This window comes from Candoia aspera, chromosome 6 (genome assembly GCF_035149785.1).
Source record: "Candoia aspera isolate rCanAsp1 chromosome 6, rCanAsp1.hap2, whole genome shotgun sequence".
Lineage (NCBI taxonomy): Eukaryota > Metazoa > Chordata > Lepidosauria > Squamata > Boidae > Candoia > Candoia aspera.
Window position 1 is genome coordinate 7,074,398 of NC_086158.1, and position 70,389 is coordinate 7,144,786.

The 70,389-nt window shown below is 45.7% G+C and overlaps 3 protein-coding genes across 5 annotated transcripts; 2 read left to right on the top strand and 1 right to left on the bottom strand.

The window, feature by feature from the left end:
* Positions 1 to 360: 360 nt before the first annotated feature.
* Positions 361 to 10,011, top strand: THPO (thrombopoietin). The gene is made up of 6 exons (XM_063306733.1): positions 361 to 379; positions 2,373 to 2,633; positions 3,970 to 4,097; positions 5,882 to 5,968; positions 6,676 to 6,840; positions 8,232 to 10,011. Exons 1-6 carry the CDS (start codon positions 361 to 363, stop codon positions 8,445 to 8,447), a joined length of 876 nt encoding a protein of 291 aa, XP_063162803.1. The 3' UTR covers positions 8,448 to 10,011.
* Positions 10,012 to 10,505: 494 nt separating this feature from the next.
* Positions 10,506 to 15,756, bottom strand: POLR2H (RNA polymerase II, I and III subunit H). The gene is made up of 5 exons (XM_063306366.1): positions 15,515 to 15,756; positions 13,963 to 14,046; positions 13,335 to 13,428; positions 11,975 to 12,058; positions 10,506 to 11,081 (listed from the first exon to the last, which is right to left on the bottom strand). Exons 1-5 carry the CDS (start codon positions 15,585 to 15,587, stop codon positions 10,964 to 10,966), a joined length of 453 nt encoding a protein of 150 aa, XP_063162436.1. The 5' UTR covers positions 15,588 to 15,756; the 3' UTR covers positions 10,506 to 10,963.
* A 4,042-nt stretch (positions 15,757 to 19,798) lies between these two features.
* LOC134499629 (major facilitator superfamily domain-containing protein 8-like) lies at positions 19,799 to 58,422 on the top strand. Of its 3 annotated transcripts, XM_063306367.1 has the most exons (12): positions 19,799 to 19,945; positions 35,833 to 36,018; positions 38,414 to 38,476; positions 39,085 to 39,204; positions 43,949 to 44,028; positions 44,921 to 45,239; positions 46,461 to 46,534; positions 47,547 to 47,630; positions 50,103 to 50,232; positions 51,473 to 51,595; positions 56,364 to 56,494; positions 58,122 to 58,422. In XM_063306367.1, exons 1-12 carry the CDS (start codon positions 19,870 to 19,872, stop codon positions 58,209 to 58,211), a joined length of 1,476 nt encoding a protein of 491 aa, XP_063162437.1. In that variant the 5' UTR covers positions 19,799 to 19,869; the 3' UTR covers positions 58,212 to 58,422. The 3 variants fall into 3 exon arrangements, with proteins under 3 accessions (XP_063162437.1, XP_063162438.1, XP_063162439.1); XM_063306368.1 differs by lacking the exon at positions 35,833 to 36,018; XM_063306369.1 differs by lacking the exon at positions 19,799 to 19,945 and having other exon boundaries at positions 35,914 to 36,018; positions 37,895 to 38,476.
* Positions 58,423 to 70,389: the final 11,967 nt, after the last annotated feature.

Below are 70,389 nucleotides of genomic sequence, written 5' to 3' on the forward strand. Positions count from 1 at the left end.
AAATATCCTCCCTTAGTTTGTGAAATACTTGGGGGATTCTTCTCCTTTTGGACGTCAGAAAAATCATTCATCACATTTCTCAGCTTTGCTGGCTAATTCCAAGAGGTTGTTTAGGCTTAGATTTGATTACTGAATTCTTAAGGAACCAGATGCATCCAGTGCTGTGTGAATAAGAGGGCACCTTTAAGACACCACTCGGTCTTAAATCAAATTTCCAAAGGGATTCTTCCCTTCAAGAAGAACTTTACAGGAAGCTTTTAGCCAGCTTCCTGCAGCTAGAACAAGCTGATTTCCTACCAAAGCCTTTGCTTGCTCAGAAATCCTACTTTTAGCTTAGTTTGCCCCAGGGATTCGTCGCACATGATCCAGAGGGAGGCTGGTGAGCGCCACTGAATGCGTGGGCTACAGCAGCCTCAGGGTGTCAGGGCAGTGAGGTGGTTGACCTTCCTTATCATTCACCCTCTCTTCTTGCTCCCTTGCAGCTGAGTTTCCTCTCCATTCCTCTCCTGGTGCTTAAATCATCCTGGAGCGTCATCAAGGCTTCCGGATCTCCCCTGATTTTACCCTGGCTCTCATGGTGCGTGATCTGTAAATCTCAAAGCAGGACCAAGGTCAGTGTTTGTCAGCGGCAGAGAGGGAGCCTGGGATATGTTTGCTTGGCTGGTCAAACAGGCAGGGAAAGGAGAGGCTCGGCCTCTGCCGGAAGCACCAGCTGCATTTGCAAATGTGGGCCACGGGCAGAGCGAGGGTAGAGAGCAAATGGGTTGGTACTCATTCACAAAAGGAAGCGCACGGGTGTCGGGTGCACGAGAGAGCAAGTTTCAGGATAACTACATGGACAAAGCGTGCAGGGATTGGAGATATGTGAGTCAGATCTCACTCTGCGTGGTTCCTCAATTCACTCTCCAGCACCTCCAAATAAGGTTCGGGGACATTCCTTGCTAACAGCTGGATTGCAGGCACAGATCAAGGGACATCAACCTGAGCTGGGGGGCTTCCGATAGCTTTGCACAGGCTGGTGGGTTCAATGTCCCACCTGCCCCAGCCCCACATTCCCAGTGACTGGAAGAGTGTTATCTGTGGGTGAATTGCTGCCTTTTTTTTTCATTTACGTCAACTCTTCGGAGTGCTCAATATTAAAACAGGGCAGGGCAGAATTTCATGACCACGGCAAGTTCTTATCACCATCTCTAAAGCCAAATGGAAGATAAGAAGCAGGAACCATGATTACGGTATTCTCGGCTGCTATTTTATGTCATTTTTGTTGTTTTTAATTCTGGCTGTTTTTATTCTAATTGTGAACCCCCCGGAGTCATGCATATGAGATGGGTAGTCTATAAATTTACTCAAATAAAATAAAATAAAATAAGAAACTGAGAATGGAAGAACACCAGAATAAACACCAACCTGTCCTTCACCAGGAAAGATTATAACTAGAATGATTGTTAAATTAAAAGTAAATAAGCAGTTGCTTGTGGGGAAGGACATTCTAGCCACAGTCTTCATATTATTTGGGGCTTATAGCTTGGCTGTGTTCAGACATTATGCTTAAACCTAGTTAGTAAATGAAGCCATTTTCTGGACTGGCGCCATACATAGAATCATGAGCTACCTAAATGGACCACATTCAGTGGCGTCCAAAAAGTCGAGATGGTGGCCACCATGGTGGGATTGAAACTTTTCCTGGTTTTTAATGGGCGTCCCATATAAAAACTAGGCAAATTGATTCTACCATTGCAGCTGCAATCTTGACTCTTTGACCATATCCTATGGACACCCCTGATGATGTCAGTCTGTCCTATAAAGCAAACTAACCAAGGTTAGCATTAACTAGCTTTCACACCTTGCGTGAATCTATCGGTAGGTCTTTATAGATTGGCCCAGACAAGCTCCCCAAAGTCTTTCTTGATCATCTCCCTCATTATCCTCAACTTATTTAAATAATTATCCCAACTTGTTCAGTTAATGAAACTCCTGGATATTCATTTAACTCTCCCCTCCCAAAGTTTCATTTAAGAGACTTCTGTCACTTTCTTCTGGACATTCTGGAGCGGGTAGATCCCAATTAGAGGCAGCCGGGCCAAGGGCCAGCTTTGGGGACATCAATAATTGGCACCAACGTCCTGTATTATTACGACTGCAGTGCCGGGCACCTCCAATCTCCCCGTGTTCCGCTTAGAAGCAGACTAGGGGCCGTGGGGCTGCCCTTTGGTGCCTCTAAGCCCGGGGCTAGAGTGTGTTAGCAAGATCCTTGCAGAGGGCTGCTCAGGGCTACGTAGCCTGTGCTGGCCTCATCCATCAGCTCTGAGCCAAGACGGAAATATCTGGAAGCGGGAAGTCTTCCTGACAGCAGCCCATGTTCCCTTCTCTAGTGCCTTGGCCCAGAGGTCACCCCCACCAGGAGCAACAGCACAACAGGAAGCTGTGCAACCCTGTCTTGGAAAGCTGGAACTACGCAGAGTGCCTGGCAGAGGAGCCCACAGCCTCCTGGGTCTCTTCTCCGCACAGCAGCCTCCCCGGGCTGCGGGGTCAAGCCGTCTTCAATGGACGCCAGGCAGGGGCTAGAGAGCCACTGCTGTCCCCCAGCAGAACAAGGCAGCGACCAGATGGACAGGGTGGCATGGAGCTGAACCGTGAGTGCCAGGCTGGCAGGGCAGGACCACCCAAAGGAGGGAGGGAGGGAGGCGGGCAAGGAGCCCAGATGGAAGGGCTGGAGATGGGCTCTTCCCATGGAAGTCCAGCAATCCAGGGGAAAGGCACTCTGCACATGAGCTGATGCCAGATGGCAGCAAGACTGTGGCCTTATGTAGGCATTTGATGGGGTGGAAGGGGGAATTCCCTCCCGCCGATTTTTTGCGTGTTAATATACTTTTAACATTATGTCAACACCCAGCTGACCTGGGCTGATCTCAAAAAGTTAAGCAGGGAGTAATTGGATGGGAGACCACCAGGACATCCCAGGGCTAAGGGCTAGACAGAGAAACTGAAAAAAAGTCTCAGACTGAAGTAATGTCAAACTCTTCCATGCTGTTGCCAAGAAAACTGCATGAATCTGTCCCCCAAATCATCAGGAGTTGAGCTTGAATCTAAGGAGGGTTTATCTTTATTACAACACGTCTTTTACTAGAGGAAGAGACTTCCTGATGTGAAGGATTGGAATCAGGTTGGAGCAAAACCATCATCTTGGCTCTCTGTACCGTCCTTACCCAATGGTTCAGCTGTCTTCTGTCCCAACTTGTCCTTAGTCTAACCAGGCCCCACGTGATTCCTCCAGGCACCTCCCCAGTCTTCTAGGCTCTGACCCTTCTGTCTCCAGTGACCTGGAGGATGAGGATGGGGAGGTTTGGAAAGGAGATTCAATGGGCTGGCAGAGATTTGGTGGCCCTCAAGCTCCTGCCTGGGAGATGGCTGAGGGGCGCCAATGGGCATCAGGACTGAGGGATCGATTAGATTTATATTCTGCCTTTTGTTCAGGAGTCAAGGCCATCTCTCTTGGCACCCACCAAGCTCCCTGCCCTGACTGAATTTCCTTCACAGATTTTTTAGAATTAAAAAAGTGGGAAGTTTGCAAGCACCATTTTTATTCCCAAGAAGCTCTGCAGAGTCTTTCTTAGAAAATCAGCCTGGTGGGGGAATGATCCTGAGTTTGGTTGGGAAGCATGCCTTCCTGCTCAGAAAATAGAATGGAGCACAACACACACAAAAAGATGGAACTAGACAAAGGGCAGTTGTGGTGCTATTGTGGTGGAAAGCACCTGTTGATGGAAAACCACCATCATTGTTTGCCTTCTAATAGATGTATGCTTGTGACTGGTTGTACCCGTACATTTCAGCGATTTGTGGATCAGGCAAGCATTTCCATTTTGTGAGACTGCCCACCCTGTGAGAATGCCCACCACCACCAAACCCCAGCAGAACATAGTTGGTGAGTCCTTCTCTGGTCTCTCTGCCTTTCACTGCCTCCTCCAGGGCTGCTGGTGTTCGTTGTATTCCTGTTCCAGATGAGACCGTCCAGGATGTGGCCCACGCAGCTTGTATGTGACAGGCGACTGATCCAGAAATACGTGACTGAAGCTGTGGAAATGGAGGAAACGTTGGTGAGAAAACACCTGTTTGTCCAAGGGATCCATTTCCTCCTTCTCAGCCTGCTTCAGATGCTTTGGAGGACTTCTCCAGCCCTAAATGTCCTTCCCTTAGAGAAGAACGAACATGGAGGTCTTGCAGCACCAATCTTCTACTCCCAGGGAGGGTGTCCACAAGTCTGTAGGATTGCAGAGATGATCCTTGGATAATACTGGGTCATTCATTGGTTGACTTTATTAAGACAATGGCAAGGGCAACTCATGGTCTGTACCTGCTAAGCCAGTGTTTGTGTTTGCCCTACACAAATGATCTAGTCAGCAGTGACTCTCCCATGTGTCAGCATGCAGCAGCTGACCACAAATACCCTTTAGATGGAGTAATTCCAGCTGCTGCAAAGGTGGTTGGGTGCCCAATCCCATTGAGAATTTTAATTCTTTTTTTGGGGGGATGGCAAATTCTCTGGCTGATTAGGGTCAGCTGTACTGTGGAAGGAATTGGGGGAGTCTTATGCACCCCACCCATCTTCCCCAGTTTCACTCCCATGACCCTGGGGTACGGGTGAAAAGCAGAATAAGCAGTGAGAGAGTGCCTAGAGAGGCTCTATTTTGCTCTAGGACAGTGTTTCTCAACCTTGGCAACTTTAAGACATGTGAACTTCAACTCCCAGAATTCCCCAGGCAGTGCTGGCTGGGGAATTCTGGGAGTTGAAGTCCACATGTCTTCAAGTTGCCACGGTTGAGAAACACTGCTCTAGGACCTTGGTTTTCGTGCTGGCAAAGAGCAAAAGGGATTAATTCTATGTTATTTTTTCTTGTTTTGGCAACACTAGGAGAGGTTACTTTAGTTAAAGCTAAAACTAAGCACTTTAACCTGTATTCAATGAAGTAGTTGTTTTTGCATGACAGTGTCTTGCTCATGGCCCAGTTAAATGTGTCGTATGAAAAAGAGCAGAGTCACTATAAGGCAGGAGATGGACAGTGTTATGTATTTATGTATGTATTTATATATCACATTTATATCCCTCTGCAATTATATGCCATCTCTTGGCAGCTTTCAGCATGAAAAAAAAAAACGATAAATGATAAAAATTAAAAATAGAAACCCATCAAAAATAGTTTTTGAACTCAGAATTGTACCAGAGCAACTGTAAGTTCAACTACCATGTCGCACAATTTTTTTTATATGATCTGAAGAGAAACCAGAATATGTGCAAATTTAAACCTGCAGTGAAACATAGGACAGTCACAGTGTCTAAGCCCACCCTAGGCTTCCAGAAAGACATGCTGGCTGGGGAATTCTGGGAGTTGAAGTCCACACATCTGAAAGTTGCCAAGGTTGAGAAACACTGACCTAACCTATCTCTTAGGACTTTGGGGAGCATGAAGGAAAGCTATTCAGGTTGCTTTGTTCCTTGAAGAACAACCAAGCTACCAATGCAAGATGATTTCTCTGTTACTCAAAAGGACCAGAAACAGAGTTGCCAGGATGCCCAAGGAAGCTTCATGAAGCACAACCAATTGGAGATGAAGTGTTAATGGCTGAATTTACACCCCTTCCTCCCAGGAAAAGAGGCCATGAGGGAAAAAAAAGTCTAACAATGAAGCTTTATGCATTTATAAATGGCCCATCATGTTGTCTGATGTTCTTGGAAACCTGGAAACTCATGGAGATTTTGTCTGCCTGAATGTTGGATTTCTACTTCCATTTCTGTTTCCTGGAAGGCGTGTAGATGAAAGGCAAAAATGGGATTTAGCCAGCCCTGGGTCCATCTTCCTCTGCTTTTGTCCTCTCTCTGCAGAGCCAGTGTGAAGAGCTTCCGTTGCTTGTAGAACCTGTGTATTTACCCTTGGTGGGTTTGAACCTCGGAGAGTGGAAAAGAAAGACAGTGAGTATGTAAAGTCTGTATAGATTGAGGAAGAACCAACACAACTGACAGAGCACTTTGGGCTTCACTGCCCAGACCAGTTGGATCAGTGTTTCCAATCTAAAACACTGGCTAGGGAATTCTGGGATTTGAAGTCGACACATCTTAAAGTTGTCGGGGTTGGGAAACACAGTTAGATGCACACAACTGTAATGAGAGGAAGGGATAGCCTTGAGGAACAGGAGGAAAAGCTGTAAGCAAGACAACATTCAGGTAAAAGAAATTTGAGTCTGGGGCAGGACTGTAATCTGAGTAAGCATGTCAGACAAGACCCTCCCTAGTTCTCACAAAGATAAAAGGAGGGGGGGGGGAGGCGCATTCAGACTTGCAAGATTGTTAGTATAACCTATAATAAAAGTAGGAGCAGCATGCATAACTTTGGTTTCCTAGTCTGGTCTACGTTGGAGGGCTGACAACAACCAGTGTTGCAGTGTTAAGCATGATGTGTGACTACAGATAGCGTGGATTAATGCTAATTTTGTTTCGGATGCTGAAATTCTGCTGCGGTACAAAACGAGGAGGCTGATGGCAGTGCAGCTAGAAGGACCGCCTGCTTCCAGTCCTGCCCCTTAGGTTTTGAGAACATCCCCTGATCTGGCCCCACCTTCTCCAGCAAAGAGAGTGCTAGAGATGAGAAAAAAATGGCAAAGGTACTGACTCTATTTCAGAATGAAGCCAAAACACAGGAGGTTCTCCAAGCGTTGGTTAAACTGGTGGATGGCCTAGCAGCTGCCCAGCGAGAGGTGGATCAGGGCTGCATCCTGGTACGTCTTCAGCAGCTTTATGAGAAAGCCAGTTTCTTCCTTCTGCATTTAAGGAACTTCCAAAGGCAGGTGAGCCAATCCCAGAATTTTGGGGAGTCTCTGAAGAAGCCATTGAGTCATGAGAAGTATCTGAACTGAGCAAGATAGTTGGTTCTGTATTTGTTGATTTAGAGAATGTATGAAGTTGAGTTATGGAAACTGAAAAGACGGAGTTGATGGCTGGCTGCTGAATGCAGTAAGAGTGGCATCTAATGGGAAAAAAAACATGCCTGAAACTAAATGGAATATGTAGCTAATGAGTCAACGTTGAACAGGGAGTAAGACAAGAACATGTGACGCCTCCTGGCGTGTTTGATGACAGAATGGGTGGAGATGAAGGGGAAGACTGAGGAGGTCACAGCCAGATGAAAAATTTGAGCAAATGTTGGATGCGTCTCTCCCTATCAATGGCATCTTATCAATTCCGTGCCAGCTGGCATGTCTTAGAATATATTTTCTTTTCATAGGCTGCATTTGAATTTACAGTTAGTCCTCACTTAACAACCACAATTGGCACTGGCAACTGTCGCTAAGTGACACAGTCATTGAGACATCACTTGACCGTGATGGACTTACTTCACTTCCACTGTGGTCGTTAGGCATCTGCAATCCTAGAGGGAGACATCACATGACTGTGATTTGTGATTTCACTGCTGGCTTCTCCATTGACTCTGCTTGTCAGAAGCCGGCTGTAACGCGTGCAAATGGCAATCATGTGATTGCGGGACACTGCGACCTTCATAAATGCATGCTGGTTGCAAAGCACCTGAATCTTGATCAGGTGACTCTGGGGATGCAGTGATGGTTGTAAATCCAAGGACTGGTTATAAAGTTACTTTTGCAGCACCTTCATTAATTTTGAAAGGTTGTTAAACAGGGCAGTTACTAAGCAAGGATTACCTGTATTTATTGATTGTGTTTATATATTGCCAGACTCAGAAACTGTTTCCTGGGGACACCCTAATACATGACACTCTTAACCTGGTTTATTGAATGTACTTACTTTTCTTAGTGTGTGCAACCAGCCAACCATCACCAGCCCAGGGTCTGCTTCAAGCAACACACTTGTTGGCTGCTTGTGGTTGTATCAGGTCCATACAACTGCAGTGCAGTGTTTGCTCTACAACTGTCTTATCATTTATAAGCAACCAGGAAACCACTTTCCTTCCCTCAGCTGCTAATAGTGTTTTCCAAATTGGCAACTTTAAGATGTGTGGACTTCAACTCCCAGAATTCCCCAGCCAGCATGGCTGGCTGGGGAATTCTGGGAGTTGAAGTCCACACATCTTATAGTTGCAATGTTTGAAAAACTGTGCTACAGCAATGGAGCATCCCATCTAGCCCAGCCACCTTGAGAGCAGCTCCTGGCCATGCGAAAGTTGCTCGACAGGCAGCCTGATTGGTTTCTTTTCTTGCCCTAGGAACAAAATGTAACTCGGCAGCCAGAAAGTGTCCCCAGCCTGATTTCAACAAGGAACCTTAGGACTGTCTTCTGGACCTATGTGCAGCTCTTGCGAGGAAAACTGAACTTCCTCTTCTATGACCTCCGGAAAGACTCCTGCGCTGAGGGCCATCAACGTGGGGCTGCCATCCCTTCTCAGCACCTTCCCCATTTGGTCACATTGAGTGGGCAGTGAGTCATCCTGCAGGTGGCTGGCCTGAGACATCCGTGCTGCAGCCAGGCCGACCAGACCTTCGGAGTGGGGAGCCTTGGGCCGACACGTGACGGAGAAAAAGGTGTTGTGATGACCCTGGAGGTCCCAGGCCTCTGCATTCAGTACCAGCTTGCTTTAGCTGCCTGCAAGAACCAGAGAATCCCAACCAAACCCACAGCGTACAGCGCTGAGCAAGTCTGACTCTACCCCTACGGGAACCAGGGCCTCAGCATCCTTCTCACCTGACCTGGTTGGTGGTCGCCTGGAATAAGCAGCTCCAATAAACTCCATGGAAACGCAGTGGAGAAGATGAGTCTATTCAGCCCAGTTCACTTGATCAATTGTGCCATCAAGCCAGGGATCAACTTAGTGACCCCGTTCCTCTTGATGGCTTATCTTATACGCCAACTTCTTCTTCATAATGGAGATGATTATCTTATTAACTAGTCATTAAGGATCCAGAAAATATTCTGGGCTTTGGAACCGTGGCTCTACAAGGTCCCCCTTATTTTTTTTACAGCTGTAGCCCAGGATTCATTTAAAAAAAATATGCACATATACAGTGGGGTTTTTATCAAAGACCAGAACTGAAACCCAGAGCATCTCCTGGCACGCTATCAATCCCAAATTAATTCCAGCTCTACCTTCCTGCCTGTGGACCCCATTTGAGTGAACTGTCTATGAAAACCACATCTAGGGAGAAGAACATCTGGAGGTGCCAATGAACTTGAGAGCTGGGTGGCAAAATTTTGCTTGGATGTCTTCATTTTATACCAAGAAGCTGCCTCAGGGGGCAGGAAAGGAGCAGCTGAATTTTTCTGATTTAGGACTCTCAGCTTATTTCAGTGTTTCAACCATGGCAACTTTAAGATGTGTAGACCTCAATTCCCAGAACTCTGGGAGTTAAGTCTATACATCTTAAAGTTGCCAAAGTTGAGAGACACTGGCTTATTTGGACAATTTGGGACAGTGTCCCAAACTTTGGGTTCTCCTCCCCTCCTGTGAAGCTCTGCTTGGAGCTGTAAGTAAACCAGAATGGACGGCTTTTATCAGCAAACCCTGTGTGGGAGGAAACCCCACCCATGGTGCAAAGTAAATACAATTCAGCTGCACGTGGTTCCAGCCCATAATTCTCCCTGGAGTGACATCCCAACCAGGTATTGATCAGGAGGCCTGTGAGGAAGGAACGAAACCCGCTATTATTGCTGTTACATGAAGCAAGATCTGAATAAGATGACCTTATTCAGTTTTCTTTTTAAATAAACATGACGGGGTATATATTTAACCATCATATCGAGATGTGGGACGATAAACAGGGTACTGAACTCGTATTGCTGCTTTGGCAGTGACATATATTGTAAAAAGCTTTGGGAGAATTATACACTTGTGTGGTCAAGCTTACCCTTTTTCTTGTGTGTGTACCAGGATCATAAACCAGCTTTCTGTAGCAGGGCATCATCTCCATTGGCCGGTATTATAATTCCCGCCATCCCCAAGCACCATAAGAAGAGACCTTTCCACATCAAGGTCCTTGAGACAACTTCATTAAAAAAATAAACAAATCATCGCCACACATTTCTGTTCGACATTTCAAAACAGCAAACAGGATGGGAACTTTCTCCATTGCATCTTTGCCACCTTGTGAGATCAATTGACCTGAGACACAAACTGTCTCGAAGTCACCCGTGGACTCTTTGCTCCAAGACTTGAGCCCAAGACTCCTTGGTCCCACATCCAGCAGCTTAACCACCATACTACCCTGGCTCCCACAATCCCTTCCTGTTGGACATGCGAGCTGTGGCTGATGAGCACAGAAGTCCCAAGCATCTGGAGAGCACCTGAGTTGCCTTCTTGGTCGACCTGCATGATCGACAGAAAATTGGGGAAAGATGCTGGAAGCTTCGCATTCCAGACTGTTAAGTATATGGTTATCTCTGTATACAGGAGCTGCTGTCCTGTGTACAGGTAGATCTAACGCCTTATGCAGAAACCCAGACAACCATAAAAATCCAAAATGTTTATTTAAAGTTTTTTTTAAAAAAAGATGCAAAGCTTAACCTGTAGGGGTTTGACTCAGGAGCTACCTGAGTCTATGGTTTCAACTAAAGCCTCAGAGAAAATGGCCCCAGCTTACCAGAAATGGCAGTGTTGCACTTGTAGAAAATGACCTTCCTGCATTGTAAACAGAGCGGCTCATCAGAACCATACAGCTTCCGGCACCAGGAAATGTTGCTCCTCAGCTTAAATAAGGAATGCTGCCATGCAGTCTGGCATCCACTTCCTTACTGCAAGGGGCACTGGGCAAATGTGATGAAGAAAAGATGTCCTTCTTGTGGATGCTGAGATGGCAAAGAACATTAGAAGGATGCTTCTAATTCACTGCGAAGCTTTGCTCCATACACTTCTGGAGGGAGGCAAGGGAAGCAGCAGATCCATGTTATCTTGCATATTGTCTGAGCTGCTAATACAGCCTCCAACCATTTGGCAGCGGAAGCTGGTCAGAAAGCTAATTTCTTCATCAGGAGGTAGACCCTTGAGTCCACTTCAAAGCCATGCAAGTTGTTGGCATCTCCCTGGAGTCTCATGAGCAGGCCACCATAGGAGACATAGGCAGAGCTGGAGGAGGGGAGAGAAGGATGAAATAGAGGAGGCAGCCTCCTCACAGCTGCAAGGGCAGAGACAAAATTTCCTGAGTAGATCACACTACCATACCCTAGATCATGATACATGGCCCATCATCACAAAGACAGTCCTCTGCCATGCAGCCTTTTAGGGCATTGTTCTTCAACCCTTAATCCTCCAGAGGCATCACCTCTGTAAAATTCAGTCAGCCCCTAGTCATGCTACCTAGGAAATAAGGGAGTTGAAGACCCAGCAGTGTGGAAAATATCAGGAATGGGGATGGACTCTTCAACAGTCAGCCTTTCCCATTATCTGCAATCTGACCCTTTATTTAAGTGAAGATGCAAAAGTAGGATCTTCTTCATGGAAAGCAGATGTTCTTATCAAACCAGGTGGGTCACACACTGCTCTAAGCCATAATGTGGATTGTGTGTGGTTCTAGCACTTAAAGCCATGGCTTATGGCTTTAGCACCATGAGCAAAAGTACCAGCCAAAAACAACAAACGGGATTCATAAGCTCAGAAAATCTAATGCAGCTTGAGAAGTCCCTACTCCAGGCAATAGCACTCCTCTGCTGCCTTGGCCGGTTACCTGCAGGCAGGGCAATCTGTGGAGAATTCCTTTGGTGCAGGGAGTACAAGGGAGTGAAGGTGGTTAGCTATCTATTCCTGAAGCTTTTGCTTGATGGTCAAGTCATGGTAGTAGTGGCGGCTGGATTCTCTCAGTGTGCTAAGCCACTGTGCTTAACCAGTAGCAATCAGGCTTACTAGATGTCACTGGCAAGGTTCACACAGCATCCCCAGCCAAAACCAAACCAATCAAATTATGGCTTTGGTGATGTCAAAACACAATCACTCTTCGACCTATTTCAGAAGAGGACACTTACAGGCGTGTGGCTGCTTCTGTTGATGTCTCATCACCCTCAATCCTGTACACCTTCCCGTACATCACGTATTCAAACTGGTCCGCCCTGTGGGTAAGAAGAGCCGGCCAAGAGAAGGGGCTGTATGTTAAAATGGTTTTGTACTGTACTGCATACCAGAAACACTGAAAACGAAGAATGAGCACATTTAGCATCAACATAAAATTCAAGTCTTCCATCTGCGACATACAGACGACTAAATATTCCTGCACTTTGTGAAACAGCAAGTGTTCTTTCTTTGGATTCCTACATAACATTCTATAGAACAAGTTGTGCATACTTAAGACTGGATTATCTCAGGTTCCATCCTGGTTCAGCTACGAAGATCATTGAATAACAGGCCTCAAGCCTGTTCTCTCAGCTTAGCCTACCTCACAGGATTGGCATGAAGATTAGAGGTGGGGGGAGGGGAAGGGAGACATTTACAGATTAGTTTGACCACCTTAAAGTCAAGGTGGCCATACCTGTTCCTCTGGATCAGGGGTTCTCAACCTTTTTTGCTCATGGCCCCCTTCTGAGCCTCATTTACCTCTGTGATCCCCCTCATAGTTGCTGTTAGCTGGAAAAAAGGTACTGATACACCTGGCAGTTAAGTTTGGGTGGCCCCCATTGAGAATCAGATATTGTTGGACTGCAACTTCCATCATCCTTTACTACTGGCCATACTCGGCATGAAGTTAGGTCAGAGATTACCCATCCTAGCCTGGAGGAAAGAGGGAAACAGCATGCAGACTTGGCAAGGCAAACAGCACCAGCCTTTGTAGCTCCTGCTCTACAGGATAACTTGATAATCAAGGAAATCCCAGAAGGATGTTACAAAATGCAAGGTTTGGGCAATTCTGCAGAGAGTTGCCTTGTAGGCAAGGCACAAATGAGCATTATAGCCAGTGAGGCTGGTGTGTTTACTCTTAAATAATTCTGGCTCATCCAGCTGCTCGTTAAGCATTACCCCCCCCCCCTGCAAGCCAGTTTTCTAATCTCTACTTGCAAGCCTAACCCAAAAAAGGAAAAAAGCAGTAACTCATTCAAAGCACTGATTATGCAACATTTTGCTGTTCTCTGTTAAAAGCAGAGGAGCCAACTCTCCTCATGTAGCTGAATTCTGATTTTTAGCACCCAGGCTATGTGGCCTGTGGTAAGAAATGCTGGTAGGTGCAGCTCTGCAGCTGGAGATAACACAGGTCCCTCACGATTACTCCACCAGCTCTGAAAACTCAACTCAGAGCTTAGATGAGGAGACCGATCAGATCTGTGACAAGAAAAACAGCTGCTTTTTCCTTACATTGGCCCCCACCCTAGCTCTGCAGAACAGGCTTTTTGTCACCTGGAGGGTCTGTCATCTGTAGGATTATATTCGCCGTCATCCAACGTCCCATCTTCGTACAAAGTGCTGGCAATCACAAGGCGGAATTTGTCTCCTGAAATGCAAGGAAGAATAAACATTAGAGGTAAAATGCAAAAGAAACAACAAAAATAGAAAGTCTGTAAGTCAGACTTGCCAGACTTAATCCTCAGCACAGGAATGTGTAAATCTAGAATGACAAGATCCGTAATAAAATTTAGAGAAGGTCCAAGTGCAGTGCTAGAAAAGAACTGTACATGAATAATCAGAACTGGGCTTGAAGTAAACATATCAAGAAATATTGAGGGACAAACACTGCAATATATTAGTTTGCACACTTATTAAGTCAATTAAAGACATGCAAAGTTTGATCAGGGTTTTCTGAGTGTGATTTAGCATGTTGTGTTGAGCCAAGCCTGTTTCATTACTTTGTGATTCAGAGCACTGTGCAAACCCAGAAAATTCTAGATGGCTGCTATCAGAAACAGTTCTTCCCGTAATAAGCAAAAACTTTGTTGCAGATCTCAATTTTTTTGCAGGAAAAAACACCATCCAATTATGTTTTATAATGATATAGGAACTCAGGAAACACTGCCAAGTATGCGCTTACCAAGATCAACTGGATAGATCTGTACATTCACATCGAGGATCAGATCCATTTTGAAGGACTCACTCTCACAGTGCAGCCGGGAAACTAAAGAAATGCCAGGAGGTTAGTTATTGGAAGGCGAAATCTTCAAGAAAGATGTTTACTGCTCAAATATCACTGCAAAGGTACGCAAGACTTAAAGAACAGCACCAAAAGCTGTGCCTTTTCATAGGGAATAAGTTGAAGCCGCGGTTCAGAAATCAGGGATGGGAACCTGAAGCTGCATTTCTTTTTTAAATAAAGGAGTCTGCATAGACTTTCAAGACTTAATCTCATCTACAAGGAGTCAATCACAAGGCTTTGAGTTGGAAAATATAGTCTCCAGTTCATCCAGGGTTTGTAGAGCTTGCTGAAAACTACACAACACTGCTGAACTGAACACAATAAAATGTTTGGATTTCCATTTGTTTGGTTAACTGATACTGCAAGTTCCAGGAGTATCTATGCACAGGCACATTTGAAGGCTGTGGTAAATCACAGTCTCTCTGAGGGAAGAGCACTACTGTAGCATCCAATTCTCAGAATGAGGATGAGCAGTGGCATTTTCTTCTACCACAAGGATCAACCAGGAGGTTGGGAGCGCCTACATATACAGTCCAGAGTAAAGTTGATATTAGTTGTCCTTACAATAAATTCTTCCTCCAAGGAACACAGAGTGACTAGATGGATTAAAATGGAGACTTGTTTTATTTACAAGGCTCATAGGCTGCTCTGATCAACCAATTCAGCAGCATGCAAAACCCCACTGGGTTAAAGTAAATACATGCTAATCGAAGAGTAAAACCAAGTTTATACTTCATAAAATGGTCATGTACACTGGGAACCAAACATTCCAAAACCACAATTAAAATTACTCATCCAGAGGGGTAATCATAGCAGCCCTATCCAAGGCTTGATGAATAGCCAAGTCTTCATAAATTACCTGATTTATATTGGTAAAAGTGTATAATCATTAATAATAGTGATGATAATTCCTTTTTATCCCAACAACCCTGTGAGGCAGGCTACATCAAGAAACAGAAAATATCCTGTCCTCTACACAGTATTGCCCAATTTTTTCAGGCCCCTTGGCTGCAAAATAAATATTACTATAGTATTGCCCAAATGAAATCAGTCATTTTCAACCTGCTGCTTTCCAGAATGATTTGGCCCAAAAAGGTAATGTTTCAGAACTGAACTCCATCCACGGGGTCTTCACAGTCACGTTCAAGTTGTTTGTTGGGCAACGACACATACATTGACTTGCCTCAGAATTGCATTCTCAACTTTGGAATAGTAGTTTAGCTGTTCGCCTCAAATCAAAGCGTCCAGAGACCGAAACCTCCTTCGGAGGACCTCTGGCTGCTCAGCACCGCGAAGCCTGCCCTACCTCACAGGGCTGTTGTTGATAAAGCGGGGAGGGGCAGAACCACCCAGGCCGCCTTGGGAGCAAAACAAACAGGGCATGAGCAAAACGGCGGGGCAGCTGGCGGGGGTGGAGGGAAGGGGTGAGGAGACGGTCGCTCAGCCCCACCCCGGTCGAATTTCTTGCCCTCGGGGTCGATGTCCTTCACGTCAAAGATGTCTTCGAAGAGGATGCCCGCCATAGCGAGGAGGAAGAGCAGGCGAAATGCAAGATTTAAACAAGGAGGGGGCGAACCGAGGGACAGGTCGCCCCTCTGCTAGGAGCCAGAGCAGCTTCACGACTCCACGCGCACGCACGTGACGCGCCCGCACATACACATATGCAGAGACTGCACGCCCGGAAATTCGCGCTCCCCCGCTTCCGGTGCAGGCGCCTGCCGATGACGTCAGACGCTCGAAGCCAGCCCAGCCATATCGTTCCCGGGAGGAGGGCGCGAGAGGCTGAATGAAGAAAGAGCGGCCCCTTCAGAAGGAACTAGACGTCTGTGAGCTGCGCAAGCGCAGACGTTGCCGTGACACTCGGATCCAAAGGGATTGCCCCGCCCCCTTTAAGGCTCCAATGAAAATCTCGAATGTTTTATTCCTGTTGAGAAGCCTATTATCGTTACTGGCGGAGCATCTACTAATTTTACCTTAAATGTGGATTAAATGAATGAGCTTTACCTCGCAAGGGCTCCTCCTGATGGGCAGCCTGGACTGGGGATGATGGGAGTTGCAGTGCCACCCTGATGCAAGGCTGCCTCCAAGGAAGTTCACTTTACATGAATGCATGAGGTTGGCAGTGGGCCTCCTCCCCAAAGCTCATGGAAGGATGGGCAGCAGGAGGAACCAAGTGGAGGCTATGTATGGGTCGGACATATGGCCAGAGTTCGTCCTCAGACTCTGAGGGCTATGCTGGAAGCTAAGCTTCGAAAAATGTTTAAATATCTTCCAAAATATGAACTACTTTGGAAAAGGAATTCAGATGCCCTGATGTGTCTATACTTACAAAGATCAGAATCATGCAAGCCACACTATTTGCTGTGGCACTCAATAGAAGCAAAAGTTGGACCTCTGAAGAAGCAGGATAGGATTGATGCTTTTGAATTTTGGTGTTGGAGAAGCCTCTTGAGAGTACTGTGGACAGCCAACAAAACAAACTGATGAGCAAATCAACCCAGAGTTCTCAATCGGGGCACGAATGACCAGGCTCAAATTATCATACTTGGGACACATTATGCAAAGACCCAGCTCTCTGGAGAAGGCTCTGATGCTGGGAAAGGGGGGAAAAAGAAGAAGAAGAGGACGGCCAGTGGCAAGGCAGAGGGACTCAGTTACAGTGGCAACAGGGACACCATTGGGACTCCTGAAAGAACAAGTTGGGGATAGATCACCATGGAGAAAATCTATGTGGTTGCTAAGAGCTGATACAGGCTTGATGGGACATAATCAATCATATTAAAATTGACAATTTGGCAGTTTCTAGTCCCCCCCACCCTGCAACGATGGAAATTCATTCTGTGACTTTGGGCTAATCACTCTCTCAGCCCAACCTACTCCACTGGATTGTTGCTGTGGGGAGAAATTGGAGGAGGGAATGTACGTATGCCGCCTTAGGCTCCAGAGCAAAGGCAGGAATATAAATCTAACAATCAATCAATAAACAGACTTCTGGGAATTGCACCCATGGCTTACAGGTAGTCCTTGCTTAACTACCACAATTGGGACCAGAATTTTGGTTGCTAAGCGAATCCGACCTGATTTTATGATCTTGCCTGCAGCGGCCATTAAGTGAATCACCTTGGCCGTTAAGTGAATCATGCAGTTCCCCATTGATATTGCTTGTCAGAAGCTGGCTGAGAAGGTTGAGAATGGTGACCACGGGACTCTGCGACGGTCATAAATGCAAACCAGTTGCCAAGCACCCAAATCATGATCACGTGATCTCAGGGATGCTGTGATGGTCGTGTGAGGACCAGTCACAAGCCAGGTTTTTCAGCACCATTGTAAGTCCGAACCATCCCTAAATCAATGGTCATTAAGTGAGGACTACCTGTATGTCTGTTTAGGGGAAGAAATGCATACAGCCCTTGGTGTTTGCGTTCTACATCTCGTCTTAAGATATGCTTGTAGTTCTTTATAACTGAAGGCGCTCAGTGCTGCCCACCAGCCATGTACAGTGGCTGGACAGGGACTCAGGAAAGCCGCCAATCATCCTGCATCATATCTGAAACTACAGAAACAAGGGGTATCCAGAAAAAGGCGTGAAGCATCACTATGTGCCTGATGGACTTTGGGCTCAGTCCCAAATCCAGGTTAAGACCACTTGCCATGAGTAGACCTCTTCTGCAAACACTGAACTGCAGCTCTTGAGTACAGAGTCAACCCCATAAGGTAGGTTTTTTTCTCCAGACTCCTTAGCCCAGGGGAGCTCCAGGGCTGAATGTGCCCTCCAGTCCCCCTTTTGTGGCCCCCAGCCATGATTACGGAAAACTGACAGCACAGCTCTCACCATGCAACATGGGAAATAGGAAAAGTGCATGTCCCAACTAGAAAGCAAAGACAGTTGCCAAAATCCACGTCGATCACTGAAAGATTGCCCAGCCCTGACTTAGCAACTGAAATCTGACAGGTAATGTTTTCTCCATCTTCAAATGTTTACATCAATACAGGCTTTACCTATGGATTTTTTTTTTTCTTTTCATTTTGACAGTGGATTTAGGTACTTTAGAGAAAGGCTAAAATTAGACATCTCCATCTCAGTGTTTCTCAACCTTGGCCACTTTAAGATGTGTGGACTTCAACCCCCAGAATTCCCCAGCCAGCATGGCTGGCTGGGGAATTCTGGGGGTTGAAGCCCATACATCTTAAAGTGGCCAAGGTTTAGAAACACTGCTCCATCCATTTTACACTAGAGTTTTTTGTTGGCTTCCTGCCTCGGACTTCTGCACAGGTAGAAATTTGTGAAGAAAGCCATCTCTTACCTTCCATCTATCTATCTAGGGTGATACACAACTATCTCTCCCTATTGAATTTCCACACTGAAGACAATCCTCTGGGTGAGCATATTCAGCATTTAAGCCAGAATTTAATTAACCAGTGTGGATTACTAACTACAACGATACAGGGCCACGTGCCACCCCAGGCCATAACTCATGAATTACAAAGCAGGAGAGGTAGATTTGCGCATCATGATTTCCCAATATGGAGTTTACATGGCTTTGATGTAGTGTGTTGTGCGCACCCAAGCCAGGACTGATTTATTCCATAATAAATGGAATAAGCCTGTTTTTTCTAAGTGTTTTTCCCCCAGGCATTGCTGAGGATTTTGATGAGCCCATCTTGAATTCTTTGGTCGTTGAATTGCCAAAGCATGTTTGATTCTATTGTATATACATCATTATATATTTATTATTATATTTTCATCCCACTTTTTTAAATCTATATTTTTTGTCGACTCAGGGCAGTGAATATTCCTGCCTTGTATTTTCTCCCCAACAATGTGAGGTGGGTTGGGCTGATAGAGAGTGACTGGCCACAGGCCACCATGGAGTATATATTTATAGATCTAGATTCCTGTTTTTGGGGGGTGTATATGGATAATGTTTGTGTATGTGTGTGTATACACACACACAAGTATACATATACATGCACATATACAAATATTATCCATTTATACATATACAAATATTAAACGTGCATATACAAATATTATCCATATATGCATGGATATACACACACACATACACAAACATATTCCATTTATGTGTGTGTGTATGTGTGTGTATGTATATATGTATGTGTGTATTTATATTCAATTGTGTCCAGTTCTCTCACCCTGCCTGGACAAGTCCCTGCAGTTTTATTGGCAAGGTTTTTCTATAGTGGTTTGCCATTGCCTGCTTCCTGGGCTGTGTGTATCGGTGTGTATATCTCTATCTACCTACATCCATCCATACACACACACACACACACTATACACAAACGTATTCCATATGGAATATATTTTGGAATTACATACTTGGAACCTATGTGCCTGTGTATTTTTCCGGTGGTTTTTATTCTCCGCTCTTGGGGCGGCCACAGAAACTCAGCCCGCCAGCCCCGCTTAAGGTCCCCCGGGTCTAGCGCCTGCCACCCGCACCGCCTCGCTCCCGGGGCCGGCGGAAGGGCGCCGGGCAGGGCGCGGGGACCCCCGCTTGGCCCGAGCGCGTCTCCGGGCCGCCCGGTCGCACCCCTCGCCCTGGTCGCGCCGAAGTTTGCCCGGGGCCGCCGCCCCCGCCAAGCGCTGCCGGGCCGCCCGGGCGCGCCGGGTCGGAAGGTGCCGTGGGGCACGCCCGGCCAGGTGAGGCGCGAGGGGCCGGGCGGCATCGCTCCGGCAGCCGACCCTTTAGCGCCCGGCCGAGGCAGGGCGGCCCAGCAGCAACTCCCGGGCCGCCCGCCCCGCAGCTGTTACCGGGGAGCGCAGCAGCGCCAGGCGCCTGGATGGATTCCCAACGGAAGAAGAAACGGACCGGCTTCATCATCGGGCTGCTGTTCCTGTCCGGAGGGATCGAGTATGGTAGGTTTGCCCGGGGGCGGCGAGCCGTTCGCCGGGGGAGAAGGCGGGGCGGGAGTACCTCGGTGCAGGTTTTTTAACGGTTTGGCCTCTCGCTGTTCACCACCTGGACGGCACCTCCCTACCGTATGGGATCCAGCCTTCACGGCCCGGGTCCCTCTGCAGAGCTCCGGGCAGGGGAAAGCGGGCTGCAGCTTTAACATGAAATAGGGGTGGGGGCAGAGTTAAGGCTCCTTGGTCAAAGACTCTTCTAGTGGGGTCCCTTTGCCCCCACCACGCACACTGCCTCTGGGTATCCCCAGAATCCAGGAATGCTGGTAGGAAGTCAGGCGTCCTTCACGGCTTCCCTGGGTTTCAGCTCCACCAGAGGCTTGGAGGATCAACTTCCTTAAAATGGTAGGTTTGTGGCAGCAGGCAAAGTTTAATTTAACCCAGTTCTGGCTTGCCAAAACACCTGGAACTGTAAATGAACTAAAGGTTTTTCCCTTGCTTTCCCTATCTATGGTCTGAATATGCTCTAGGAACTAATTATTATGCTGGCTTTTCATAATGTTTTCTTCCTAACATGTGCTAACATGGTGCTCCGATGGTGCTACCTAGTTGGGCAATGAAACATCTGCGAGCCAAGCACCAAGCTCAGAGAGCACCAAGGACTCCACAGTCCAACCCTGAGCTACAGATACTCTCTTCTCTTCTTCCTAACTTCCTTAGTCCACAGCCACATGAGCTTAAAATCCTCTTCAGCAATTCCAGTTTGAAATGAAACCTTGCGTGCTTCCACAAACCTACCATTTTAAGAAAATTGATCCTCCAAGCCTTTGGTAGAGCTGAAACCCAGGGAAGCTGTGAAGGATGCCTGACGCTTACCCTCTTTTAGACCCAATCAAGGCTATTTCATTGACAGTGTGCTGGATACAGTCAAGGTTGGCGTCTATGTAGCTCCTACTCACTTCATTAAGTTCTTGCAGGCACGATGTTCTCCCCTGCAAGGCTGTTTTGCAGGACAGACTAGATACCAAGTTTCTGCAGAGGTATCTGTCCACTTAACACCTGATGGGTGCTTCTGAAAGTGCATGTAAGCCTTATGCTGTCTCTTGATCAATGCAGCTATAATGTGCTTCTGGAAGAGCGCTAGTCCATTTTTAAATGTGGGTTTAGCCTTCTCTTGAAAATGCGCTATTCCTATGCTGCACAGATTGATTTAAACCGGGAAAGAGAACTGGTTTCAACAAGTTGTCTGTTAGTTTTGTTACCATGGGGCAATTAACAGGCTTTCTGCAGGTTCTAGCAGCAAGGGATTTTGTACAACCATGCTCTTTTTGGTGGGGATGGTACTATTTTGCCTACTGCATTCAGTCTTTTGTGATACTAGATGCCACCATGATGCCTGTAGTTAGGATGTGCAGGCCAGTCACATTTGCACTTTCTCCATGGCTGTCCAATGACTACTTCTGAGTGCTGCTGGCCGTGGGATCAAAATTGCACTCCTTTGTTACTTAGGGCCATTACTGCCATTCCCTTAGAGCAGTGATCAAAGGCAGAGCTTGCTTGTGATTGCTGTTGTTTGCCCTGCACCCTTCATATTTATGGCTTCTGAGCCAGGCTATTTTTAAACCCTTGTTTAGTGTTAGTCAGCTGTATGAGATAGATAGATCAGGAAACTGACTCCGCAGGAAGACTAGAACTCTAATTTATTGAGATAGGGGATAGTAACAGAACCTTGCAAGATTGCTTGTATTTTCCCTGCCGTCTCTTTTATACCCCAGGGAGTCAGTGGGGAGCCAGCCTGAGTCTCTTTCTAATCCTTTCCCACCTCCCTGGGCTTAAGGCATGCTTCTTCTGTACCTGTTGTAATGGCTTCTGGATGCCTTCTCTGAGATCACATCCATGGTTTTCCATGCCGGTCTTTCAGAAGATCACTAGAGCTGTCTCCAACAGCAGCCTGACTGATAGATCTCAAGTATGAGGAAGGGGTTGTACCACCTGGGAGTATCCAGATCTCCTGCATCGCCCCATGCACCCCTCTGCGCTTGCAATCTGTCACCATTCCATGTCCTGCCTACGCTTGTCCAACACCATCCCACACTATGTTATGGGATGGAAAGCAGAGGAACAATTCAGCAAAGTTGAGGAAAGAAAACAAAGTTGGGGAAATCTTCCGATCCCTTTCTTTATCTTCACCCACAACAGGGACACAAATCACCCATCAGCAAACTCATGAGTGTTGCAAAACAAAGCATGATTTATGGTGCTCTGCTTTTTAGGTGCAAAGAAACAAGTTTCTACTTGACCTTATTAAGTGTGTTGTGTGATTACAGGCAGAAATTTTGCCATTTTTATTGGTTTGCAAGCTTCAGGATCTGTACTGTGACTTCCTTTCCACTCCTCTGAGTTTCAGAAATTTTGGAATGTCCCTAATTTGTTGTCTGTGAGATCTTTCCACACTCCAAAGATGAAGATTCTTCATCCATCCTTGAGTTGATAGAACATTGTCTGATCTATCCTGCCTTTGCTGCCTCTGTTCCCAAGTCTGAAAAGACACCTAATTTCCCTTGAAGATAATAGGGGATAAACCTTAATTGATTTTATGCATCTTGAGGCTGACCTTGGGCAGAGTTGGAATAAGGGAGAATATTTTACTTTAAAGTTGGTACCACTAGGGACAACTTAAGTCTGTCCCATACCTGGGCTGGAGACAAGCTGAAGGGAACATCACTGGGACATGGTAGAGAAACAATGTTAAGAAAGGAGATTTGAACAACTGTTGCAGGAAACCAAGTTAATTGGAAGTACTAAACCCACAAAAACTTTAATAATCTTCCTGTTAACCTCAAATTTAGCAATAATGAGGAAGTGGCAATAGACTGGCTGTATCTCAGTCTTTCTTAATTTGAGGCCTTCTAAACATCTTGGATTACAATTCCCATCATGCCTCACACATCTAGATGGGACTGGTGGAACTGGTTTACAAGACCCATCTTCTCTTCTTGGCTTAGCCAAATCCTGACTCTCATCACTTCTGGTTGGACTTTTTTTTTTAGATTTTTTTATCCTGCCTTTATTATTTTTTATAAATAACTCAAGGCGGGGAACATACCTAATACTCCTTCCTCCTATTTTCCCCACAACAGCAACCCTGTGAGGTGGGTTGGGCTGAGAGAGAGGGACTGGCCCAAAGTCACCCGGCCGGCTTTCATGCATGAGGTGGGACTAGAACTCACTGTCTCCTGGTTTCTAGCCTGGAGCCTTAACCACTAGCCCAAACTGGCTCTCCATTTACACAGGTTTATTTATTTTGAAATTTCCACACTCTGTTTTGTTTGTATATTACAATAAAACCGCACCAATAGCAATATCTGAAGCATCTGAATGCATTATGAATTGCTTCCTGGGATCAGGGTGCTTTAAAAGCGGCAGGGATGCAAAGAGTTGCTTAAATTCTTGGAAGGCTACTTGCTCTCTCTCCCCCCAAATGAATTTTGAGCCCTTCTTCAAAAGCTGTGTGAGGGGTTTAGCCCTGTCACTAAATTTATTTATGAATCTCCTGTAAAATTGCAGAACCCTAGAAATTTTTGTACCTCTTTCACGTTTTGGGGGGGTTGCCAAGAGAGAATTGCCTGGACCTTAGAAGGATCCATGGATATGCCTTCTGTTGATATTTTATAGCCCAGGAAATGTAATTCAGTTAAATCAAAGGCACACTTCTCTAGCTTGGCGAACAGCCTGTTCTCTCTCAGTCTTTGCAAGACATTACGTACATGGGTTACATGAGTTGTAGCATCCTCAGAGAATATTAATATGTCATCTAGATAAATGACCAGATACTTATCTAGTAAATCAGAGAAAATTTGATTCATAAATCAGGAAAATATGGCTCCTGCATTAGACAAGCCAAAGGGCAAAAGAAGGTACTCAAATTTACGAAACCTGGTATCGAAGGCAGTCAGATATTCATGCCCCTCTTTCATCCGGATCAGATTGTATGCATTCCTGAGGTCCAACCTAGTAAAAATGTGTGCTTTCTGTAATCGATCCAGCAGATCAGATATTAATGGGAGTGGGTAATTTTCCTTGACCGTGACTTTATTGAGGGAACTGAAATCATGTACCACTCTCATGGGTGCCTCCTGGCTTGCCGGTTGGTACGAAGAAGGTAGGAGCAGACGCTGGGGAAGTAGATGGTCAGATGAAACCCTTTTGGAGATTAGAATCCAAGTAATCCTTTAAGGTGGCTAGTTCCTTGGGGGACATGGGATATTGTTTCCTTTCTGGAATCTTGGCTCCTGGTATCAACTCAATGGTGCAATCACAGTCCCTATGGTGAGGGTAGTGCTGTGGCCTCTTGTTTGCTGAAAACGTCTGCAAAATCTGCATACTTGGCTGGCAACTGGACCCCCCCTGCTTCCGTGACTACGTTGGTTGCTGGAGAGAGGAGAGCAGCTTGAATCTTGTGGTGCTGGCATTCCTTAGCTGGGAAGGAGATTGCTCCCGTAGTCCAGTTCAACAATGGGTTGTGGATCTTCAGCCAAGGTGTGCCCAGGACTATAGGCACATTAAGTGATGCAGTAACATAAAGTTGGATCCACTCAGTGTGGTCTCCCGTTGTTAGTTGCAAAGGTTCTGTGAACCTTCTAATCGGCCCTGCCTTGAGGGGCTGGCTGTCAATGGTCTCAACTTCTATGGGACGTGGCAATTCTATGGTCAGGATGTTGAGGTCTTGTACAGTCTGTGCATCAATAAAATTGGTGGAAGCTCCGGAATCCATGAGGGCCTCTAGCTTGACCTGGTGCTCTGGGTTTATGTGCATTTTGACTGGTAAGTAGTAAAAGGATTGCCTGGAATCCTCGGAATGAGCCCTTCTTAATTGATTGATGGTCTCCCTGCTGAGCTCTGTGGAGGGAGACCGACGGAGTTTCCCTGGTTGGAAGTCGAGGTGGAGGTGGCTCTTGCTTCTGCTGCTTTCCCTGGGGCTCTTACGGAATTTGCTTGGCTTCTCGCTGGGCAAGCTCTCACCATGTGCCCCTGGACTCTGCAGGGCTCTCTCTCTCCTTCTCTGTCTCTCAGCCTCGGAAATAAGCCTCCTGCTCGCCCCGATCTGCATCGGCTCCTCTGGTCCTGAGTAAAGAGAAGGTGCGGAGAGAGCTGGAAATCCTGGAAGCGCTCTGAGGCCCCCGTTTCTCCCCGGCTGCATCTGTCTGAGCTCTTCTAGCCTGGCGTCTACAACCACAGACAGCTGATATAAACCTTCTAGGGTAGCTGGTGTTCCTTGGCGCACTAATTCATTTTTAATTTCTTCATCCAGCCCCTGTTTGAATTGCTCTTTCAAGGCACTCTCATTCCAGTCCAGATCTCCTGCTAACAGCTTGAAATCAGCAATGTAGATTCCCACTCTCTTGTTGCCTTGCTTGAGCTTCCGAATTTCTCGGCTGGCAGTGACCTCTCTGATCGGGTCGTCAAAGTGTGCTCGGAACCCTGCCAGAAAATTCTGGTGGTCGTTGAGAATTGGGTCGTTGTTCTCCACCATGGGAATAGCCCATTTGGCTGCTGGGCCCTTTAGCAGACTTGAAATGAAGGTGACTCTGGTTCTTTCTGTGGGAAACTCTGCCGGTCTGCTGTCGAAAAACATTGTGCACTGTGTGAGAAAGGTTCTCAACTGTCCTGCTTCTCCAAACTTCTCTGGTAGATTGCCCTGGGATCTCAAGACTACTGGCGGAGCTGCTGCTGCTGCTGCTGGCACCGGCTGTGGGTTAATCGGAGCTGGTTGTTGTAACCGCTGATGCGTGGCTGCTTGTAATGTGTTGATCTGGAGATCTACTTGTTGTTGATGTTGTTGCAACGCTGCTGCCAGTTGTTGGATAGCCCGCCGAATTTCCTGGTTTTCCGAAGACATTTTCCCAAATGTCTCTTCCTTTTTTTTTTTTGTTCCTCCCTCTTTCAGTGGGAGTAGGGAGCTTGTTAGGATTGATGTCCTAACAGCCAGGAACCACGCTGAGACAAGGAATAGGTCTCTAGTGTTTATTACTGCTACATCAGACAGAAAATCCTAACAAACTGAAGAAGCGTGGGAAAAACCCAGACATGTAACCGCAAAAGCTAAGGCGGGTCTGATCTGTGTCTCTTTGAATGGCTGCTTAATTCCTCAGTACTACGCATGCGTTTTCCCCCCTGGATAGAGGCCCCCTCCTGCTCACCATCAGTACTCATGACAGGCGGTAAGAGCGGTGAAACGTATTTCTCCGTTCTTATTGCATCCGCAGAATGCCGCCCGACAGCCCTGTTCAAGATCGCTTGATCTCTTCTGGGTCAGGTAGATCCAGGGACCCACCTACAGGGCCGTTCGGAAGAGTTTTCACAGCATCTTCAGGATAAAATCACTCAGATCCATTCTAAGTTGGACTCTAAGCGTGAAGCGGAATCTGGGCAGATGCCAGGGGAATGTACTTACCCTGTTATCTGGGAACGGTTTGATCCTGTTGGGCCTGAGGAAGTGGACAGGATTCTCCGGACTGTGAATGCAACCACATGTCAGCTTGACCCATGCCCTTCCTGGCTGATAAAATCAGCCCAGGAAGTGACTTGTGGTTGGGTCCAGGAGATGGTTAATGCATCCTTGAGGGAGGGGGTATTTCCGGCTGCCTTTAAGGAGGGACTGGTACACCCCCTCCTCAAGAAGCCATCCTTGGACCCTACTATACTGGGCAATTTTCGCCCTGTCTCCCACCTTCCCTTTTTGGGAAAGGTGGTTGAGAAAGTGGTTGCGTTGCAGCTCCAGAGAATTCTGGAGGAAACCGATTATCTGGACCCCTTTCAGTCAGGTTTCAGGCCAGGATATGGGATGGAGACCGCATTGGTCGCACTTATGGATGATCTCTGGCAGGAGCAGGATGGGGGGAGTGCAACCATCCTGGCTCTCTTGGACCTCTCAGCAGCTTTCGATACCATCTACCATGGTATCCTTCTGGGGCGGCTCAGGGGGGTGGGGTTGGGCGGTGTAGTTTTGCGCTGGTTCACCTCCTTCCTCCAGAGCCATTCCCAATCGGTGGTGATAGGAGAGGAGAGATCTGGCCCTCGACCCCTCCATTGTGGGGTGCCACAGGGTTTGGTACTCTCTCCTCTCCTATTTAACATCTACATGAAACCGCTGGGTGAGATCATCCGTCACCATGGGATGAGATATCATCAATATGCCGATGATACCCAGTTGCATATCTCCATCCTGGGTGAAGTAAGTGATGTGGTCTCCACCCTTTCCATGTGCCTGGGGGCTGTGGGGGCCTGGATGGGGAACAACAGGCTTCAACTGAACCCTGGTAAGACAGAGTGGCTGTGGATTGATGGCCCCTCGGGTTCCAGGAAGTTGTCATCTTTGGTTCTGGATGGGGTGGCACTTCCCCATTCGGAGTCAGTGCGGAACCTGGGGGTCATCCTGGACTTGCGACTCCTGCTCAAAGAGCAGGTGGCAATCATGGCCAGGAGGGCCTTTGCACATCTCTGGGTGGTGCGCCAGCTACGCCCATTCCTGGACCGAGATGCCCTCTGAACAGTCACTCATGCTCTTGTCATCTCCCATATAGACTACTGCAATGCGCTCTACATGGGGCTACCCTTGAAAAGCATTCAGAAGCTTCAGCTGGTCCAGAATGCAGCTGCGCGAGCTGTTTTTGGTGCCCCCAGAAGGGCACATGTAACACCACTGCTGCGTGAGCTGCATTGGGTACCAGTTTGCTTCCGGGTCCAATTCAAGGTGTTGGTTATCACTTTTAAAGCCCTACATGGCATGGGACCAGGGTACCTGAGGGACCGTCTCGTCCCCATAACATTGACCCGTCCCACCCGGTCAGGCAGGGAGGGCATGCTACGGACCCCATCGGTAAAGGAAATACATCTAGCGGGCTCCAGGAGGCGAGCCTTCTCTGCAGTGGCACCCACCCTTTGGAACATCTTGCCCCCGGAGTTGAGACCGGTTTCCTCGCTCTCGGACTTCCGGAAGAAACTTAAGACCTGGTTCTGCCGCCTTGCTTGGGAGGGGGAGAGTGATAGCTACACCTGGGGATGGCTAGCACCATAGCACCTCTTAGTGATTGTGTTCCATCTCCACTTGGATTTTACATTTGTTTTTATGTATATTTTAATGGTAATTTTAGGTGGTTATATTTTTAGTGTTATTTTATTGTAAACTGCCCAGAGTCCCCCATTGGGGGAGATGGGCGGTGATATAAATTAAATAAATAAATAAATAAATAAATAAGTCAATCAATCAATCAATCAATCATGGTGTGAATTCAGGATATCATGGCTCATAAACCAAGAATTATGGGATAGTGTGCTGTGTGAACCCAACCAGTTGTGGTTTATTCAGTAATCCATGGTTTCAGTGATGTGGATGAACACACCATTTGAGTTTGTTGCCCAGCTTCCTGAGGCTTGGTCTTCAGACAGCCAGTATAGATGTTAAGTATTAGATCTGGACCATGGAGAGTCAGTTGCTCACTTAACTAGGATTGTTATTGTAAGCATAGAATTAGGGAGACCCTTACATAGAATGCTATTTGCTCTCAGAAAAGGTGGGATATAAATAGAATAAATCAAAGCACATCATTTACTAATCAGCTGGCTCTGAGTTTTTTCCAGCCATTTTTTTAGTCTTTGGATCAGTGTTTCTCAACCTGGGCAACTTCATGCTGGCTGGGGAATTCTGGGAGTTGAAGTCCACACAGCTTGAAGTTGCCCAGGTTGAGAAACACTGCTTTGGATGCTTATTTGAAGGGTGTTAACTAGGCACACGTCCCACCATAACCTGCAGTAGAAAGCTGAATTTGATCCTGGAGTAAATCGTACTGGAACAGAAACAGTCTGGTTTAAGCGTAGCTTGAATCAGTCTGGCTTAGCAGTCAGAGGGCTTTGTTGAACATGAGAATGCGAGAAGTCTGGGTTTTGTCATCATCTGGGATAGAGATTGCCAGGAAAAACTAAGTGTGCCATGGTGGAAGGAAGTTGAGAAACACATGTGAGAAATAATTAATCTATGAAGGTCACTCAGGGTCATAAACACAGAGAAAACTAAGCTGAAGTTGGGGAGAGAAGATTGGGGTTTCTAAAATTGCACAAGGTGCAGAGAGAGTGGACAGAAAAAATGGTTTGGTCTCTCTCTCTGATAATACTTGAAAATGTGATGACACCTGATCTCCAGTCAGAAATCAAGGAACACTTTATATAATGCAATGTCTAATATATACACTTTGCTGCTGCATAGTAAAGGAAAGGGGCAGGCTTTATTATTACTATTATTATTATTAATGGCCAAAAGGTACAAATATAATCTAAAATTTGGCATTAGATAAAAGAGTTTAACAAATAAAATATTTAACAAATATTACATAAAACAGTTAAACCCCAACTTACTGATGTGTTCCTAAAGACTTTGTTTTTATAGCCATAGTTGAAAATCTGTCTGTTGCCTCTATAATTTTAGGAGTTTCATCTGCAAGTAAAATGTTAACGTACTCAGAAGTATCTCTTCCTGGTCTTGATTTTAAAATAGGGCAGATAACACCCTGCCGAAGACTGTTATAAAATTCACAAAACGATAAAATAGGACCCACCCTTTCAAGATCAGTACCATTACAGGTATTGTGTGAGATGGGGATGGGGATTTTTTGAAATCTGCCATCGAGCATATTTGATGGTGAGACGTTTAATCTGGCTAGAGGGGCAGTTTGCATCAGTGCATTCATAGGAGATCAGATCTGCTTGTGAGCTTCCTGGAAGCGCCAGGCAGACCCTCAGTGAGAAAATGGATATTAAACCAGCTCTCTGTCATGAGTACTGATGGTGAGCAGGAGGGGCCCCCTATTCAGGGGGGAAAACGCATGCGTAGTACTGAGGAGTTGAGCAGCCATTCAAAGAGACATTCAGATGCTTCAGATTTTGCTATTGGTGCAGTTTTATTGCAATATACAAACAAAACAGAGAATACATTGCTCCCTTGTGCATTTTTCTCCCACACGCTCTCACCAGCAGAGAGAAACTATGATGTTTTTAACAAGGAGTTGCTAGCAATTAAAGCAGCATTTCAAGAGTGGAGGCGCTGGCTAGAAGGTGCAACCTTTCCTGTGAAAGTTTGCACCGATTACAAGAATTTACAGCTTCTACAAAACAACAGATCCCACACCCCACGCCAAATCAGATGGAGCCAGTTTTTCTCCCGTTTCAATTTTGTTATTTCTTATCTTCCCGGGGCGCAGAACTGTTTGGCAGATGCCCTGTCTCGATCCATTCAGGCAACCCCCGCCACTCACCAGGAGGTACAGGCTACTATATTACAACCTCACAACTTTCAGCAGTCTATGAGGGGGAACCAGACAGAGATTTTAGCAGCAGGCAGACAAGCAGAGGACCTATTTACAAGAGTCAGAGCTCAGCAGCAACAGGACCCATATGCCAGGGCCAGGATGGATGACCTCCAGAGGGGCACGCAAGACACTGCCTCCCCCGTTAATGTGGAGGCAGGAATCCTCTGGCATAGCAGGCGATTATACATTCGCCCCTCATTGAGGGAAGAAGTACTGAGACTTTGCCATGACCATCAAATGGCAGGCCACGGAGGTGTTTTCAAAACTCTCCATAGAGCTCTGAGAGACTACTGGTGGCGTAAGATGACTGCAGACATAAAGGGTTACGTTGCTTCTTGTCATACCTGTAAACGAGCCAAGCCTCTCCCAGGGAAGCCCACAGGACTCTTGCAACCCCTACCCACCCCCAGTAGGCCTTGGGATACAATCTCCATGGATTTCATCACTGATTTACCCCCGGTCCAGGGGCTGACTTCCATACTAGTGGTGGTGGACCTTTTCACTAAAATGGCACATTTTATTCCTTGCAAGGGCCTCCCATCTGCGCAAGCCACAGCGCAGTTGTTTATGGACCATGTTTTTAGGTATAGAGGCATGATAAATCACTTGGTGAGTGACAGAGGCCCTCAGTTCACTTCCAGGTTCTGGAGGGCCCGTTTCCAGTCATTAGGGGTCCAGATCCACCTATCATCATCGCATCATCCGGCTAGTAACGGGCAAGCTGAGAAAATTAACCAATGGTTACAGCAGTATCTCAGGTGTTACACCACTTATCAGCAAGACAATTGGCCAGCCCTGCTCTCCATGGCAGAATTTACTTATAACAACTCTGTGCAATCCTCTACCAAGTTGTCCCCTTTCCAGGCACTCTACGGGGTTAACCCTCGGGTGTTGCCCACCTCCTCCCAGCAGGGAACTGTTCCAGCCGCGGCTGATTTTCTTAAAGAGCAACAAGCCACACAGGAGTTGTTAAAGGAGCAGCTGAACAGGGCAAAGAGTGCTTACAAGACAGCTGCAGATGCTCACAGACAAGAGGGGCCAGCGATTGCGGTAGGAGACAAAGTGGTAGAAGTTTTTGACCTCTACCCCGCCTCCAAGAGGTTGGACTCTAAGTTTGTGGGCCCTTTCACTGTGGTACAGCAGATAAATCCAGTGGCTTATCGCTTAAAGCTGCCAGCATCCATGAAAATCCATCCAGTCTTTCACAGAGCCTTGCTAGCCAAGGACCTTCCCCCAAGTACCTTACGATCGCAGATGCCCCCCCCACCTCCAGTAATTATGGAGGGGGAGGAGGAATATGAAGTCGAGGAAATTCTGGACTCTAGGAGGAGGGGACGGGGCATCCAATATTTAATACATTGGAAAGGGTACCCTGAGGAAGAACACATGTGGGAAAATGCCAGAGATGTGCATGCACCAACGCTGGTTCATCGATTCCATCAGCTTTTCCCTCACAAACGCAAGCCTCGCACTCTACCAGAGATTCCTCACTTGACTGAGCAAGCAGAGGAATCCCAAGCAGAGGAGTTCGTAAGTTGGCAACCTCCACCCCCGCCTGAGGCTCTGAGGCCAGAGAGAGAGGAGCAGGGAGAGCCGCAGCCCTCCACCTCCGGCTTGCATTTCCCAAGGGGGAGGGGGAAGACTCTTCTAATTATCTAGCTATTTTCCAGCAGCAGCCACCTGGGCCAGAAGCGTTATCAGACCTGGAGAGCAGCACTGATTCGTCCTTGGAGGAGTTTTCCTTTGAAGAATTTCCATCATTGCCCAGTTCCCATGGGAGCTTGGAGGGGGAGATGGACTCTCATGAGACCTCTGGAAGGGAGGGGGCTGAAATGGAATGTGAATCTGGAGGGAAGGGTGATGTCATGAGTACTGATGGCAAGCAGGAGGGGGCCTCTATCCAGGGGGGAAAACGCATGCGTAATACTGAGGAGTTGAGCAGCCATTCAAAGAGACACAGATCCGACCCGCCTTAACCTTTGGGGTTTATCTGTCTGGGTTTTTCCCACGTGTCTTCAGTTTGTTAGGATTTTCTGTCTGATGTAGTAGTAATAAACACTAGAGACCTATTCCTTGTCTCAGCGTGGTTCCTGGCTGTTAGGACACTCTCTGAACAAATAAGTTGCTCTCTTCTGCGTAAACTGCTTTGGGATATCACTGCAAAGTGACGAGATTACTGGCGCACCTTAGATGATACCAGCTCAAGAAGACGAGGATTGTCTTATAAATCTCAGTTAGCTAAAATTAACTGTGACCTTATCTATACTTCATGTCACAGATTTAACATCATATGGGCTTTAGACCCATTTTACTAATTCCACAGCACCTAGCTGGCTTTGGCGGATCTTTAAAAAACAAGCAAGGTTGGACCTGGTTTAAATGAGACACCCATCAGTAAATCCCAGGACTTAAACCAAAGTGTGAAGTCCAAACAACTTCCTAGAAGAGGGCAATGTCCAACTATTTCTATATTGATATTAAGAAAACTTGATGGATGTTTCCAGGAAATCTCCAGGAATCCAATTTCACTGGAGTGGAATGGTGATTTTAGGGTTAATTTGAAGAACCCATTTAAAACATTTGATTAACATTAAATCATTGTATCTTCTAAACAAGAGATTCAAAGCAAATCGGTCCTTCAAATTAACTCTAAAATCATTCCATCAGGAGAGGGACTTTATTTACCACTACAAAGATTGGCTTGGTTTGGGAAATGCTTGAATAGACTTTGGAAACCAAAGAGAAGTGGCTGAGGAGGAAAAATATGGGGTGAAATTAAGGCAAAACTTTTTGGTATCCCCATAAAGCAGATCTATGCAAACCATAGAGGCTGCCAGAATTCCTTTTTCGTTAGATTGCAATGTATCCCAAGCCTTGTCTGCAAATCCTCTTGCGTCCTGCCCTTTGGGGAAAGGTGGAAGAGGGATCTAAATGTCTTTAATGCTGTATTCTCATCCACCTTATTTAAAGCCACAGATGTCTCCATGTGTGTCTCTGTAAAGAGGGGTAGGATTTCTCCATGCCAGAGAGAGGTGGCAGTTATTCTTGAACCTCTGATCTTGTTCCCAGGAAGTAAACAGGAAAGTGTCAATTTTAGTCTTAGAGCCAGTCCGTGAGAAGTGGGCAGCTGGTCCCCTGATTTGTTCACAGACAGTAGTTCCCATGACATTCCTGGCACTGCGTTGCTTTCTAGGTCAGCATGTGGAAAATGGATATCTGAAGAAATATCAGTAGAAGGCCTCTTTTGAGTTCCGCCTTTAATCCACTGGCTATGTTAGCATGGCATGCTTAATTGCAACAAGATAATGACTCAACCGTCAATCATCTTGTGCAATCTCATTTCATTTATTTATGATTCCGTGCATTGTGCACACCCAGATAATGGATTAACTTCATAAATGCATTGGGACAATTCAGCCTTCCCTAAACTGATGCTCTTCAGATACAGTCTCCTGGAATTCCCAGCCATTGGTAATTATCTAGATTATCCACCTTTCAGGTTATGAATAAATTTGAATAGCATATGCATTTGATCTTCTTTCAGGTCACCCACTGGAGAATGCTCTGTTCCTTTCAGGGTGGGGATGGGGGAAGCTCTGAATTAGAGCCAAGGGGCAGAGCAGATCCCCAGCTTAACATTTCCAGGGGAGGAGACAACTGACTTGCACACGTTGTTGGATATAGAACTGCAGATATTGTATGGTCCTTGGTCAAGCACAATATGTTGCATTGTGTTTCTTCCTGAGCTCTTGATAGAGGTTAGTTGCAGGATCAGAAAGGAGAAGGATCAGAAGTTTGATCTTGGGCCTTGACAGATTTGGATCCAAATGACCATTAATGGGTTAATCAGAGTAGTGGTGAAGTTGGGCTAGGAGAGAATAGAACCCCATTCTAGTTTTCCCTCAGCCATGAAAGCTCCCTGGGTGTAATGGTATGTGGGAATGACCTTGGGAGACAGGAGTAAGAGCCGCAGACTGGACAACCAGCATATAAAAGATTTCTCAGCCCACAGAAGGAGAGGTGGCATGGAAAACGTTTCAGAAGGGACCCTCCCTAGTTGTATGGAGAGTAAGAGGAAGTAAAAGTAAAAAAAGTAAAAGTAAATTAAAAAAAGTAAAAAAGGAAAGGAAGGGAAAAATACTTTCAGTCTTGCAAGTTTTCTGCTAATGTAACCTTACAATGTAACCTGTCATGAGTAAGGATGGCGAGCAGGGGGCTCCCATCCAGACTGTTAAGCGCATGCGTAGCACTGATGAATTGTTCAGCCATTCAAAGAGACACAGATCGGGACCGCCTTAACCCTTGGGGGTTATATGTCTGGGTTTTCCCACGCTTCTTCAGTTTGTTAGGATTCCTGTTAAGTACTAGCAATAAATATTAGAGACCAGTTCCTTGTCTCAGTGTGTTACCTGGTTGTTAGGACATAACCTTACAACCTTACAGGAAGCTCTGGTGTGGGTTGGTCCATGAAGTCACGAAGAGCTGGAAGTGACTGAACAAATAACAACAAACCTTACAATAGAGTTAGTACTCCTGGGTGTCCTTCTTGTCTGGACTACCTCAAAGGGTTAACACTGGGTGACTTTGGGCCAGTCCCTCTTTCTCAGCCCAAGAGCCATGATGGTGTAGTGGGTGAAGGTGCTGGACTAGGATTGGAGAACCCAGGTCCAAGCTCACTTTCAGGCATGGAAGCTCCTGGAGGACTTTGGGCCAGTCCCTCCCCCTCCGCACAAGAGCTAGCATGATGGTGTAGTGAAGGTGCATGGAGACCCGGGTTCTGGTCCTCTCTCAGTCATAGAAGCTTTTTGGGTGACAATGGGCCAGTCATACTTTCTCAGTCCAACCTAACCCACAGGGCGGTCTTTGTGGGGAGAATGCAACTTGTACTGTATTTAGATATAAGCACATACCAAATAAAAATACTATTCGGGGAGATGTATAAAACCCTCCGTTTTGTTTCTAGCTTTTCTCCCCCTTAGTTGTGGTTTCCCTAAGATGTTACTGGCAACAGAAACGAAGTTTTTCTAGGGAAAACAAACACGATAAGGCACTGCTTAAGACTTTGGCCCTAAGCCGTAATGTGGGTTCGTTGTTTTTGGTTTTGGCTGAGCATTTTGTATGAACTCAGCTATTGTAGCTTCAAAGGAGTAACCCAGTCATTGGCTTGGTTACAAGCTAATTAAGAAAAGTGGCTAGACCACAGCAGCTACACAGCTCAGATCAAAGGTTTTGCAATCTGAAACTTGAGTTGGGCGAAGCTGAACTTGCCATCCAGCCAGAAAAGGAAGCCAGGCATTTCAAATGAGAAAGGAAATGGCTGGGGCCTAACAATGCAAACATATGCATGGTGGGTATCCGCTGTTGGCCTGCATTGAAGGTAATATCTGATTGGATTCAAGTGTGGCTTCTGTTACAGGAGAAAAGTTGGGGAGAAGACCCTAAACATCCTTGGCTGAAGGATGGCATCTTCTGATGGATGCTTCTTCTGAGACTTTTTCTTGTTTTTGTCTCTCTCCCTCTCCTTTTCTTTCTCCCCAGCGGTGATCCTGCCAACCATTTGGGCTTATCTGCAAAAGCTTAATGCTGAACCATACTACTTGGGATTGGCCCTCTCTGCATTTAGCTTTGCTGGCTTAATCACAGGTCCCCTCTTTGGATATTGGTCAGATCGTACCCATCGAACCAAGGGTACCATCCTCTTTGCCAACTTGTTTCAGATAGCAGGTAAGTGAGCCCCCTGGGGAAGGGGGAAGCTTGGAACAGGTTGCCCTACCAAGATGATTTCCCATCTTCTGTCCCTCAGGTGAATCAAAGTGCTCTCCATTGTCCTTGCATTGATAAAAGTGCTCTCCATTTTGTCCTTGCGTTGACAAAAATGGTGGCTGGGATTCTGCTCTGCCCATTTCTGTGTCCTCTCTTTGTAGTCCCGGCAGTTCCACATTTTCTTCTCCAACATGATGGAGCCTGGCAAATGTCCAACGCTGTAGCTGTGTTTGGATCATGTTGGGAAAATGGGGAGAAATATTTCCAGATTTGTAGAAGAGCCTTTCAGAGAAAGTTCAGCTTGCTCCAACCCTGATGGCTTTCCAAAAGCTGGTCAAAAATGAAGCTTTTCTGGAGGACTTTCAAATTAATTAATTAACCAACTAACTAACTAACATAGTGCCATTGGAATGGCAAATGGTTGGCCAGGATCTAGTTTTAAATTTAAATCAACAATATATATTTTTAAATAGTTTTCCTATTTTAGTTACATTGCTGTATTGTGGATGTTTTACTTCTTTAAACCACCAAGAGATGTAAGATGGTGGCATCTAAAAATGAAATAAATAAATAAAAATATTACTTTAGCAGCTGGGGATGGCTTAAGACTATCTCACTCGTGGGCTGGGGAAAAGATGAAGACAACGTCACAGGAACACTGTAGAGCAGTGTTTCTCAACCTTGGCAACTTGAAGACGTGTGGACTTCAACTCCCAGAATTCCCCAGCCAGTCATGCTGGCTGGGGAATTCTGGGAGTTGAAGTCCACACGTCTTAAAGTTGTCATGGTTGAGAAACACTGCTGTAGAGAAAAGTGGTTGCTGGAATATGTTTGCAGCAAGTTGGGTGAAGTGAGAGCCAGTTTGGTGTAGTAGTTAAGGCAGCGCGCTAGAAACCGGGAGACCGTGAGTTGTAGTTCTGCTTAGACACAAAGCCAGCTGGGAGACCCTGGGCCAGTCACTCTCTCTCAGCCCTGGGAAGGAGGCAATGGCAAACCACTCCTGAAAATCTTGCCAAGAAAACTGCAGGGACTTGTCCAGGCAGTCTCTGAGAACTGGACACAGATTAAAAAAAAAGATGAAGCGGGGAATGTTTTTCATGAAAGTGATGTGAAAAATGAGGATATAGCTTAGAAATAGAGATGAAGATGGTAGGCCGTTCTCAGCCAGCTGCATTTCCATAACGAACAGTTCCAATCTGGAGATTGAGAGGTGAGTAAGGGACAAGATTCAGCATTTCTGTCTGCTTGCTTAAATTATTTATTGCCTTTGAACTTACAAGTATATTGCATTTCCATACCATTTTTGAAAGTGGTTCACCATCAGAACACATTTATAGAAGTCAAGCCACAATAAAAACAATAGGAAAAGAATTCATAGTACGACATCCACTTAAGGTTTGGGCATAAAATTATTTTTTTAAAATCTTAATGTTTTTGTTGGATTCGTCATAATCAACATAGGAAGAACTTTTCCATTTCCTGCATGGGGTGGGCAACTTTTTTTTGGCCAGCCTCCCTGACTGTGGTCCAGGCATGGATGGGACAACCTCTCAGGAAAGAAGATGGCATTTCAGCCTCCTTTTTGCCTTTTTTTGCAAGTTGGGAAGTAGAGGGGTTAGTAAAATAGCTGTGTTAAACCTGCCTTACGCTCACGTGTGTGCATCATTCCCCCACTCCCCCACCAGTATTGGCAGGACTGAGATTTCAGGGCCTCTGAAAAAAGGAGCAGGAGAAACCAATGCTTATTTTGTGTAATATTCATGATATAGAATTGTTGAACATGTTCTGTATGAGAAGGTAATCCATGGAACCACGTCTCCATGCATATATCTTTCAGGTACAGATACAGACACTCTCCTTTCTGGCCAGGCATCTAATCACAGAACCATAGAACTGTAGAGTTGCAAGGATCATCTAGTCCACCCTTCTGCAATGTGCAGGAAAACCAGCGAAACCATCCTTGAGAGGTGGCTGTCCATCTCTTCTTGGAGGCCCCCAGAAGTGGAAAACCCACAGTCTCCATAGGTAGATCGTCCCACTGTTGTACAGATCTTACCTTCAGGAAAGTTATTCCAATAGTGAGACAGTCACTCCTTCCAGGTTCAGGAGTCTTGGCATCATCTTCCCTATAACCCATTTTTTCCCCCGATCACAGCGAGGGAGCTGTTCTGCTGCGCACAAATCCTCACCCAGCACCATGCTGTCCATGAATGATTTAGCACTGGGTGCCCACAAACCTATGTGGTGCCTTGGGCAGCCCCCTTCCAGCGGGGCTCTGGTCCTGTGACATATGGCTGTCTGAGCTCCACCAAGCCTCCTTGGTTCTAGTCTTTCTTATCATTATCCTTGGTTTCAGGCAACTTCATGTACTTTGTTGGTGGCTCCAAATGGATGCTTCTCAGCAGCCGACTAGTAGCAGGTAAGGGCTGGAGAGGACCACCTTTCTAATTCAACTCAACTCAACTATTTGAGTTTGATGTATAAATAATTTTCTTCACATTTTCCTTCATTTTGGGGGTTAAGTTTCTGCAAGTCTATCTGCCCTTCCCTTCCCTTCCCCTCTTTCCAGACAACATATTTAATCTCTTAGGTAAAAGGCCTAGCAAAAAGATTAACCTTGTTTTGCAGTTTAGCTTGTTGTGCCAAGCTAGTGTCGCTCATTTGGTTGGTCTTCCGTGTACTGTGCAAATTTCAGAAAAATGGCTGAGTATAGTAATCAAGTTAAGAGTATTGCACGAGTACATCAATTATATTCTGACTTGTAGTTTTTATCTTATTATCTGGTTTTGTAATATTTGAAATGTATTACGCTTGGCCTTGTTACTCTTGTCCTAAATTTAACAAAGGGAAATGGATAGGAAGAAAACTTCTTGCCCAGCCATCCAAGGATGAGCTGGACAAATCTTGAAGGTGTCAAACAGGAAGGGATAAATTGGCTAGCATGCTTTGTTTGGATGGATGAGAGTGGGTGTACTTAATTTGCCATCTCTTCATTTTCCAATGGACTTTTCTGGATCTCATCTACAGGTGTGGGAACTGGAGCAGGTGCCTCCATCTTTGGCTACCTCACCCGCTCTACCACTTCACAGGAGAGGTCCATGGTCTTTGCAGCTGTCATGGCGTGCCGCCAGGTTGGGCTGCTTATTGGTAAGGACTCCCCTTTTGACAGAATGCCCCCCGCCAAGAACTGAAATTCTGTGTCTGCACTGGAAGTTTGCATTGCTGTGTTTAGTCACTGGCCTTCTTTACATCATCAAGGAGGACTTCTGGGAGGAGAAAAAGAAAACTGTAGAAGATCAGTTATGTAGGCCCTTTACCAGCACTGGATTAGTCAGTCAAGGCAGTTTGCCGATGAAATTAAAATTGGCATGAAAAAGGCCAGTTTTAGAAGATAAACCTCTAATGCTGGAACTTACAGTTTTAAAACAAGCATATGTGTGAGCAGCTGCTGTTTCAATAAAAACACTTTTTTTTTTTTGAAGACAGCAGCAGAAATAGCAACTAGGACCAATTATTTATATATTCTTTTTTAAAAAATTTTTTTATTATTAATTGTTCAAGATATAATTAAGGCACATAATGCAGAATATAAGACTGATAGAATACAAGTCTAAAAAAGAAACAGGAAAAGCTAAAACAGTGCAGGAATAAGCAAAAAAACATATCAGACCAGTTGCTTCTGATCTTTTCCAGCACAGGTATAAAAGTGCATAGAAGCTAGTTTCTTACTATTAATTAAACATTTAGTAACATTGTATTTCTAAAATCGAACCATTCAATCATCAAAACCTAAAATCAAGACTTCATTCTTTTGCGTTACCAGCGAATAGTCCAAGAGCAGCTTCCAGATGGAAACAAATCTAGTTAGTGTTTTCTCTTATCAGTGCTGTTAGTTTAGCCATTTGGGCCAATTCCATCAATTTAATCATCCAGTCCTCCATTGAGGGAATTTGTGCACCCTTCCATCTTTGAGCATACAAGAGTCTTGCTGCTGTTATCATCTATAAGAACAGAGTTCCATGTTGCTTTTCAAGCTGTTGGTCTATCAAACCCAAGAGCAACAGCTCCGGTTTCAATTGTAAGTCCACATTAAGAATCTTTTGAATAATACTACATATTTGGTTCCAGAATTTCTTAGTTTTTCCACAAGTCCACCATAAATGATAGAACGTTCCTTCCCCCGTGAGCATTTCCAACAGACATTTGATATCCCATTATACATTTTAGACAGCTTATCAGGAGTTAAATACCAATGGTACATCATTTTATAAAAATTCTCTTTCAAATTATAGTTCAAAGTGAATTTCAGACCTTTGTTCCACATGTTTTCCCATTGTTCTGTCATAATATTGTACCCAAAGTTCTTAGCCCATTTAATCATACAATCTTCAACATATTCATCTTCTTTGCCTCTATTATTGTCATGAGTATGGATGGTGAGCAGGAGGGGGCCCCTATCCAGGAGGGAAAACGCATGCGTAGTTTAGAGGCTTTGAACTGTCCTTCAAAGAAACTCAGAAGAGAACCGCCTTCAGTTGTGGGGTTTATCTGTCTGGGTTTCCCACGGTCCTTCAGTGTGGTAGGATTTTTGTCTAATAGAGCAGTTAATAAATACTAGAAACTAATTTCTTGTCTCAGTGTGGTTTTTTGCTTAGTAAAGGTAAAGGTTTCCCTTGACGTAAAGTCCAGTCGAGTCCGACTCTAGGGGGCGGTGCTCATCTCCGTTTCTAAGCCTTAGAGCCGGCGTTGTCCGTAGGACTTGTCCGTGGTCATGTGGCCGGCATGACTGAACGGAACGCCATTACCTTCCCGCCGAAGCGGTACCTATTGATCTACTCACATTGGCATGTTTTCGAACTGCTAGGTGAGCAGGAGCTGGGACTAGCAACGGGAGCTCACCCCGCCGCGCGGTTTCAAACCGCCAACCTTCCGATCGGCAGCTCAGCGGTTTAACCCGCAGCGCCACTGCGTCCCTTTTGGTTTTTTGCTTAAGTTAGGACAATTATACCTTTAAAAAATCAAACCAATTTTGAATCATTATGGAAAAATAGAATCATACAGCCTTGAAATCGATCCACATACTTATTCTTAATTTCTTATCCCACCTCATAAGAAACCAGAACATTTATTTGTCTCCATATTATGCACAGGACATTTTTTATAAATGAATCAAGGAGCCCGAGTGCCCCCCTTCGAAAGTCTGCAAAAAACTTCCCCCATAACAGGCATTTCATTCTTGAAACAAACCCTGAGACAAACAGACCAGTCGTTATCTTGCAAGTTGAATTGCAGCTCCTTCCTGAGCAGCACATATTCATCAGCTAGCATTTCTTCGCATTCTGGATTCTTACGATCAGGAAAAATGCCTCCTTCTTGATATATCTCTCCCTTCAGAAAGCCCTCAGCCAATCGATACCTTTTAAAAATAATATCCCTAACATCTTGCAAAATAGCTTGGGTAGTTCCATGGAGAATTTGTTTGAAATCAGCACGCAGCTCGGCACAGAGTCCTGAAAGGGTCCACTCAAGGTCTTCCATACTCCAATAAGTAAAATCCAGCTCCCTATGAAAGACTTCCAGAAGCTATTGAATGATATTGACAAAAGAAAAAGTATGCAAACCAGCAGATACTGCCTCTAAGGAAAGTGAGCAGAAAGCTGAAAACTCAAAACATCAAATTAAGTGTGTAGGAGTGTCATGAGTACGGATGGTGAGCAGGAGGGGGCCCCTGTCCAGGGGGGAAAACGCATGCGTAGTTTAGAGGCTTTGAACTGTCCTTCAAAGAAACTCAGAACAGACCCACCTTGAGTTTTGGGGTTTATCTGTCGGTTTCCCACGCTCCTTCAGTGTGGTACGATTTTCTGTCTACTAGAGCAGTTAATAAACACTAGAGACTAATCTCTTGTCTCAGCATGGTTTTTTGCTTAAGTCAGGACAAGGAGAAAATTACATCCTTCAAGTTAGATACAAAAATAGTAATGGAGAGGTGCTTATTTTTTCCTCAGTCTTCCTTAAATTTTAAATGGGAAGTAAGCCAGCAGTTAAAGGAAGGTTTTAAGAGTAATCCAGAAACATTGACATTTAACAGCAAGAGCTTCATTTCTTCTTGCTGTGGAGAGTTTCTCTTGAGGTACTGATCTTAAAAATATATAAATTGGGTGGTTTAGGAAGGAGAAAGGCTCGACCTAGTGTCCCAAAGGGGCTTCAGCATGGTCTGGAAAATGGTGGTATCCCTGACTCCCATCTACTCTTACCAGATTAGCACCAACGCTGCTGACGATTCTCAGGCTACGACGTGACGTTCCGAAGTACAAATGGGTGATTCCCAGTGTTTTCTATCCATGAAAATGCTCTAGGGCAACAGGAAAAGCCTGCCTGCACCCCCAAAAAGAGTCCCACCTGCCAGGTCTGCCCACTGAGCTCGCGGGCAGTCTGTTCAGACGGCCATCTTCCCTTCCTCCTCTTTATATATTCTAAATTGTTTGGAAGTTCTAGAATAAGTTGAGGACCCTGTGGCTGCCCAGATGTTCAATAAATCCCTAGCAGTTGCAGCCATCAGCACTAATAGTATTAGCATCATCAGGAGTACCATGAGTTTCCTGGTCTTCCTTGATAATTTTTTGATTTTATAACGACTTTATTAGAATTTTAAAATACAGATAAAATACTGAGCTTGAGAAAAGAGCTTGAGAAAAGAGCTAAAAGAAAAAAGAAGAGCTAAAAAAGTGCAGAAATAACTAGAAAGAAATACAAAGAAAGTGACTTCCGATCTTCTCCAACACAGATACAGCTTACATATTGATACTTTAATCTCTTACTCTTAACTAAACCTTAATAAACATTATTTCTATCAAAAATAACAATTTAATCATCAAAACCCCAAATCAAAACTTCATTTTTTTCAGTCACATGCAGATAGTTCAGAAGCGGTTTCCATGTTGAAACAAATCCAGTTGCAGTATTGTCTCTTGCCATTTTTGCCATCTCCACCAATTCCAATAATTTCACCATCCATTCTTCCATTGTGGGAATTTCCTTGATAATTTTTTGCGGCTTAGGCTCTTTTGCCACAGCTGAGTTATGGTGTTCACTCACCTGTGAGTCGAGAGAAAATTATGCAGGCATGAAATTCTGCATTCTGGACTTTATTTTTATCTATATTTATTAGCTATTTGTAATTGTTTTTATATAGTGCACTTTTATATATTGTAATTTTGCTATATTTGTTTATTGTTTTATTATATTTGTTTATTGTTTGATTGATTATTTCGTTGTAAACCGCCCAGAGTCCCTCTGGTGAGGGGAGATGGGCGGTGTCAAATTTGATAAACAAACAAACAAACAAATAAATAAACAAATTCATTGTCCACATTGCCAGTCCCTATCCTGATCACCTCTGTCCTGCAGTTGCTTGACTTTCCTTCATGGTAATGGTTGACAAAGCCTAACAAATTTTATGCATCTGTGGGCTGTTCTTAGGTAGTGTTGGCATAGGGAGGAAAATGTTTTAATGCTGGTAGAAATAAGACAGACGTAATTCTGTCTGCCTCCTGGACTGGGGACAATGAGGGCAACCTCATAAGGACACAGCAGAAAACAGATGTTGCCAGGTTCAAGTGGGAACGTGGCTTTTAGTGCATCTCCAAATAAGTACAATTTTGTTGGAGTTGATGGGCCTAAATGCCCTTTTCCAAGTTATAATTCTAGGACTAGTTAACTTTCATACCTGTAGGTGGGGCACCACCACTGAGAAGGCTCTTTCTCTCATGGTTCCCGTCTTATATTTTGGGGAAAGAGAAGTTGAAGTAAGGTCTCTACAGAAGATGTTAATGTCCTGGCAGGTAAACGATGTGCCTCCTTCATACGCATGATCTGTCATATTTGCTTCCAGGGCCAGCCTGTAACCTTTTCCTGCGCCTCTGCAACTTCCATCTGGGACCCTTTGTGGTCAACAAGTTTACATCCCCTGGGGTAAGTAACAGGAATTTGTTTTTGAAGCACTGTGTAATCCAACATTTTTGAAATCCTCCATCAATGCTTGGGGCAGAGAAATTGGACAGGCAACGTCTGTACGTTTCTCAGAGGAAAGAGAAACTCTCTCCCAATTTTGCTAGGGCAGGGGACTTTCTTAAGAGGAACCTTAGCAGCACTACTGGAAAACCCATGGGAAGAGATAACTTTTGATGTCTTTCCTTGGGGCTGAATGGAAGGGTGGGAAGCCAGTTTGCTAACAAACCACTGGAAAGCGGGTTGTACAAGGAAAGGCAGAACATTCCCCGACTCCCTGAACACCTCATCAGTATACAGAGGCAATAAGACTTATCTTCCACTCCTGAGAAGTTCATGTTCTTTCAAGTACATTTCTTCTCTCACTTCCCCCTGTTCTCCCCGCCCCCCAGTGTTGTTATGGTTGTGACTTAAAACCATAAAAACAGTTAAAACAAGAATGTGAAAAATAAATTCAAATCCAAATTTTAAATGATCAACATTAAAAACCTGTTCAAAAAGATGCACTTTAAAAGCCCCCTTTTTTTAAGAGCAAGATTTTAGATTCCTATCATAATTCTATCCAAGTCTACTCAGAAGCAAGACCTCTTGGGTGCATGGAGATCCCAAGCTAGCTTTAGATTGACCTTAATGTCTTTTGTTGGGATTCTGGTATCAAATTCTGCTGATGAATAATCCTTCAGTGCTGTCTTAAAATTTCAACATTGGATACCTTTTGTACTTTGATGAAATGGAATAAAAAGACCTCTGGTTATTCATGGGCTTCCTTTCATTCCCTGCAGTCAATTCTATGCTATGCAGAAGTGCTCAGTGTCCTTTCTGTTCCTCTGTGCTCTTCCCTGACTCCTGTCCACAGCTCTTCATGTGCCTGGTGTGGATTCTACTTCAAATTATGGTGATGGTGATGTACTATGACATACAGCCACCAACTCACACTGCAAGGACTGTACCAACGGTGCCACGAGATGTCTTGGAAGAGGAGGAGAAGCCACTTATGTGGCATGAGGTTGGCCAAGAAGAGGCCACAGAAGGTAGCTGCTATGGCAGCACCCCTGTGGAACCCCAACCATCTTCCCTCGGCGATGAATGCCGATATGTGCCCAATGGACACTTGGCAGATGAAGAATCAACTGAAGAAGAGAAGAACCCCTTCCATCACTTTAGCTCCGTGAGAGGTGAGGTGATCCTCACTTATGGCAGGAACTGGTGATGTCATAGATGCCCAGGCTGTGACTCCCAAAGTAGGAGTGGGGGGTGGGATTTTGACCTGTTTTTGTTTTTGAGATGTTTAAAAGGCAAAATGGATCCATAAGCCTTGCAGAGATGTAAGCTACCCATTCTAGAAAGTTTCTGAAAATTCCCACCTATACAATTGGCCTGATTTGTCTCATTTTGAGGGTAAGGGATAAGGCACCCATATTACTCCTCAAATCACCACTAGGCCCCTAGAAAGGGCATAAATGTTGGTCCTGTGCCCTGTGTCATTAGTGACACCTCCATCATTCCTTAGAGATCCATCCATCCAGGTAGCCCCCTGCAGATACCTGTAGATAACATAATCACCCAAATCTTATCCTGTACAAAGGCGCACACACCAAAGAATTAAGGAGACCTGAAATTTGCTTTGTCTCTGTCTTAAGTACAGGATAATTCTAATGCTTAGCATCGCACAAAAAAGTACTTTCAAATGTGCAGGTGTGGCAGGATTAGATTTTATGATAGAGGCTGGCTCATACAAGTAATGTGATCTGGTTACTGAATTATCCCATTTTCTGTTTTCACATTAATATATTCAACCAGACAAGGTGGATTCAGTAAGATACAAAAACATAAATAGTATAACTAACCAAGATTAAAACTACAGTAACGAAACTTAGCATGTAAAGCAATGTAATTACTGAAAGTCAGTAGGAGCCTGGAGGTATGTTTTCCGACTAAGAAATTGTATTAAAAGGCATAAGCTGTAGTTCAAGAAAGCCTAGGCCTGTTGTTAAAATTTGTTAGATGGAAAAGGTGCTACCAGACTCCTGGTTTTTGGCTACCATAGACTTTCTTCCTACAATGCCTTTAATCACTGAATTAACCTGTTCAGCATCCACATAACAGATTGAGCCATAAACTAACCAGATGAGCTGAGTTTGCACAATACACTAAACTCTAGAAGAATCTACCAACATTTATCCAGGGTCTTTAGCTAGCCTGGTTCAGAGGGTTGTGTGAATCCAACCAAAGAGAACCTTGAACCTTCTCAAGTGGAGCTCTCAAAGAAAGACCAAGAGGGACAGCTGTAAGATGAAGTCTTCATTTCTTTTTCCCCAGAGTAAAATGGGCCTCCTGCCTCTGCCTCCTCAGCCTCAGCTTTTCCAGACTTGATGGTGGTTTTGTTTTCATTTCAGAATACTTGAGGGAGGAAGTGGTGGTCCTCCTCACCGCCCAGTTCATTACTCTCTTCAATCAAACGGCACTGGAGGTAGGCTTTGTTGTGCACATTGCCCCTGGGCTCATTTGGGAGATCTGAAGCAGAAAGTGGAAGACCAACTTGAGCTTTTCTGCATGGACTTCCCTCCCTCTACTTCCACTGTCACATTCTGGAAGCAGGAATGTGGAAGGTTAGCACCATTGCCTCTTGCTTAGATCAGGAGGGTCCAGGCAAGAGATCATGGCGACAGATGGGATTGTCTTCCAGGAGGAAGCTAGAGGGAGCTGTGGAGGGCCCAGCCAGATACGTTGGCTGGCGTCACCCAACAAACTAAGCCCTACAGCTAGGTTGACTAAAACGTAATTTCTGTGATCACAGAACATGTAGTTAAGTGTTCCTGCACAGGGGGTTGGAGTAGATCAGTGGTTTTCAAACTTGGAACTTTTAAGTTGTGTGGACTTCAACTCCCATTGTTCCCCAGCCAGTAATCTGGCTTTCCAATCTTTACAATTTATCCCTTCTCCACTTTTCCCCACAACAGCAACCCTGTGAGGTGGGTTGGACTGAGAGCTATTGGCCCAAAGTCACCCAGCCGATTCTAGCTTAATGCGATGGCCTGGTTCAACCCAGCCTATTAAGAAAATAGCTGCTTTCCACAGCACACTGAAGCGCCACAAACTATCCAATCCCATTTTAGTCTAGCCTAGTTCGTTGTGTGAACCCAGGGAATCTCTCCCTCTCATGCTTCAAAGCCACCCACAACTTCCACTGATAAAGACCTCTTTTTAAATGATACAGACCCAGGGTTGTCTAAGGGTAGGGGGTGGGGCTTGTTTAAAAAAAGTCACAATGGTGGTTGCGGCTGTGTGATCGAAGCCTGTCCCATTTTTATGTGTGTCACGTGTGTGACTCACATAGGCCATCCTTCTCTACCCTGGGGCCCACCAGATCAACTTCCCTCATCCTCAGTTGGAAGAATCAGTGCTGAAATGTTGAGAATTGAAACCAGGGCATTCCAGGAGTAGGTGAACAGACTGGTACTTGTATTGATTTTCCTCTTTAGACCATGGTGACTCCAATTACGCAGAGGTATTTGAACTTTGGAGAACTGGAGAACAGCATCATGTATTTCCTGTGCGGTGTGGAGGTAAGGGTGAAAGCGAGGACACAGCCACTACGCTGTAACTGAGCACTGTGTGTGTTATAGGAGATTTGCTCCCTGCGCCACTCTAATAAGGAGCAGTGTCGGCCTCGCTGGGTAAATCAGACAGGAACCATGACCAGATGAGCGAATTCCACTTTATTGTGAAACTACATCGACAGAATCTTGCAAGTCTGAAAGTACCTCTCTCCCCCTGTCTCCTTTACAGCCGAAGAAACCAGGGAGGGTCCCTTCTGAGCCTCTTTCTCCACCCATTATGCAGCTGTGGGCTATGCTGCCTCTTATCTGAGTGTTCCCTAGGCAGCGTCTTTTCGCCCGGCCTCCCAAGGTCTGTCCCTCATTCCATTACATGCAGACAGAAGCTGAGTCTCCGCTGCCATGTCTTCCGATGCGCCTCTTCCACATCAAATCCGAAGCAATGCATCATCCTTCCATTTACCTCTCCCTCTTAAGATTTGATTTTGGCTGGTGATAGACAGCGGTTATTAAGAACTGATAATGATTTGAGAGAGACATTTTAAATATAGCTTACATGTGACTAATTCTTCTCTGCCTTGCCTCTGGTAAACAGGTTTGGCAGGTTTTTAAATATGATGAAAACCTGGCAAACATTTTGAGAAAGTGGGATGTGAATGCATAGTATAAATAGTGATCTGTTTTAGGATCTCTCTCTCTCATTCTCTGAAGTGGAGACAACCCATTTCTTGCCATTGTGGCCATTACTCTAGGGATAAAAGGGAGTCTTCTGAAAGATGTCCAGTTGATGGTTCTGTGGGTCAAAAATGAAGGTCTTGGCCACAGTTTAAATTTCAATGTCCATCTCATGATTTAGGCTGTGTTCACACAGTGCAGTTAAGCTGGTTACTGAATTAATCTAAATTTTCTGAGTTTGCTTAATACATTGGAGCATAACTTAACCTAGTGGGATGGGTTTGCATGACAAGCTGTGTCATACACACAAAACCCCATCATCTAACCAAAGTTAAAACTAACCCAACTTAGTGTGGTCCTTTAACTGACCTGATTAAGAGATGGGGGCTGGGCAGGGAAGAGGGAGCTGCTCTTAAAAATGGCTGAGCAACTTTAGTTGGTGCTGGTCCGTTGCATCACTTCGGCATCTCGCTGACCCATTCTGGTTTGTCCATACTGTAGAGGTGCAGAGGTGCAACCTGGGGTCCACAGGGGCTGGCCAGCATCACCCAAAACGAATGCCCCTTGTACTGGCGATTGAAAGGTTCTGCATATATGTGAATGCTTCTGGGAGTGGACATTGGACCGGAGAGTTGGTTTAGAAGAGAAGAGACTCATTTATACTTAGCTAACTACATCCTACCAGGAGGAACGTCAAAGGGCACATTGCTTGTGCCAGGGGAGGAAGTGACTTCAGATTAGCACCCTCTTAAAGTAAAGGTAAAGGTTTCCCTTGACGTAAAGTCCAGTCATGTCCAACTCTAGGGGGCGCTGCTCATCTCCGTTGCTAAGCCTTGGAGCCGGCGTTGTCATAGTCACTTCCGGGTCATGTGGCCAGCATGACTCACGGAACGCCGTTACCTTCCCGCCAAAGCGGTACCTATTGATCTACTCACATTTGCATGTTTTCGAACTGCTAGGTGGGCAGGAGCTGGGATTAACAACGGGAGCTCACCCCGCTGCGCGGTTTCGAACCGCCGACCTTCCGATCGGCAGCTCAGCGGTTTAACCCGCAGCGCCACCGCGTCCCACTTTACCCTCTTAGGCAAAGATTAATTAATTAAGATTAATTTTATCTACACCCCACTGCCACTTTTCACCACCTCACTGACCTGTTGACCAGGACCCATCTAGCCAGTAGCTTTTGAGGTGCTGAAGAATCTATGCCGTTGGATTCCCATCTCACAATTTCTGGTCCCTGTTTTGCATCTTTCCTACCGCAGGTGCTTAAGGCACCTGGGTCACCCCTTCAAAACAATGATTTCCTCTTCTCAGACTGGGCTGTGACTTTTTGGAAATCAGCCCTTGTCATGAAGCCAGGCGGGGCCTTTGAGCCTACAGATGTTCTGCCAAACTGGTTAACCATGATTGGCTTCCAGGCTGCCCTCAAGGTGCTTTGGATGGTCTTTCCCACATCCTAAACAATTAGAGATGCCGGTTTGGCATAAGCTTGTAGCCCTCTTATGTCCCTTCATCTGTCTGGAGCAGATTAGGATCTATCATTATGAGGTTGCTATTCTTTATTTTGGGGCGGGGAGTTTACCCGGTCGTGGTGAAACCGCAGAGGGCATTACTCTGCAATGGTTTTCCTTCTTTGGCTCTTGTTTAGCAGGGAAGGAACCCCATTCAGGCAGGCCCCTCCTTTTGAATGCAGAAAGATGCTGGAGTAATTCCTGGTCTCTTTGGTTAACAACCTGGAAGCGTGCCGTGAGGGTCACTGCACACAGATGTTCTGCTTAGCCGTTCAGTGTGCCTCTTCTTTTTCAGGTCATCGGAGGCTTCTTCCTGGTGCGCTTCCTCAGTGTCCGGCTACCAGATCGGGTCATCTTGCTCCTTGGTCTGGTCATCTGTAACGTAGCCTGTGTCTGGAGCCTGCTGTTCCTGGCACACCCCCAGGGTAATGACGTTGGACGGCTGGAGAAAAAGATGAAGGTGTCTTCGCTCCATCTCCTCCATTCCTGGCCCACTGATTTCATAGAGAGAGAGAGTTGCAAGGGATTGGTTGAAGTCTTCTAGTTCAACCCTCTGCTCAACGCAGGATCCACTAACATCTCTGACGGATGACTGTCCAGAGTCTGCTTGAAGCCTCTAGTGCAGTGTTTCTCAGCCGTGGCAACTTTAAGGTGTGTGGACTTCAACTCCCAGAATTCCCCAGCCAGTGTGCTGGCTGGGGAATTCTGGGAGTTGAAGTCCACACACCTTAAAGTTGCCAAGGATGAGAAACACTGCACTAGAGGAAAGCCTACCATGTCATGAGGCAGCCTTTCTAGTTAACAGCTCATACCATCAGGACGTTCCTCCTAACGTCTAGCCTAAACCTCCTTCCTTGTAGTTTTAACCCACTGTTCTAGTTTTGCCTTCTGGGGCAATAAAAAATAAGTCCACTCTTCCTTCTGTGTGACCACCTTTCAAATATTGGAAGACTGCTATCATACCTCGGTTGAATTGTCTCTCCTAGTGGGTAGATTCTCTAACTGTTCCTTGTGGGGATTGGTTTCCAGACCACTCGCTGTCTTAGTAGCCCTCCTCGGAACTTGCTCCAGTTTTTCACTGTCCTTTTGAACTGTGGTGCCCAGAAGTTGCCCCAGGATTCCACAAAAGGTTTGATCAGGGCACAGTAAACCATTATCCACTTCTCGATATTCCTTTGAATACGTCCCAAGATACGGTTTACAGTTTTAGCAGCTCATTACATCACACTGCTGGCTGACGAATTACTTCTTCCCTCCTGGATGCAACCACCTCGTGTTTTCTGGTCTCCTCAACAACAGCAGCTCCAACAGAAGCCTTGTCCTGCAATAGAGAAATTCAGCAGATGGTATAAACCGGTGAGGGTCAGCTCTTGCTGGGCCAAGAGAAGGGACCTTGAATGTTTTCCTATCTGTAATCTACCCTTAGCCCAAATAGGCATTTGAAGGTTGGCTTATCATTTTTTCTTCTCCCTATATTTGCGTGGATCATGATGAGGACCAGTAGCAGATCCTGACGCACCCATGATCTAACTTAGCTTTCCCAGGGTGGCCAAGTTGGAGGCGCCTGGTTGAGGAAGCTGGCTTGAGCCCGGTATAATTATGCTGGGGAAGACTGCTGTGGTCTTTCTTCATGCCTTGCTTTGCGTGTCTCTGTCCCTCATGCAGGTACCTTTGCTGTCCTCCTCACGGAGCTGGTAGTAGGAGTCTTCTTACAGGTCCTGGGTCTGCCCTTCGTTGCGGTTTCCCAGGTGTCGCTCTTTTCTAAGGTCACAGCCGAGAGGACGCAAGGTAAGCCTACCCTGCTCCCGATTCCAGCCTTCCCCAGTCTGCCATTCCTCCCGGAAGTGTTGGGATTGCTACTGCCAACCGGGCTCTAGATTTGGGGAAGCTGCCCTTGAAGTGTTTCGTGGGAGTGTTCCTTGCCAGAAGGCCAGAAGAGACTATAGATTTGCAGGATTCAAAATGTTTTCAGCTCAAGCCCTTGTGAGTTTGAAATGCTCCACTGCAAATTTCAAGCAGTTGTTTGAAATGGGTCTGCCTCCGTTTAGGCTGTTTTAATCATTGTGGAGTGGTTTCAAGTGGAAAACAGACTTCCCAGATGATTAAAATAGCCTCTTTAACACTCAGGTGTTCTGAACTTGAGGTGGTCCAAGTTCAAACGTTTTGCACATCTGTAATATAAAGTTGTTGTAAACTGCCCAGAGTCCCCCCCTTTTGGGGGGAGATGGGTGGCGGCAAAATTTAATAAATAAATTAAGTGTTGGACTGAAGTTGGGGCAAGTTTGAATATCCTGACTAGTTGATAGCTGGTTGGTGTAGTGGTGAAGGCACCAGGCTAGAAACCGGGAGACTGAGAGTTCTAGTCCCGCCATAGGCATGAAGCCAGCTGGGTGACCTTGGGCCAGTCCCTCTCTCTCAGCCCCAGGAAGAAGCAGGCAAGGGCAAACCCCTTCCAAAAATCTTGCCAAGAAAACTGCAAGGACATGTCCAGGCAGTCGCCAGGAGTCAACAATGACCCAAAGGCACGCAGACGTACATAAATCAGAAGTAGGCTATCATGATGTAGAAAAGTATGCACAGGGCAGAAGGGAAGAGCTGTGTAAATCAGGCACCAGGCTAGAAAGCAGGAGACTGTGAGTTCAAGTCCCGCCTTAGGCATGAAGCCAGCTGGGTGACCCTGGACCAGTCCCTCTCAGCCCTAGGAAGAAGACGGCAATGGCAAACCACTTCTGGAAAACCTTGCCAAGAAAACTGCAGGGACTAGTCCAGGCTGTTGCCAGGAGTCAAGACTGACTTGAAGGCGTGCACACACACACACAAAAACCCTGCAGACATGCAGAGCAAATGAAGTATCTGCTCTCCCACTGAAATGAGCAAATGAAGTATCTGCTCTGCCACTGAATCTCAGGAAAAGAGCCACCTTTCCTTCTGACTTGCCATTTATCTATTTATTCATTCATTTGGAAAAATGATACGGCCAACCCTCTTATGCAACGTAAGCCTGGGAGACTCACAAACAACAGTAAAAACAATAAAAGAGGTAAAATAACAACACAGAAACTCCTGGCACTCCCAGCTGCAACACAGCCCCACATAGCCACAAGGAACTTTTCTGGGCTCCAGCCCCACACTGCCCTAATGGTTGTGGGAAAAGCCAGGTTTTTAAAGCTTTTCGGAAGGCTAGGGGCGAGGGGCCTGCCGGATCTCAGGGTGAAGGGAGTTCCCTGGCATTCCGATCCTTGCAGGAGACACCTCTTGCATTCCACCTGTTGGGGAACTGCATTAGGTATGTACTAAAGGGAGAGCCTTTTCAGTGGTGGTGCTTCTCCTAAAGGAGGAACACTTGGCAACAGCTCTGTGTTTCACTGAGAGGCAGGTTAAAACCTTATTTAAGAAAGTTTTTGGAAATTCTTACTACATTCACTGGCTGTGTTGCAGTGGTTCCAGACTTGCTAGATTCAGTTACTGTAACCATACAATAAAGCTAGTGTTGGTACTCATAGTTAGTGCTTCTTGTCCAGACTACCTCAAAGGGCTGACATCAATCTTGCAAGTTGAAAGTACATCTTTCCCCCTCGCCATTACAGTCCAAGAAGCTAGGGAGGGTCCCTTCTGAGACGGTTGCCACACCCCCATTCCTGCTGTGGGCTCAGCTGCCTCTTATCTGACTGTTGCCTAGTCTGCGGCTCTTCCTCCTGTCTCCCAAGGTCATACCCACAGACCACTACGCATGTTGACACAGCCCACTGAACTAGGTCATTTTAAGACCTGAGCAGCTGCATTCAGACAACATGCTAACTGTATTTAGGGCTAATCTTTTGTTGGTTTGATAAGGTGTGTGAACTCAGGCCATTCCATTTGTGTATGGTTTAGTGTATTTATTATGTGAATGTAGAAAATGGGATTATATCCCCCAACCAGCTCCAGTGTATTGTCCAAATGCAGCCACTTAGGATACCTTTTTATGTCTCTTGAGATGATTGCTTGAAGCTTTATTTTTTTATGGCATAGCCTTATATTTCTCGTATCATCCCTTGAAACCAATTGTTTTTTATCCCTACCGATTCTCATTCAGTCTGACAATTGAAAGTTTCTTTCAGAGGAGAAGAGAATCTGAGTGAAACTCTCTTGGGCGGGGGGTGATGTTCTTAGACTTGCAATGTGGCCAAGGGGTGTGTGTGTGTCTTTCAGGGTGCCATACTCTCTCTCCAGTGCAGTTCCCATGCTTTGCTTATATCCTAAGGAAAGACCTTGGAAAGCAACTCTTTCCATGGGGTTCTGGATGATGGGAAAGTCAAGCAGCCAACCATCAATTCAGTCAACACCAAGGGAAGTTCAAATGCAACGTTCCTGCATCCCAAAAGACAAGGCAGAAAAACAGATGCCTCTTTCACGGGAAAAGAAACTTCTGAGGGATGGCACGGCACATCTCAGCACGGTTTTAGCTGATGCTCATATTATTCCATTCCCCAGGATTCTTGGGTGCTTCCAGATGGACGGCTCCTAGCCTTACCAGTCAAAAGATAGCAACAGGATTCCTGCACTACACCAAGACTTACTTTGATTTATTTAGTTTTAGCATGTTGTGTGAACCTGCCTGTTACGGTATGGTTCAGTTTTATATGCAAACATAGTCATATGCATTCTTTAAAAAAGTAGAATTCCTCTCCTGGAGTGGCTATTGCAGGACAAAGTGTCTTGTTTCCAACTTGATTTCAGTTTCCCTGTGCCTATGTTCTCTTTCTGACCCAGTGGCATCTACCTGGGTACTGTTACTGCCAGGTGGTGCCCTCCTGAACTTCTCTTTGAAAGCTTTTGGTACCATTTCCTAGCCAGATTTAATGCTCTCACAGCAAAACACAGTTCTGCAAAATCCCTTCCAAATGCAGATATCTCTGGCTGGCCCTCCATCTGTGTAGCTGAACAGAAATGGCAGGGCTGGTTTTGCAAGCTCCGTGGGAAGTGAGTAAATATGATTGCTCATAGTACGGTGGAGTTGGAGACGTATGAAGGGTTTCGACTGAAAACGTCCCATTGAGTTTCAAATTAAAGCTAAAGATCAGTGGAAGGTGTGTGCAATTATCCATGCATGGAAAGAAACAAAAATGTTCAAAACACAGAAATAAGCAACTAGCCGACTCAGATTGTTTTGGATTATTCAAAGAAGGTCCTTTTGCTGTTGTTGCAGCAATGAATCATACAGAATTCTATTCTCAGTTTAATTTTTCTCTCATACTACTAGAAAATCCAGCAGGGATTAATGCCTCCGAGGCTGGTCTCTTCCTGAAGGGGTAAATTTGGGCATGGTCCTTACCAGCTTTTCTCTCCAGATGGGCTGGGCTATAGGTGCCCATAATCCTCAGCCAAACCTTGGGAAAACCTGGCTTAGGCCATTTCAGGCTGCCGTCACAAGCGGGTAGAAGTTTTAAAAGGAATCCTGTTGCACTACAAGCAGAAGGCTAAACTAGACACATCTAACCCTTAACATTTAGGCAATATTTACGGGAACTGTTCAGTCCCAAGATTTCCCCTACTTGGATTTTGAAATGGTACCATCCTGAACGCAAATAAATAAACGAAGGAGGAAGGAGCAATGCATTATGCAGAATGTGTACAAATTGCCTGTGGGAATTCACTGATACATACAGAGGAAAACCTAGAATTGCAACTGTAATTTAAATAGTGATGCAATATGCATCCCTGGGAAGACTTTGAGCTGGATGAGATCTAAAATATATGAGAGAGACTTGATTTTGAAGGGTAGCATATAAGTCTGAACCAATAAATGCAACACTTCAGTTTCCCTAGCAGGTCTTCTTGTCTCTTGGGGACACCGATTTACTGCTGCTGTGGTCCAGCTGTCACTTGGCATCATCAGGAATAAACTGAACTACATAGTGTTCAAATAAACGTCTGGCTGTTCTCTGTAAGGACGTGTGGCCGTTTGACAAAGCCGAGACCCAGAATTACTGCTCCCTTGGAGGGCCAAGCAATGTTAGCTAGGCTACCAGGAATGTTCATTTTTAATCAAGGAAGCTGTATTTTCCCACCTGCCCATTGCTTTCTTCCTGCTCAGCTATTTTAAGGCAACCATCCTCACTTTTTTCAAGGAGGACCAATCTTGCACAAAGCACGCCCATACAGTGGAGCACTTTAGGTTCACTTTTTATATAACTGACCTCCTCCTAGTCAGGTTGGATGTCCACACTGCTTGGGAATTGTGGAAAATGACATCCATTCTCCTTGGAGGTCAACAGATTGGGGTGGTTTGCTCTAGGTCAGTGTTTTTCAAACTTGGCAACTTTAAAGATGTGTGGAAACTTCAATTCCCAGAATTTCCCAGCATGGCTTTAGGTGTAAAGCTAGGTCTCCCTATGTTTTAGGCTATGCTGTTGTAAGGTGGGGTATCAGTGGAAGACATTTCATGGATGAAGAAGTAATGGATGATGCTTGCTAGTGCTTTCACAAGGAGTCCTGTTGCAGACTGCCTCCAGAGTGTTGTAAGAGGCATAATATAGCAGGATTCATGTCTCCCTCATCCTTTCTTCTTTGGCAGGGTTCAGTCAGGGGCTCCGTCGCTCTGTTGGGGGAATTGCCACCATCCTTGGGCCTTTGTGGGCTGGAGGGTTGACGGATAATCTGTACATCATGCTCGGTGTGATGATGGGCCTCCTGAGTCTATTGATGGTGAGTGTGCAAAGGCCAGTTTTCTTCCTTTCTCCAGCCATAACTTCCTGTGTTGTAACTCTGAGGACCCAGATTTCTCATGCCTGTAAGCTTCTGTGTTCTGAGAAGATCTTCCTGGGTTTTCCAAAATCTTGAGAAGCAGCTGTGGGAAAAAAAAATAGAGAAGTAAAATCTGAGAAGTACAGGACACAGGCAAGTATGTTGATGACTATACGGTTTAAAAAGCTATTTACAGATAATTGCTGGGATCGGGCAGTGCTTAAGAGGCAAAGGCAAAAAGGTGCTTTGGAGTGTGCAGGGACATACCTGGAGCACCTCTGTTCATCTCAAATGGGGCAGCCATGCAATCCAAGCGAAAGATGCAGATGTTCTAAGGAGCTGCAGACAATGCTACCTGAGTGCCCCCCTCAAACTCCAGAGCACCTTTCTGTCTTCAAATCCAAAGTGCTACAGGGCCCTGATAGTGGTACCATGTAATGGTTTGTGGGAATGACCTTGGGAGACAGGAGGAAGAGCTGTAGACTAGGCAATGGTCAGATAAGAGGCAGCTGAGCCCACAGCAGGAATGGGGGTGGGGCAAGAAATTCAGAAGTGACCCTCCGTAGTTTCTTGGACTTAAAGGCGAGGGGGGAGAGATGCACTTTCAGACTTGCAAGAGTCTTTTAATGCAACCTTACAGTAAAGATAGAGATAGAGCTAGTACTCCTGGGTGTCCTTCTTGTCTGGAGTACCTTATAAGGTTGATACACTGGAATGCAGATTGCAGTGCATAATCAATGGGCAAAACTAGAGAATGCATCCCTATTTTCATGCATGGTGGATTTCCACCCCAGGTCTAAACCATGGGCTCTTCCTGTTTTTCTGCATTACAACTCCCAGAAGGTACAGCAAGCATGGTGGTCAGGGCCTGTAGGAACTAGAGGGGAGGTCACTAGAGAGTGCCCCATTACTTACCCTTGGCCCAGTCTGACTACCACAGATGTTCCTTGTGACCTGTCCTAGAGCTGGAGTTGAGCTGGACCCTTTAAGAGCAGGTCCTCCTAAGTTCCATCTCCTAGACTTGTTTCTCTTTGAACTGACTGGACTGGAAGGCCCAAGGGAAGACAGAGAACGGCTGCCAAAATGATCTTTCACCTGGCAGCGGTGTCCTAACTAGTGTATCTTAACCTCGGATGACCCTCACAGGTACCCTTGACTCAAGAAAACCCAGGGGCAAACGCAGCTGTGATGGCTTTATCTGATTTGGTTAAGTGTCTTGTGAGAACACAGCCTAGATCAGTGTTTCTCAACCTTGGTTACTTTAAGAGGCGTGGACTTCAACTCCCAGAATACCCCAGCCAGCATGCTGGCTGGGGAATTCTGGAAGTTGAAGTCCACGCCTCTTAAAGTTGCCAAGGTTGAGAAACACTGGCCTCGATCTTGCTAGATTTCAGCCTCTGCCAGCCCCAGACAGTCTGGCTGATGGGGACCAATCCTGAGTGCTGTCCATGCCCTCTGGTCCCTGCTCTAATGAGATAAATAATTACTGAAGCCAAATTCAGATCTGCTCTCCTTACATCTTTCTCTAGCTAAATCTCTCCTTTGCTATACCTCCCCAGTGTGCTAGCTATTCTTCTTTTCGCTACAGGTTATGGTGGGCCTGTCCTATACATACCTGGTAGAGACCCCGCATGAACACCTTTCACCAGTAACATCTCAGGGGGAATCCAACTCATGAGGAGCTGTTGAGGTGCCCTTGGAGGCGTGGAGAAGCTCATGCCAACCAGGTGAAAGAGCTGCCAGCGCCTGGCCATCTCGGGGGACCAACTTTGGCCTTTCAAACTCCAGGCTCCAAGAACATCAGGAGAAGCTGGCGACAGCATTGTCCACCTTAGAGATGGAGGTGTTGTATGGAATTTGTGCTGGTCTCTTCCTTCCACCAGGATTTTTTTTTTTTTAATATGAGCCTGGCAGAACTGAGAGGGGTTTTTTTTTCTTTTCCTTTCCTTTGGGATGTTGTGCAGGATAGCAGAAAAGGTGGTAACACCTCCGTTGGGGCACAAAGATCCATGCAATTCTTGTGTTCCGCTTTGCAGAAGAGAATAGAGGAGCTGAATGATGAATTTGAAATCTTTCTACGAAAAGACAAGAAACATCTGCCTTTAATCTTTGTTTTCTTGTAACTTCTTGTGACTTCTGTTACAACCTGTTATTTTGCTGCTGCTGCTGTTTTCAGTTCTGTCCTTGACAATTGTTAAAATGCACTGATAATGCTGGATGTTTTATTTATTAAAGTATTTCCACCCTGTGTTTGCATTCCACATTTGGGCTGCGGACAGGAGTAATGCCTGAAGGATTTTTTTGGGGAAAAGTTGGTTTGGGGAAAAAATGGGATGGGAGAAATTGCACAATTCAGATGGGTCTGGAAGGGAGTTCTGGGCCCGGGGAGTTTGTTGGGTCAGCAGGAGACCTCCAGGGGTTTGGTGATGGTGGAGCTGCAAGAAGAATAATTACTGGCAGGGTTGGGACTGGTGGAAGGGGTAAGGCAGTGCTGCGGATATCACGCTGGCATGGAATGACCTTTCAGACAAGGGGTGCTTCTGTGGCAGAGATGCTTATCCTTTGATGCCGGAACTCGGCTTTAATCAGGACAAATCCTGGCTGGATTCTGCTATTTGATAAGCCACAGTTCTAACCATGGTTTGCTAAAACATCAGTAAACTGACCCGCTACGGCTTAGGTCAATTTGGCCAACGGGTTGACTCGGCAGTGGGTTCGTGCTTTCGCATGGATGCAAGTCAGGTTCACATGTGCACTTGCCTAGCTCCTATTCAGCCATCACGGAACACGTGGTTGTCCTTATAGGACTGGGGCAAATGCTGCCTCTGTCTGAAAGTCTGCTTCACCACTGCTGCTCTGGTTTCAATCTCAGAGGGGTGCCATTGTTGCTGATGTTGTGCTTTCATCGCCTGCCCCTTCGGATCTGGTTCCACACGGCGACTGTGTAGGATCTGTGAGTGGGCTATCGTGAACTTTCTCCTCCAGATCAGTTTTCACCAGCACGGATTCAATCCAGAGCTGCGTCCTAGCACCAGGGAATGAGACCTGCTTTCCCCCATCCTCTTCTTGTCCCAGTGGGGCCCAGCCGGACAATACTCTGGAAAGAAGCTGGAATATTCTTCATGCATTGCTCAGCCTCATCTCAATGAGTCACGTAAACCTTGCTGTGTTGCAGCTTTTGCCAACCTGGTGCCCTGCAGGACTTCCGCTTTCATCATAGACCAGCAGTATGGTCATTGGCCTTTATGTACAGCATTGATCTGAGCAAACTGATCTAGTGGCAATCCTGTTATGTGTAGCACTAATTTGCTTGTTGGATTAAAACTAAATAGAAGAGAATCTCTAGCTCAGGGCCGAATGGTGGAGTCCTTGGTGCTCTCTGAGCTTGGTTGTTTGCCGGCAGGCATTTCAGTACCTGACCAGGTAACATCATCAGTGCTGGTGAGTGTGGGGTTGGCTCCCTGTTTATACATAATAGCTTGCCCTGCCAATCTTGGTGGGGGTGTGGTTTTCTCCTTGGTAGTTCCTTGATTGGGGTATTGTTTTCTGCTTGACTGTCTGGTGTTAACCCCTGCTTATCTGGGTGTTGATTGCTGGAGAGGATGTACTCTGGTCTTTTTGTTTCCTCCTTAGCTTTTTTTATTGTCTCTCTTGAAAGGTCTGTAAATGTGGTTTATCTCTATGTGTCAAGCTACTATAAACAGGGAGCAAACCCCACCCTCACTAGCACTGATGACATTACCTAGTCGGGTAATGAAACATCTGCAAGCAAACGGCCAAACTCAGAGAGCTCCAAGGACTCCACAAAAACTAAATTACAGCACCCATACGTTGTTAAAAAAAACCCTGTCCTCCTTCCCAAAGCTTGCAGCCAGCATCTGTTTATGCATCCAGGTGAGAACAGAGGCTACCACCCTCCCACCGTCCTCCATACAACAGCTATAACAGAAAGCAAAAGCTGCTTCAGAGTTGGACACTCGCCCGCCCACTGCTGCCTTCATGGCTGTGCTTATCACCCAGTTCCAAAACGGAAAGAGCCATTGGAGCGGAATGAAAACAGCTTGGGCAGGAAATGCAAGGGGAAAAATCAGAGATGTGTACTCTCTTCAGTTTGTTTATATTTCAAATTTAGTCACCGCCCACCTAGCGACTGAGTGGTTTACCATAAAGCAAGAACAAAATATCAGTTAAAATACAATAAAACCACAAAACAATGCAGTAATGGGATTCCCAGTTGAAGCTGTTTCTTATTTACCACCGGTGACTGCCTGATATATACCAGTTAGGTCAATTTGACTGACATCCAGTTCAGGAGTTGAGAAACCCCCCCCCCCCCACCTTCCAGGCTGCTAAGTGTGCTCTGGAATCCCCTAAAATGCCCTGTAGACATTCATCAGCAAACTAATAATGGTGGGATCCCAAGCTAGTAAGTGTGGGAAAGCTTCAGATGGGCTCAGGATATCAGAAAGAATGACCCCCTTCTCCAGAAATATCTCCAAAGTGTGCAAAGCAAGAAAAAGAGGCCCCAACCACTTCTGTAAGTGGGTTACATCACAGCTTGATCCCCTGTAATTCTTCATGTGGGAATGACCTTGAGACGCGGAAGAGTCCCAGCCAGGGGAACGGTGAGACAAGAGGCAGCTGAGCCCGCAGCAGGAATGGGGGCGTGGCAAACATCTCAGAAGGGACCCTCCCTAGTTTCTTGGGCTGTAATGGTGAGGGGGGAGAGCTGTACTTTCAGACTTGCAAGATTCTGATAATGTAACCTTAGAATAAAGTTAGAGCTACTGTAGTTCTTCTGGGTGTGCTTCTTGTCTGGACTACCTTGCAAGGCTGACACCCTCCCTGCCTGCAAAGTTTTCCTCCAGGAGTTCCAGGCATCTTACACGGGGTCTTCATTTTAATCCCACAACCACCCTCCTGTGAGGTAGGCTGGGTTTGAGAAAGTAACTGTTCCAAAGTCTCCAAGGAGCTTCCATAGTTGAGCAGAGATTTCCCAGTCCTAGTCCAACACATGAATCTGTATTTCATCCTGGTGAGCCAGCTTGGGTTGTATACCTAGCAGATGGTTATGGTGCAAATGCTGGCTCTGCTCCTGTAACTTAGGTGAAGAATTCAAATATGAGCGAGGAGTATCCAACCTGCATGAAAAGGACTGAGGAATTGTAGCTGACTGTAAAGTCAGTGTGACGTGCCAAATGGTGAGCTGTGGCTGCAAGCAATATGAGCACGATTTTTGGCTAGTCCCAGGGAAGGGTGGTTTCCAAATCTTCAAAAGCAATAGCTCTATTTCATTCTGCGGCTGTCAGATCTTGCCCTGAGATCTGTATCCAGTTCTGGGCACCATCCAGAAGGATTCAGTGAAATATGAACTATTTCAGAGAAGATGACCAGGGAACTAGCAACTTAGCCTATGAAAAGAGAGAGGGCAGGAACTGGGAAAGTTTAGCCGTGAGAAAGTAGGACAACAGCTCAGAAGGGTGAAGGACTCTCCTTTCCTGGACAAGCAGAGAGGAGACAGCTGTGAATTTCTTGAACTTGAATTCTCATGGAGTGGGATGCTTGGACTTGATGCCTTCAACCCTTCCTCCCCTCCCTATCTAGGATTCTGTCTATGAAAATACTGCTGCTTATAAACACGGTGGCTGATTTTTATTGGTTCCCAAGCCAGAGGGAGATTAAAGGGGTGTCTGTTCCAGCAGGGGACACTGTGGCTCCATAAACATCAAGGTGGTACAGAGGACTACAGCACTACCCGTTCAAGGGAGAGGAAAGGGCCAAGCTGAGTGTTTCCTTTCCTGGGGAAACAAAACATAAAGAGGGTGGGGGTGGGAACAAGAGATGATGGGAAGCTGCAGGGTTCTCCGCTCCTTTTAAACATCTACATGAAACCACTGGGTGAGATCATCCGCCACCACGGGATGAGTTATCATCAATATGCTGATAATACTCAATTATACATCTGTCCGAGGTGAGGTGAGTGATGCTGTGACTGCCCTTTCTCAGTGCCTGGAGGCTGTGGGGGTCTGGATGGGGAACAACAGGCTTCAGCTGGACCTGGGTAAGATGGAGTGGCTGTGGGTTAAGGGTTCCTCTGTATCCAGGAAGTTGTCATCTTTGGTTCTGGATGGGGTTGCACTGCCCCAGACAGACCCGGTACATAATCTGGGGGTCCTCCTGGACTCACGGATCCTGCTCAAAGAGTTGGTGGAAGTTGTGGCCAGGAGGGCCTTTGCACAACTTTGTGTTGTGCGCCAGTTATGCCTTTCCTGGATCAGGAAACCCTTCAAACAGTCACTCATGCCCTTGTCATCTCCCATATAGACTATTGCAATGCGCTCTACATGGGGCTACCCTTGAAGAGTATCTGGAAACTACAGCTGGTCCGGAATGCAGCTGCACGGCTTATCTTTGGTGCCCCTAGATCGGCACATATAACACTTCTGCTGTGCGAGCTGCGTTGGGTACCAGTCTGCTTCTGGGTCCAATTCAAGGTGTTGGTTATCACCTTTAAAGCCCCACATGGCATGGGGCCAGGTTACTTGAGGGACTGCCTTTTCCCCATTACATCAACGTGTCCCACCCGGTCATGCTGCGGACCCCATCGGTAAGGGAGTTCCGTTTGGCAGGGTCCAGGAAGTGGGCCTTCTCTGCAGTGGCTCCCACCCTTTGGAACACTCTTCTCCCAGAGGTGAGGTTAGCCCCATTGCTCCTGGCCTTCCGGAGGAACCTGAAGACTTGGCTCTGCCACCTCGCTTGGGGCAGAGAGGGGAGTAGTCACTCCTGCGGATGGCTGGCACCTTAGAGTGCTCCTCACACACATGGACTGAGCTAGAGTATCTGCCACTTGGATTTTATTTTTTATTTATTTTCGATAATTGTATTCGTATTTTATTTGTATTTATATTTTATAATCATTGTTTTAACTGATCGTTTTTATTGTAAACTGCCCAGAGTCCCTCTTTTGGGGAGAGATGGATGGTGGCAAAAATTTGAAATAATAACAATAAATTCAATAAATAAATAAATAAATAAATAATGGTAGGGGAGAAGGAAAGTGAATATTGGAGTGCAAAAGTATTCAGCTGAGGAAAAAAGGGGAGCAGGAAATTCCTGCTTATTTTGAGTTTGGATTTCTCTCTGCGAACCTTCCACCTGTTGGAACTTGACCTAACCTTGGGCACTGTGGAGAATAAGCCCATGCTCTCTTCCCTGTGACATCCCCTCAGGTACTGGAAGACTGCTATCATGTTCCCCCTCAGCCTTCTCTTCTTCAGGCTAAACCAGCATGGCTGGCTGGGGCATTCTGGTTGCTGAAGTCCATGCATCTGAAAGCTGCCAAGGTTGAGAAACAGTGGGCTAAAAAGACCATGTTTCTTCAACCATTCTTCATAGGGTTTAGCCTCCAAGCTCCTCACCATTCTTGTCACTCTTCTCTGCAGTCTTTCCAGTTTTCCTCCTACCTGTTTGTATTTAATTTGATTCAGGTGCCTTTAGCTAAAATAAGAAAGAAAGAGAGAGGGGGTGGGGAGAGGGAGAAGAAGGGCAATGCAAAGGGTCCACTTCTACTATCATCGTTTGCTTGACATAGATTCCTCCAAAGTAATGGGAGATGAGGCCTTGCAGAGTTTTTAAATCTTGGCTGCCCTTGGAATAAGTGAGAAAAGACTAATATGGTAGAGCTAAAGATGCCTTAAGGCTGTCTCCCTCAAGGGTCGGAAGTGAGCTGAAGGCAACCTTGCTGGGCTGCAGCAGAAGAAAAAATCTGGCTGGGGCAGTGTTTCTCAAAGTTGGTAACATCTTGGCAAGATGTGTGGACTTCAACTCCCAGAATTCCCCAGCCAGCATGCTGGCTGGCAAATAAAGTTGCTGAGTTTGAGAAACACTGGTCTAGCGTGTTATGTGAACTCAGCCGTCGTGCAATCAAAAGGTGTGGGAAGAGTTAGCAGTCTCTACCTAAACTGATCTTGTCAGAATGAGAGTACTACATTCCTCCCCATGCCCTGTGTAACAATAAGATGATAAGAGAAGCTGAAGCTGAAGCTGAAGCTGATGAAGATGAAGATGAAGATGCATTACCAGGAGATCCATAAACACAGAAACGCTGTGCTAGATGCTTCTCAGAAGCCACCCTCCCACCCTACTCCCAAAATAAGCCAAGCATGCAGGTGACCCGCATGGCAAAAAGTCCACCAGTCTAACATGTCATTAGGGATTGAATAAGCTGCTTGGTTCCCTTGCTTACCAAGGATTATAACAATCCACAACGCTGGTGGGGGAATTTTAATTAAAAGAAGAAAGCAAGCCAGCATGCTCTACCTCCTGGCATCCCCCAGGAGTTGTCCACACTGGCTGGAAATTCTCAGAGCTGCTCTTCCAATCTATCAGATGCAAGCTTCTCCCTAGGTGGACCAACCAGGGAAGGTTGAACGGTAGCTCTTGTTCTGTTTGGCGAGGGTTGGGTGGGTGCACAGGGCAAGAGAGGAACAGCTCAGCCAGCAAGGTCCCCTTGTTGCAGTAATTCCATAGCCTGCTCTGCCAGCCTCCACCCCACCCCTAGCTTCCCATCTTCTGCCTGGCAGGGATTCCTCCAGATCATTCTGGTTCACTTGCAGGCCACGGAATGAAATGCCTGGGAATGCCCTCCATCTCTCTCTCTCTCCTCCATTCATCATTTCCAGGGTTATATTTAGCAAGCATCCAAACTCCATGCTGGGTCAGTGGAGAGAGGCATGGAAGGGTGATCAAGAGGCCTGGGCAGGGGTCAAACCCCTGACCCTCTTCTTTTATGGGTGGCCTTGGATCATGATCTCCTAAATGGCCCATTGCTGCTGTTCTGGATCTTTCCATAGGGAGTTGGGAAGGCTTGAGTTCACACAACTCACTTAACCAGTCAGAGACCTAGTAAAGGAGTGCCCAAATCCCAGGGTCCACAGCAAGATTTACGTAATGGAGTTGCATGGGTTCAAAGAGTGATGAGGCTGTTGGAAGGCTTCAACTGTCTCCCTCCCTCCATCAAAGAGCCCAAACATTTTGTTCTTGTCCAGTCTGGAAGTGCTCTGGGGACACCACAGGGAGGCTGAGCAGGGCATATGAAACCTGCACGTTTTGCAACCCTGACCCAAGAGGTGGCTAAGCTTAACATGGTCAAATCATTCATGCTTACATCCTGGGTGATTTTTTGCAGCTTAGTGTGTTGCCTGAACCCACTCTACAGTATGTACCTATTTCATGGATTGAGACAGGGAGGTTTGAGGGATGCCTGGCATGAGCCCGTCCTTCAAGGAGTTTAGTGACTTTGGTGAATTCAGGAATAATTTCATTATCCCATCACTGGGGTGCTTGTGTGAACGCAGGTGAAGTTTACCCACCTCCAGACTTGGATTCTTTCCCCAAGACCCCAGACAGGACCAGCATCCAGAGACAGCTCTCTCTGTTATTGTGACTCAACTAGGAAGTCAACCTCAATGCTGAAATCTTGCAGTGCATATTATGTGTGAACTCAGATCAAGCATTTATTAAGACCAAGACTCGTCCTTGTCTTGTCTCTGGGCACAGCCAGATGGATGTCAGCCTGCAGAAAAGTACGTTGGCACAAAATTGTGTTGCTCCCGCTTGTAAGTTTTTCTTCTGTCATAGTAATAGTATTGTGGGCCAGTTTAAGGAAATGAGCGATGGATTTCCCTGATTTCATTTTCCCTCCTCCAGGGTGCCATCTACCAGAACAAATAGCCATCAATTGCTCTCCTTAATGTGTGTTAAGGGCAGGGATGGGCAAGTGTAGGCAAATGTTTGGAATGGCTAGTTTAGCCACCTTCTGTGTCATAGGTACAGTGGGGCACCACACATCTTACCTGTCAGTCAGGTTATTTTTGAAAATGGGTCTAGCACTCTTCTGGAAGAGCACTAAACCTGTGTCAAGAAATAGCTCAGCCACAGGTCAGAGACACAGAGGAGGGCATGGAATGAAGCAGGAGGGAATGATTGATCATTTATTTATTTCACTAGGCTTATGTGTCATTCCAATTCTAACTGATTCTGAGCAGCAAATAATAAGAAAACTTTAGCTTCAACCAGTAGCACAAGGGAATGGCAATGCTGGCAGGAAGTGAGCGGGGCCAGCAACCTCTAAAAGTAATCCCTGGAGCTGGCAGAACTGCATAGCAAAATAGCACTGCCTCTCCTTCAGTAATAAACATTTTTAAAAATGACCTCACATGCCCCATTTGTCCCCAGAAGCTGTGGAAACTCTGTAATGCACTGATTGGCAACAGAACTAGCAACACATGGCTGCAGAAGATGGTTCCCTTTGGGGGTTTAAATTTGCCTTCTGGGCAGCAAAGGCCCAGCATTTTCCAAACAGCTCTAACCCTGTGCTCAATAAAAACCGGTGTAGCGCTCTTTCAAGAAAGCGTTAAACCTGCGTAGACCAGGAGCCTGTGTAAGGTGTGACAAGCAATTTGGCCAGCAATACCTGGACAGGGGCTTCTGCAGGTGTCTGATCTCTTTTGGAGTTCAAGTCAAAATGGGCAGGGAGGTCACTTCCTGATGACCAGAAAAGAGGGGACATGCCTGGAAAAGACTTCTCCAAGACTGGGTCACCTGAACAACTTTAAATTGCTCCAGCTAGGTGGTTGGGGATGAGACAACAGCAACATCATGAGAACATGGCAGAGGAAATGGTTACTAGTACATGTTCATGCCCTTTCTTCCTTTCTTATTTTCATCTTTTCATCTTTTTCACTAACCTTTGCTAATTTTTTCCCCTCCCTTCCTCCCGTCCTTCCAACCAACCAACCAACCAACCAACCAACCAACCATTTTTTCTGGGCAACATACAAGTCCAAAACCAAATTAAAAACCATAATTTCTGTACAACAGGAAATCATTAAGGCAACAAATGTAATAGCTATAAAAGCAACACAGATGGCAGAGGGTAGAAAGTTATAATCTCCCAGCAATAATCAATAATGCAGAAGGCCCAAAGAACAGATTCTGCACAAGAAAATGCTAAACCGCAGCAGTGTGCGGAGATTAAAAATGTAGTGCCTTATTTTGCTATTTTGCTGCTTCTTCATATCTTTAAACAACTTAAGCAAGTGCAGGAAATCACAAACAAGGCTGCCTGACATCTTTGTGGTAGGAGAAGGAGCAGCAAAGAGCTACTGTAAAATAGTTTTCTCCCAAGCTGGTGCTCCCCAAGTGGGTTGTGACTACAATTCTTAGAGCTCCAGCCATGCTGACTTTGAGTTAAAGATACTGGAGGGCGCCCAGTTGGGGAAAGTGGGACTAAACAGAGAAGATGGAGTGATTGCAGCAATCCATTCTTGCTGTCACACCAACTCCAAGGAATGTGGCAGAGCCAAGGCATACTTATGGAGGAAAATCTTGGCAGGGAAGAGATATACTACATTTAGTTTACACTTCCCTACCTCTCCTTCTGATTTCTCTACTCTTGGTGCAGAGAAGACATTTGCAGCTGCCTGTAATTCTTTACTTCCGGTCTCTTCCCCATAAAACAGGTTATTTTCACAATACAGACTCTCCCACCCCATTTCTTTCAAATGCCTGCTTTGAAGCCTAAAGGTCCATCAAACTCTGGGCATGTTGTAGTTCCAGGGAAGACACTCCTGGGATTATACAAGCTTTGTTTGCAGCTACCCTATCTGTAGGGGAAATAGGCAATGGCCCTGAAGGATGGGAGGAAGAACCACTACCAAAGCAATGGCCAAATAAGAGGGACTTGCACCCAGCCCCAAAAAATAACATGAGAAAACGTCTCAGATCAGCCTCTCCCTAGTTCACACAGAGATAAAAGGAGGGAGAAGGAAGCACATTCAGATTTGCAAGGCTCTGTTCCTATAACTGTTACAATTAAAAGTAGTCCTGACCTATATGGCATTGGTTTCTTAGTCTGGTCTACCTTGTTGGTCTGACAGTATCAGACCGTGCACCTGCTGTGATCCTGCAAATGCATCATTCACCTTGACTGTGAGCGCTCCCTGGTCACCTTGGGATTTTCACCTTGGCTGGGTCAACTTGCAATGATATTCCTTCCAGATTCATATAATTCAAAGTAAAGCAGGAAGCAAGCAGTGTTTTTGTGTTGGAAACTGCACAGGTACCTGGATATCATTCATCTTGTGTGACCAACGTTCACATCCTATTTTGCCAAGGTGGTGGGAGAGCTCCCTGCTTTGCAAAGAGATCCAGAACCGTAATCTAATGGTGAGAATATATTATTTTCTAGAATCACTGATTCACAGAATATATGAATTGGAAGTGACCTCAGAGGTCATCAAATACATTTCCCAGCACAGTGCAGCAATTTTCTAAATCAGTGTTTTTCAAACTTAGGCTGGCTGGGGAATTCTGGGAGTTGAAGTCCACACATCTTAAAGGTCCCAAGTTTGAAAAACACTATTCTAAATCATCCCAGACGGATGACCCGCTGCCCTTTCTTTGAAAACCTCTAGTTTCACTCCCTGTTCCACTTCTGGAACTCTCTCTGTTAGGAAATTCCCCCTAAAATTCAGCCTGAATCTCCTTTCTTTTAATTTCAACTTGTTAGTCATTGTCTTTCCACTGGTTTCAACACAGAACGGCTCTGCCTTCTCTTGCCCATAACAGCTTTTTCAATATTTGTAGCCTGTTATTATCTCTCGCCTCAGTTTTCTTTTTTGTAAGCTAAACACGCTCAGCTCCTTTCATGTCAGGAAGCGCCAAGGAAGGGTGTTCATCTGAAATAATGCTTGACAGCCTTCCTAGAAAGATGAAATTTCCTCTGCCATAGCTGTCACACTTCTCAATTTAGCCTGTTTTTTAAAATTATAGAGTTCTTACAGAGAGAGATTTAGCACAGGAAACTTTACAGTATGGTTCTGGCCATGTTTTGCTCAGTCATAAGTCCTGAATTTGGTGAGATTTGCTGCCAGTTTCTTAAGATTATACTTATAATGGAGTTTCCCTTCCTACCAGTTTTTCATTTTCATCTCGTATGGGGATATTAGATAGTTGGCTTCCCATGGAGTTAAGAAGTCTAATATCCAGAGATGTCCTTAAACTTGATCAAATGAATTTCCGCATTGGGCAGCAGGGAGGTGGGCTAGATGTTGTCGAAGGCTCCTTCCAACTCTTCTGTTTCTGTGAAAGTCCCTTACAGTGTTTTCCTCTGGACCAACTCCCGCTTCTCCATGTCCCCTGGTTCCCCAAACTGAGCAAGGTATTCCAAGTGCATCCTAACCAGTGAGATTTTAAAGGAAGTACAGGTGGAACTTGTGAATCACAGGGATTATACTCCAGCATACAACTGCAACGGGCTGCTGTGAGGAATATTCTTGGCATCTGTCTGATAAAGTCACTCAACTTCGCTCTGGGTTGGACTGTGTTACCTGAAATTTTAGGCCTCATTATTAGCTTTTTAATAAAAATATCAGCATTTTCGCACAGCATCCATGCCTTCTTTTGAAGTTCAGGAAACCATGTTTTCCTTTTACCCCAAACCATTTCTTTCTTTCATGTGCAAAAACTTGCCTTTTCAGCAACTAAACAATAGGAAGCATTTTCTGAAAGTCTTTGAACACGCCTGCGAGTTTTAAATAAGATACAAACCAGGCTGGGAAAGGGAGTGACGTAGCCCATAAATTTGCCACTTGTAGAATGTCATCTGTAATCAATGTTTTCTACTGTTCAATTCTCACATGTAATCAATGACTTTTATTTTCTGATTAGTTGCTTTCTGACGTATCACATATACCAAATGTATATAACATTTGATTCTGTAGCCTATAAAAAGAATTGGACACCCTCTACCCCTTAATAAATACTTTTTGCTTTGCCTGAAGAACTCATGATTC

Bases quoted from the DNA above. Each gene is read 5' to 3' on its own strand.
- THPO (XM_063306733.1), top strand. The intron at 2,634-3,969 runs GTGAGTGCCAGG...TGCCTCCTCCAG, and splicing joins GGGTGGCATGGAGCTGAACC to GGCTGCTGGTGTTCGTTGTA. The intron at 5,969-6,675 runs GTGAGTATGTAA...ACTCTATTTCAG, and splicing joins GAGAGTGGAAAAGAAAGACA to AATGAAGCCAAAACACAGGA.
- POLR2H (XM_063306366.1), bottom strand. From the start codon at position 15,587: ATGGCGGGCATCCTCTTCGAAGACATCTTTGACGTGAAGGACATCGAC. The intron at 13,429-13,962 runs GTAAGCGCATAC...CTTGCATTTCAG, and splicing joins GATCTATCCAGTTGATCTTG to GAGACAAATTCCGCCTTGTG. The intron at 12,059-13,334 runs GTGACAAAAAGC...TCTTACCCACAG, and splicing joins ACAGATGACAGACCCTCCAG to GGCGGACCAGTTTGAATACG.
- LOC134499629 (XM_063306367.1), top strand. From the start codon at position 19,870: ATGGATTCCCAACGGAAGAAGAAACGGACCGGCTTCATCATCGGGCTG. The intron at 39,205-43,948 runs GTAAGGACTCCC...ATTTGCTTCCAG, and splicing joins CCAGGTTGGGCTGCTTATTG to GGCCAGCCTGTAACCTTTTC. The intron at 50,233-51,472 runs GTAATGACGTTG...TCCCTCATGCAG, and splicing joins GTTCCTGGCACACCCCCAGG to GTACCTTTGCTGTCCTCCTC.